The following is a 60948-nucleotide window of genomic DNA, read 5'->3' as shown; positions in this document are numbered from 1 at the left end:
CCCCTGCCCTGGAACATCATCCAGCCTTGAAAAGGCAGGACATCCTGACACCTACTACCCCACGATGGACCTGGAGGACGCTGGGCCGAGTGAAACCAGCCAGTCACGAAAGGCCAAATACTGTGTGATTCCACTTCTAGGAGGTCCCTAGGGTCGTGACGTTCACAGCAAGTAGGATGACAGGTGCCAGCGGGAGGTTGGTGTGGGACTGGGGGATGAATGTTTAATGGAGACAGGGCTTCTGTTTTGCAAGATAAAAAGTTCTGGAGATGGACGGTGGTGGTGGCACAACAGTGTGGATGTACTTAACGCCACAGAATTGTGCGCTTAAAAATAATTAAAATGGCAAATTTTTAAAGAGATTTTATTTATTTATTTGAGAGAGAGCACTCGGTCACGAGTGTGGGGGGAGAGGCAGAGGGTGGGGGGGAGGCAGAGGGAGAGAGAGAAGCAGACTCCCCACTCAGCAGGGAGCCCAACATGGGGTTTGGTCTCAGGACCCTGGGATCATGATCTGAGCCGATGGCAGAAGTTTCACCCACTGAGGCACCCAGGTGCCCCTGGCAAATTTTATATTAGGTGCATTTCACCACAATGTTTTGAATATCCTGGAATTGAAAACTTCTTAAAAAGAAAAAAAAAATGGGGGATCCCTAGGTGGCTCAGCGGTTCGGCACCTGCCTTTGGCCCAGGGCGGGATCCTGGAGTCCCGGGATCGAGTCCCGCATCAGGCTCCCGGCATGGAGCCCGCTTCTCCCTCCTCCTGTGTCCCTCTGTCTCTGCCTCTCTCTCTCTCTCTCTCTCTCTCTGTCTATCATAAATAAATAAATCTTTAAAAAAAATGACTTAAGGGGCTCCTGGGTGATGCCCAGGGTTAGGGGTCCCACTCTGGGTTTTGGCGCAGGTCATGATCTCAGGGTCGGGAGAGCGAGCCCCTCATTGGGCTCCATGCTCAGCCTGGAGTGCACTTGGGTTTCTCTCTCCCTCTCCCTCTGCCCCTCCTCCTGCTCTCTCTCTCTCCTGCTCTCTCTCTCTCTCTAAAATAAATAAATAAATCCTTTAAAAAAAAAAGAAAGAATGACTCAAACCTCCCCCCTCCCGCCCCCCCCTCCCCCGCCCCTATCAGTGTGATCTGTTCAGCTGGCAGATGGAACCTGGCTTCAGGGGAAATTCCAAATCAAACAGATGTACCAGGAGCAAAACAATCTTGAGTTTTCTCTGGAAAATAGCTACTTGTGCCAGAAAATTTAGGAACCATGGCCTCCCATGCACAGAAGACAGCAGATCACCCAGACCTGAGAACAAGTCTGCGATTCTGCACTAGTCCCCGGGAAACTGTAGCCAGTCTGATGTGGACACCGGGACGTGCTGTCACTGTGTTTGTACACACGCACCCACGGCACGCCCAGAGGAACACAGACCCTGACCTCGGTACTTAGGGTGACGTCATCTCTAGCCCCCCTGCCTCCCATTCCTCTGAGTCAGGGGTCAGTTTACCCAGACCAGGGTCTGACGGCCACTTTGCTAGTCTCAGCCTCTCTCTTCACCCTCCAGCCACTGGTCCTGGGCTCCTGCCTGTGTTTGCAGGTGTCGATTGTCACAATAACCCAATGACAGAGGCTGAGGCCAATGGTGAGTGACAACTAGATCCCTCAAACAAGGTGGGGTCTTCTCATGACCCCTTTCCTCCCGGCTCACTTCCTCACAGTATCTCCTGGAACCATCACCCAAGTCAACTACTTGCACTGCCCCAAAATGTTAAGTATGGTTAAAGTGGAGGGGAGGTCCCAGGGGAGGCTGGGCCACCGGCAGGGAACCTGGGCCAGAGTTGCCAGAAGCCTGTGCCAAGTCCAGGCCATGAGGAGGGAGAGAAGTGGACACAGGTGGGAAATTTCTGGGCACTGGAGAAATGAGGATTTGGAAATTGGGCAGACAGTACCCAACTAGAAAGATGGGAAGCTGGCCAAAATGCTCTGCCTGGAAGCATCCTGACCTCAGGCTCCAAGAGGCAGCTCTTCACCTGGACTTGCAGGGGGCTGGAGGTGCCACCCACCTCCCCAGCCTCATCACACACACCTTCCCACTCCTGCCCTCCAGCCACCCTTTCTGTTCTGCTAACACACCAAATCCTTACCACCTCAGGGCCTTTGCATCTGCTGTTCTCATCCTGGAACCTACATACCACCTGTATTCCTTTCCAATGGCTGCTGCAACAAAGGGCCCCAGACTCTGGGGCTTTAAACAACAAACCTTTATTCTCTTGTTCTAGAGATCAGAAAGTCTTAACACCAAGGAGGGGACAGGGCCAGTCCCTTCTGGAGCACCTCAGGGAGACCCCATTTCCTTATTTTTACAACCTCTAGGAGCCACCAGCATACCTTAGCTCAAGATCCCTCCTTGTCTCCCCACCGACCCCAGTCATCAGACCTCCGGCCTCTCCCCACCCTGCCCAGTGATCACACCTCCTGCCTCGTCCTCCCTGACCCCGGTGATTACACATCACTCTGAGCCTCCTGCCTCCCACTTATAAGGACCTTGTAAATACGCAGGTTCATGCGGATGATCTAGGATTTCCTCCCATCTCAAGATCCTTAGATTTATCATATCTGCAAATTCTCTTTTGCTTTGTAAGGTCACATATTGTCAGACCCAGGTATTAGGGTGTAACATTTTAGGCTTGCATCACACCTTTCCACCCTCTCACCACATCATTCTCTATCACCACCCTTGTTCATTCTCCTCACTGCCTGGATCCCAGTTGGAATTCTTATGTTCATTTGTTTCCTTTATCAAGGAAAAAAGGCCTTTATCAAGGAAACAAATCCCCTCCTCTTGTTCTGGTTTATCCACTATTCCTTCCTAGCACCACTGTTGTTGTTCAATAAATATGTGCTAAATGTAGATAAGACTGGCTGGCTGGATGACGATAGGTGGATGGGTGATGAATGATGGATGGATGATGGGTGGTGTGTGGATGATGGATGGGTAGGTGGATGGATGGATGGGTGGATGGATGGATGAATATGGACAGATGGATGGATGGATGGATGAGTGAATAGACAGATGGGTAGGTAGATGGATGGGTGGATGGATAGATGGGTGGGTGGATGGATGAGTAGATGGATGAATGAATGAACAAACAAAAGAATAATCTCCCACATGTAGGACAGAGGAAGATGTAGGCTTCCACATAGATTCCTGAGATGCACTTCCATCACTGATGGTCCAGCCTGGCTGGAGAAGGGGGAGAATGGAAGGAGAGCGGGCCCCACTCACCTCTGCCCATCAGGAAAGCCAACGAGACCTGGAGACCTTTTTTTTAATCTCCAGAGCTGAAACCAAAAGGGTGATGGGGCTAGACTGGGAGACCCAGACCAAGCCTACACCTGCCTTGTCTCCTGGAGGATCTTAGCCAATTGGAAGAAAACAGGTCCTAGACCACATGGGCCCCAGGAACCAGCCTCTCACCATAAAAAGGGACACTGGCATATGCCACACATGGATGAACCTTGAAGACTTTATACCGAGTGGAATACACAAGATACAAAAGGCCACTCGGTGTGTGATTCCACTTCACTGAAATGTCCAGAACAGGCAAATCCATGGAGACAGTAGATTCGCAGTCGCCAGGGGCTGAGGGCAGGGAAGGATGTGGAGTGACTATTCACAGGTACCGGGTTTCTTTGAGGGGGGGGGGTGGCAACAGAATGTTCCCTGATGGGATCATGGTGATGGCCCCACAGCCCTGAGAAAACGCTAAAACCACGGTACACTGTAAAGAAGGGAATTGTCAGGTACGGGAAATATGTCTCAGCAGCCCTGCTGAGGAAAAAGAACCAGCCCTACCAGAGCTGAGTGAAGGGTGAGCATGGGGCAGGGAGCAGAGGTCCCCCCGCCACCCCTCAATGCTACAACTGGGGAAACCGAGGCTTGGTTTCCCTCGGTTCATCAGAGACAACTCCAGGATGAGACCCCAGGGCTCTGGACCTCTCCTCACACCCCGATGCCTCCATGTCCAGTGCTGGGGATGCAGAGGTGACTCGGACCCTGCCCCCAGCTCAGGTCCTGCGGTGAGGGCGCGGGTGTCCTAGGGAAACACGGAGTGGCTCCTTGGGCCTCTGATGCCAGGACCTGGGCCCATTGCAGACAGGGATCACTATCTGTCTCATTCGTCAGTGGGTTCCCAGAGCCGAGATCAGTGCCTGGTCAGTGCCCTACGGATGTGTGGGATGAATCCATAGAACAAGGGATGTTGTGAGGACTGAACGATGGAACTGAGGCAGGCCCTGGCTCACAGGACATGAGGGGGGTGGGCAGCTGTAGTTGTCACTGTCAGCCCTGTACCTGTCTTCTGAGCACACAGCACAAATGGCCGAAGAAACATGAAGACAGCACAAGGAGGGCGAGGTCCTGAGCCCACAGGGGCCATTTGGAGCTGCCTGGTGGCTGGGATCTCATCCACCCCAACTCATCTCCCTACCCCAGGGCCTTTGCTCGTGCCATTTCCTCTGCTGGGCTTGCCTCCCTTCCCCTTCCCCTTCCCACCAGAGTCACTCCTGCCCAGCCTTCCCATGGGCTCCTGGTCTACCTGATCTCCTGTCCTATGCGTGTTTGGGTCATCTGATCTGGATCTGCACCTGCTTGACTACTGCTCCCTGAGGGGAGAGACTGTCCTGTTCATCAGCCTGGGGCTGGTGCCCAGCACTTAGCATATGGTCAGGGAACACCTGCAGGGCAATACACCTGAGGAGCTGGAGGGGCCACAGGAGGGGCCACAGGAGGTCTGTTCCACACCTGGCCCCCCATCCAGGAGCAGGAGGCCAAGGGTGCAGCACAGAAGGGCCGGGTCAGGAGCTAGTCCTGTCACAATCTGCCTCCTGCCCCTGGGGACCCAAGCAGAGGAGGGTCCCCGCCTGCCCCCCGGGGAGGGCGCGTGGGGTGGGGTGTGGTGTGGCATGGTGAGGCTGGAGGCCAGGATGATCACAAAGGAATTGTAATTCCTCTCCCCTGGGAGGGTGGCAGGGAGGTGGCGGCTCCAGCAGGAGGACAGGATGTGAGGGAGTGGGGATTGTGGCCATGTCACCTCAGCACCGAGGCCCAAAGCTCGCAGAGGAAAGACAGGCACGAATGAGTGAATGACGTGGGGCCCACACACGGAGCCCAAGGTGGTGGCTTCGCGGGCCAGCCCAGCCGGGGCCCTCTGTCCCTGCAGGAGCCGGGCCTGCAGACCTGTCCCCCACGGCCCCGACATACTGTTCCACGCGGGGACACCGGCTGGGGACGCTGCGTGGCAATGGGACCAGCCAACCAGGCAGAGGATGGCACTCCCATGTACAAGCACCTCTCATTAGTTTTGAAAGAAACACATTTCCAGACCAAATAAGGCGCGGACTTGGGAGCCGTTGCCCACTTCACACGATTCCTTTTAAGTGTCCAAATGCAATTACGCTTGGAACTTGCCTGGATTCGGCCTCCCCCGGCCTCCCCCCGGCACTGCCCTGGCCTCCCCACGTAAACAAGCAATCCAGCTGGGCCCCAGCTGGCCTGCCCCAGAGGAGGGGAGAGGCGGGAGGGTCACCACGCGGCCTGCTCCAGGCCCAGCCCCTCTCTCAGCCCTGGGCGGGGCCAAGAGCTTCAGCATCCTGGAGCCCTCCCCTCATGCTCTCCTTAAAAACAAAGGCCCCAGAAGGCCAGCTGGACCATGCAAGAACAGTCCCAGACTGCCCCCTCGACTCTGAGGTTTGCACTTGGACAGGGACACCAGGTTCCTCCAGGGGCAGGAGGCTGTATTTCCCCGGGCAGGTGCAAAGGAAGCTCTGTTTCTGGGTTCTCTTCCAGATGCCCACCCCACCCCCAGTCTGGGCACTATTTGCTCCCACAGGGATAGCGCAGAGGGGAATTCCCTTGCGCTCCCCGGGGCCATGAGAAAGTTGGTGCCGGGCTGGGAGGGGGGGGCCTTCCCAGGTAGCATCCTGGGAAGCCAGTCTTCACCACCTCCGTCCTCACCAGTCCTCACCACCTCCGTCCTCCACCTGGAGGCTCCTGAATCCCCTTTCAGACTTTGGCTTGCTGCTCCCAGGACCCTGAGAAGGCTCGCAGGGTAGGGGGGAGGCCTGACTCATCCTCCCGCGGAGCAGGCACACACAGCCCGCCAACCGCACCCCCCCCTCCCCAAGGAAAGTGCTGTGATTTTCCACTTGCGCCATCTGATTGCTATTAGGGCTAGGGAAAGGGGGTTCCTGGTTCCATGAGCCGACAGGGGGCCCTAGGCAGATTCCAGGTGGGAAGGGGAATGGGCTGACCCCTGGGTGGCACTGCTGTCCTGCTGCCAGTCTACGTCTCAAAAGTGCCTACACCTCCCTCTCCATGGAGCCCTCACCTTGCTACCTCCTGGCTTCTCTGTAACAGCTCCTGAAGACGTTTAAACAAGCGGGTGGGGGTCTGTCCCTCGTGGCCTGCACGCCCCCGAAAGACCCAGTGGGAGCAAAAGGAAGGAACCAAGCAAGTGCACAGCCCCGAGCTTTCTGGGGGGCAGCCCTGCGGAGCTGAGCTGCAGGATGCAACTGAAATTAACAGCTGGACTCTGGCAGCAGTGCTCGGGCCAACATGACGTCACCAGGCGGGGAGTTGAGTTCCCAGTGAGGCTGGGGGAAGAGGGGTTGCTCCGGAGCCCAGCATTCCTTCCCAAAGCTTCATCCCAGCCCTGGCTCAGCCCCTCCTCCTGTCCTCCTCTCCTTCCCCCTCCCTCCTGGCCTGGAATTGGGTTTGGGGCGGGTTCTGCTCCCCAAGCCATCTCCTCCGCAGGCGGGCAGGCAGGCGGACAGGCAGGCAAAGGCTGTCCTCCGCCCCGAGCTCCCATTTTCTGAGGCTCCGGGGCTGCCCTGCCGCCCCGCGGCTCCCCGGCCAGAGGCGGGTGCGCGCTCCGTGAAGGGGAGACCTGGGACGCTCAGGACAGCGCAGGTAGCTGCACGGCCGGGCCCAGGGAAGGCTGCAGGGAGGGAGAAGGAGGTGGGTGCTGTCGGGGCGCTCAGCCCCCAGGAATCACGTGGCTCCGAGCAGGAAGCCTGAGGCCCCAGAGAAGACTCCAGCACGCTCTGAGGCTCTGACAGCCCCAGCCTCCGTGACCGGTGACCGGCCCTGGCGTCCTGGCATTGCCTGTCCCCCACCCTGGCCTCCACCTCCCACTCCTGCTCTGTCCTCCCGGTGGGAGGGGTGGGGGCTCGCCCTCTGTCCCTACCCCCACCCTCGCCCGCCATCCAAGTCCTCTTTCTGGAAGGGCGGGAAGGGAACACCCAGCCGGCAGCATCCCAAGTGCAGAGAGACTGCTCCCACTGTGCGCAGGCAGCTCGCTGGCCGGCGGCGTCTACAGGAGGCGGAGCGGCTGCAATCCCACCTTGTCCCAGGCGCCTGGTGCGCTGTTGGCTCTTGAGTCCCCAGATTAGTCTCTTCCATCGGAGCTGTGAGCTGAGCTGGGGACCCTCGCCCTGGAATGGGAACCGCAGCATCCCTGGGGTGGAGGGCAGCCGTGACAACTGGGAGTGAGGGGCCGGGAAGCCGGGTTGGGGGATTGCAGCCTGAGTGTGCCCACCTAGGCCTCCTGCAGGACAGCCTCACCGCCGTCACCGTCAGGTTCACTGTCACCATCAGGGTCCCCGGCAGATCTGGCACTGGGCTGTGGTACGGTGGGGTGAAAGGAGAGAAGGTGGATAGGTGGCCGGACCCTTTGAGGCCTTGTGCTTTGCAGGGGGGGTCAGGAGTGCGCAGAGCTGACTGCTTTTTCTGTTTGCTTTAGTAGGAGCTACTTCTGTCATAGGCCAGATCCCAACCCAGGGAGTACACACACTCCCCCGTGCTCACACACGCTGCTCACACACGTCACACGCATCACACACGGGTCTTTTTGTGGCCCATCTAGGGTCCGCTTGGCTTCTAGATCCCTGTATGAGGGCAATCGCCTTCCAGACTACCCGTGGCAAGGTGGCAGGAGAGTTCGGGGACACACTAGGGGCATCCACACATGGAAGCAATCGGCGGGGTGAGGTAGGAGCCCTTACTTCATGCCTGGGCTCAGCTGGTCATCACAGGCCGACCCTAAGCTGGCTGCCCCGGGAGGCGTCTCTGTACCGGGGGGTGGGGGGGTGGGCGGGAGGGTGTCTAGCTTGGCTGAGGTGAGAGGGCAAGACCGGCAGTCAGGACATCCCTGAGGGCCCAGGCCTAGGGGTGGTGGGCAACCAGAAGGGCCACCAAGTACAGTGGGAATCCATCGGAGACCAGGAGGGATGGTGGAGGCCAGTAGCTTGCAGCCCAGTGTGCAGGTGAGCATAAGGCCTGTCCCAGGCAGTGGGGACCGTGGCCTGGCTGGAATCAAGATTATGTTTGGAGGAGGCGTGGGGCTCTAGACACACATTTGGTAGCCTATGCTATCTGTCTGCACACACTACACACGCACCAGACTCACCCACTTCCTCTGGGGCACCAGGGCTCCCACCCCGTGGACAGCCACCTAGGCCACTGGTGCTGCCCACACTGTCACCGCAGGCGGTGCTGTGACCCGCACACTGGGCATACATGTGCGCTCACCACACCCACAAGCCACACACCCACAAGGCTCATGGCCACACTGTACAAGAGTAGGGGCAAAGAGCACTCTGGGGGGCCAAGGCCAGGAGGGGAGCCAGGCTGCAGGGGGTGGGGAGCCTGGGTCCAGGTGCAGGTCCAGGTGCAAGTGCAGGTCTCTGCACACCCCCTGCCTCGGCTCCAGAAGGTCAAGCATTAAAGAGGGTGCCAGCTGCGTGCAATTGGCCACCCTTCCCTGCTGATGACAGGCATGCCTGCCTGGGTCTCACCTGAGCCGGGGTGTGGAGGGAAGCGCAGGGCCGCTGTGGTCTGGGAAGGAACTCCAGGGGAGGCTGGCTGAGCAGCCCAGCATTCCCTCTGGGTGGAGGGCAGTCCCAGCACACTGTGGTTCAGCCTCAGTTTCCCCACCTGCACAGTGGGAGGACTAGGGGCTTGCCTGCTGGGACAGGGCTCAGACTGAGGGACCAGACTCAATTCAAAGGGGACCTGGAGCACGTGGGCCAGTGACCTCTGCCTGGCCAGGGTGGAGCAGTCTCCATCAGGCAGGGATGCCCCTCCTGGGGGCTGTCACCACTCCCAGGCCTTCTGACTTGCAGTCCTAGCTGCGTACAGCTGCCCTTCCTCCCGCCTGGAGCCGGGGCCATTGCAGTGCCCTCCCGGCCTTGCTCCCTCCAGCTGCTCCTCCTCCACAGCCTCTCTGGGCTCAATGATACACAAATCTCCCAAACTACGGTGGGTACAACTGTTACCACGTGAGCTCTGGGCAGGTGACTGCACCTTCCTGGGCCTTGGAACCCCCCCGCCCCCATCATGGCTGGTAATGAAGACCAAGTGGGATGATGGCCATGGGCTGGCTGGCATGGCATTCCACTCCTGGCGGGGAGTCACTATCTGAGGGGTCAATGGTGGTGACAGTGATACTGAGGATGACCAGGCTGTCCTGCCTTGCAGTCACCTGTTGTGGAAGGACCAGACACCTTCAGGAGTTACAAACACAGGGCCCGACCAGGTTGCTGGGCCTGGCTGCCAGGAACCCCATCGCACCAAGGGCTGGCACAAAGGAGGCACACGGCAAATCTGTGTGTATATAAATGCATGTCCCCAGAAGCCATGTGGCTTCAGAAGTCTCACAGATCAAGCAAGAAGGGGTGAGGAGTGGGGTTTCTGCCCAAGGAAGCATCAGTGAGCATCTAGGGTGTGATGAAGGGGTGCATAAGGAGTCCAGGCAGGAAAGGGTGGTGCAGGCAGATGTTACCGCCCTGGACTCCACAGGACAGTCCCCGTGCCTTCCACACAGCCTCGGAGGCTCTGAGTGAGCTGGGTGCTGGTTTGCCTGCTTTTCCTCCAAAGTGAGAGCCCTTGGGGGGCCGGAGGGCACAGGGGTCTGGAAGGTGGAGGGGGCTTTGGGGCAGGTGGGGAACCCTGTTGCCCTGACAAGACCCTTTCTGCCTTTGCCAGGGCAGGTGTGCGGGCGGCGCACGGTGAGCAGAGCCGTGAGGAGTCTGGACGGGCCAGGCCTGGAGATGGTGGGGAACTGTTCCTGGGAGGCCCATCCTGGAGCCAGGGGCAAGGCAAGTGCTCCAGGCAGCGGAGGGGGCTCGGAGCCCCGCGGGGCCGGGTGTGGCGGGAGGGGCAGGCTCAGCCCAGCATCTGCTCGCCCTGCACTCTGCCACCGGGGCCCATCCCCTGTCTCAGGACTAAGAGGTGGGCAGCAACCCTCAGGGCTATGTGGTCCCCCAACCGGATCCCTTCCCGAGCCCACCCTGTGAGCTGTTACAACCTCGAGGGCCCGTGTTCTGTCTCCCCCCTGCAGAGGTGGGGTGGTCAGCTACGTCCCGTGGCCAGGCCTTGCCAGGAGGCCTGAGAAGCTGGCACCAAAGTGGCCCTGATGTCATGTGCCCCCCGGAGCACCACCCGCCCAAGGCCAGGGTCTGGATCAGGGCATATATCCGGGCACCAGCTGTGGCCAAGACCCTGACATCACATCAGGCCACGCTGCCCCTTCTGGACTTCCCAGCCCCCTCCTTCCCTGAGGTCCTTGAAAATTCTGGGATTCCCTTCGAAATCCTGGGCAGAACACTCTCCCAGTTGGAAGGACCCTTGGAGTCTGTCTAGTGCAGCCTTATTCACATCTGAGGAAACTGAGGCCCATGCCAGCATAGGAACCTGACTGGGATGAGCCCAGAGGTGGGGACAGAGCCTGGACTCCTGCCTGGGGCCTGTGGCCCTTGGCCTCCTTCCCCAGAGACCACTGTGGAACAGCAGCCACAAGAGGCAGAGATGGGACTGGCTGGGGAGAAGTCTCCAGAAATCCCCGGAGGAAAGACAGAGCCCCGGGAGGGGGGCCAGGCTCCAGAGCCCGCATTTTACAAGGCAGTATGTGGCCGGGGATGGCAGCTACACGCCCAGTGACTCACCCGGCCCTCCCGCTCCGACTCCCAGGAGGGGATTGCAGACTTTTTCCAGCCTGCGAGAAGCTCTGAGCGATCCCTCGGCGTGGGCTTGTCTGGTGCCCCAGCCCAGAGCCGCTGCTCCATGGCTGTGGCTGGAGTCGTCAAAGCCACCAACAGGAAAGCCTGAGTAAAAAGCAGCCTCAGCCAGTGGGGGGTTGACAGACAGATAGACAGACAGAGATGCCGAGCCAATAAGTGTGCCTAGAGGGAGATGGGGGGCTAACAGGACCCCCTTAGCGTGCTTGCCCTGACCTCACAGAAGTTTGGCCAACACCCCCACTCTCTGCTCACAGACTCCCCTGATAGAAGCACACACACACACACACACACACACACACACACACCCGTGTTATGGGGTATCTGGCAAAGCTGGGGGACTTCTGGAAGGTGACAGGCTGTCCCAGCCTCAAGAACCTTTCCATTTGTTTTCTTTTGGGGAGAGTCATGAGCGATGGGAATGATACCTAGCCTTAGACTGGGGCGGGGGGGTATCGGAGGGGGTGGGGGCGTCAGGTTCAGGCTCTGTGGGAAGGAGGGCTGGGGGGACCAGTGACGCCCGCCGGGCTGAGGGGAGGGAGTGACAGTGCTTGGGCAGCCCTGTCGCTTGGAACAGGAGGTCAAAATGATAGCCCGAGAATGAATCCAGCTTGTAGATGGGTTATGTTTGGCCCACACGATGTTTTTCTAAATGTGAACCTTTAAAGATCAGGGTAGTTCATAGTACCATCTAGAGTTCTGGCTTCTCTGGGGAGGGAAGGAAGGATGACGGGCTGCTCAGCCTGTGGTCCGTTCCAAGCTGCCCCCCTGCCCCCCAGCACCCACCGGCTGGAGCAGAGCAGTTGCTCACTGTGCTCAGGACGGGTGTTCTCCACTTTGCAACACCCCCTGCCCCCCCATGGTCCTTTGCACAGGGCCCATCTTCACGCATTTGTCCCCAGCCCACACCCTGCAGGCAGGATACTCAGCTCAAGTATCAAAGTGCTTCCCCAGAGCCTGGGGTCTCCACCTCCCCAGGGAGGCCCCAAGGTGCATCCAGATCCCTCTTGATCCAGAAACCCAGAGTCACCCTGGCCCTGCAGGGACCACCTCTTCATCCCCAGGTCTCTCTGATCTCGCTATGGGACACCTAGGTTCCTGCTCCAGTCAGGGCCAACGTCCATTTTTTTAGTCAATTATTTTACTTAATTGTTTTACTTTCTTTAAAAGATTTTATTTATTTATTCATGAGAGACAGAGAGAGAGAGAGAGAGAGAGGCAGAGACACAGGCAGAGGGAGAAGCAGGCTCCCTGCAGGGAGCCCAGTGCAGGACTCAATCCCGGGACTCCAGGGATCATGACCTGAGTGGAAGGCAGATGCTCAACCACTGAGCCACCCAGGTGCACCTATTTAATTTTTTTTTGAATAAATATTTTCATATGTTAGTGTGGAACATGGCAAATGTACAGAAAATGTGCCAGGACAGCCCCGGGCTGACCCATATGCCCCTCACCAAGCGTTAGCCTTTGCCACCTGTGCTTCCCCTCTACGCACCTCATGGTAGACTCTTCCAGAACTGCTGGAAAATTAGTTGCAGCCACCAAGCCCCTTGGGGCCCAAGTAGCCCTGTGAGAACAAGGACCCTCCAGTGCAGAGCCACAGGGCATGTTCCTGCTCAGAACATCTAACGTTGGGGCAGAACCAGGATACACACATACAGACCCTACCCACATTTCCCCGTCACCCCGCTAACATACTTTACGACAACCACCAGGGCCCTTCTAAAATCTAGGACACAGCATCACATTTCTTGGTCATGGCTCTCCATTCTCCTTCAATCTAGAAAGGTCCCTCAGCTGTTCTGTAACTTTCCTGACACGGACACTTTTTGACCAGAGTCTATTCTGACTGGGGGTCAGTCCTGTGCCTCTACTGGGGACTGACGGTTCTCACTGTCACTCTTCTAGGCCGCTAGCAGCAGCCTCTGGGGCACAGGGTGGTGGCACTACGTGGGAGCAGGGTTGTCTTTGGCTCTGGTTACAGAGACCAGGGACCCTACAAGCCCAGACTCAGGACCAGCGCACCTGGACGCAGGTGCAGGCTGGGGAGTGGGGCCCGGCCGGCATCACAGGTGTCTCCCCTCTGCACCTGCACAGATGTGTCCCGGCGGGAGTGAGGCCCCGGAGCTCTACAGCCGCGGCTTCCTGACCATCGAGCAGATCGCCTTGCTGCCACCGCCGGCCGTCATGAACTACATCTTCCTGCTCCTTTGTCTCTGCGGCCTGGTGGGCAACGGGCTGGTCCTCTGGTTTTTCGGCTTCTCCATCAAGAGGACCCCCTTCTCCGTCTACTTCCTGCACCTGGCCGGCGCCGACGTCGGCTACCTCTTCAGCAAGGCCGTGTTCTCCATCCTGAACACGGGGGGCTTCCTGGGCACGTTCGCCGACTACGTCCGCGCCGTGTCCCGGGTCCTGGGGCTCTGCACCTTTGTCGCCGGTGTGAGCCTCCTGCCGGCCATCAGCTCGGAGCGCTGCCTGTCCGTCCTCTTCCCGGTCTGGTACTGGCGCCGGCGGCCCAAGCGCCTGTCGGCCGTGGTGTGCACCCTGCTCTGGACCCTGTCGCTCCTGGTCACCAGCATCCACAACTACTTGTGCGTGTTCCTGGGCCGGCAGGGCTCGGGCGTGGCCTGCAGGCACGTGGACATCTTTCTGGGAATCCTGCTTTTCCTGGTCTTCTGCCCACTGATGGTGCTGCCCTGCCTGCTGCTCATCCTGCGCGTCGAGTGCCGGGCCCGGCGGCGCCAGCGCTCCGCGAAGCTCAACCACGTCATCCTGGCCATGGTCTCGGTTTTCCTCGTGTCCTCCATCTACTTGGGGATCGACTGGTTCCTCTTTTGGGTCTTCCAGATCCCGGCCCCCTTCCCCGAGTATGTCACCGACCTATGCATCTGCATCAACAGCAGTGCCAAGCCGGTCATCTACTTCCTGGCCGGGAGGGACAAGTCTCAGCGGCTGTGGGAGCCGCTCAGGGTGGTCTTCCAGCGGGCCCTGCGGGACGGCGCCGAGCTGGGGGAGGCGGGGGGTGGCACCCCCAACACGGTCACCATGGAGATGCAGTGCCCCTCCGGGAACGCCTCCTGAGAGCCAGGACCCGGAGGGGGCAGGGGCCGTGGCCCCCAGAGACCCTTTGCCACAGGACAGGAGCTTGGCAAGTGCCCCGGTGCCCAGGCACAAGGAGGAGAGTCTGCTTCCCGCCCCTCATGCCTCCTTCTCCGTGGGCCGGAGGCTCTGGGGGTGGCTGGTGGACTGAGCAGCCCCCTGCCAACAGGCCCTGGGACCCGGACAGGCTCCCGCAGCAATTCTCTATGGTCAGAGGCCCATGGTTGGGAAGTTGCCCCCGGAGGGTGGGGCTCCTCCTCCCCCCAGGCTGGTCAGGAAAGGAGACGCGGGGGTCACCCGGCCCCATCCACCTCCTGCCCCTTTAAATCAGCCCTCCTTGAAGATGACACAGCCGCCCCCACCGCCCCTTAGGGCGGCAGCTTCGCCCCATCAGGGCACCGGTCTCTCCGTTGTGCCCTCCGAGCAGTGCTGGCGAGCCGACCGGAACGAAATGGTGCTATGTGGGAGAGGGCTCTGGCTCACCCGCCCTGCAGCTCCGTCCTTCTGCACACGATGTCTCGATGAATCCTTTGCTGACTTCAGTGGAGGAGTCTCGGGTCACGGCCAGCAGCTGGGCAGGAAGGAGCTCTGGCCAGCTCGGGCAGGCCACTGCTCTCTGACTCCCCGCGGGCCAGCCCCTGGGCAGCCTCCCGGAGGGCACGGTGTGTCGGTCCTCGAGACTCGGCCGACTGTCCGGGGCCTCTAGGCTCCAGCCCCACCCCGCCCCCCGAAAGTGGGCACTGGTCCACCTGGCCACCCAGCCCACCTCCAAGCACAGTGGCCCTGCGTAGCCAACGCAAGTCTTACGAAAAACAATAAATGCATATTAATAAACGTTTTATATCATGCACTGAGCAAGGCTTCCTGCTGTCTCCTGTTTATGCTCTTGCCCCACAGTGAGGGCCCTTGGGCGCCTTTCTGTGCTCTGCCCCCCCCCCACTCTGGACCCCAGCTCCGGTGCTCTGCCTCCGGGCTGACCTGTCGACACCTCTGGAGTGTTCTCTCTCCTGGCAGGGTATCCAGCCCTCTGATGGAGCCTTGGTCAGCCACACTGTCCTGTCGGCTGAAGCCTATGTCCTTTCTCACCCGTTCAGCAGCCCCTGCTCCCCTTGCAAAGTTTTCATCACGGGTCTACTCAGTGCCAGGCCTTGTGCTGGCTAATACAGTCCCTGCCTATAAGGAGCAGAGCGTGTCCACACAGAGGCTCCCTGGGTTGGGCTGCTGCCGCTTCTCCTACTGCTACTTGTCCAGAATGCTGCTCCGCATCCCATACTCTCTGAGGCAGGGGCTGGGCCAGGCCAGAGGCTCCCCGACTGCCCCCTTGCCTCCAGCCAGCCCCCAAAGAGGCCCATCTTGGGCTCCAGGTGTCCAGCCTAGGATCCCAGCCCCATTGCAGGGAAGCTCTGAGAGGAACCTGCTCATGGGCCCAAGGAAAGACCAGGGCAGAGGCACCAGTGGCCCAGGTTGGGAGCAGGCCCCTGTCTGCTGAGGGTAGGGCGAGGGCAGGGAGAGGGCAGGTGGCTAACGGAACCAACTGCCTGCCCACCTGGGGAGCAGCAGTGCCACCAGGCTCCTGCAGGCCTGTCTGGGGGCTGGCATTCCGCTGAAGACCTTGGATGTGTTCTGCATTACCCTAGTCATCCCAGAGCATTTCTTGGTGACCAGCCCCCCAGGTGGCTGCCCTCATCCCTGCCAACCTCTCCAGACCACTGCTCTCCTTCCCAACAATCCCAGCTGCTCCTCCAGTCGAGGTCACTGTTCTGCAGAGAGAGGATCCTGTGTGTCTGGAGGCAAGTGGAAGTCAGTGTGCCTGCCTCTCCCGCCCCCCAGCCTGGTGTGCATGCTCCCCAGCCTCCCACACTCCCCGTGCCTCCCCACAAGCCAGTCCAGGAATCCCGGAAAAGCAGACTTGGAGGCCTCATATCTGACACTTCTGGGGACTCAAAGAAGCCAAGTGGGGTCCCGAGGACACATTCAAGGGGCAGGACCCGTTCACAGGGAAAGCTTCTACCAGCAGGCCTCCCTCCATGGGGTGGAAATGCTTTCCAGTCCTGAAAGGGGCCAAGGGGGGAGCTACCCCCATCCTTCCCCAAAGAGCTTGAAGGGAGCACCCTCCCTGGGTCCAGCTGCAGCCGCTCAGAGCCCAGGCCCAAGGGTCAGGCTGGCAGCCCTCACTCGCCACAGGGCTTGGAGGTCAGGGAAGGGCTGGCCCCCCAGGGAACACCTATTTGCCCATGCTTAGTGGGTGCTGGCCTGGGAGGGTAGGGGGTGAACCCCAGGGATCGGCCCCTCCCAGCCTCTGAACCTTTCTCAGGTGCGGACCCTACAGTTTCTCCAGGGAGCAAGACCTCTCCTGCCAACCCCCCGGAGGATTGCCTGCACATCCCGCCCACACCCTGGGCTACCTCTCATCTGTGTTAATGGAAGGGAGGCCACTTTGGTGCTGAATCAACAAAGGGGCCAGGGAGCTGGCTGCAGGGATGGGGCAGATGTGCCTCCGCTGACCCCACCAACAGCAGCTCAGCCAGGCCCAACCCCAGCATCCTTCTCTCTGGGTATCTGGTAAAGGCAGGAAGCAGAGGGCCCCGGGCATCACAGATATCCACCCGGAACTGTCTGCAGCAAGGGCTCTGGCCATCTGCCCTCTGACACCTCCGGGTCAGCGGAATTCAGGGAGCAGGTGTCGCCACCCACCCGCCAAGGGGCCTAGAGGTGGCGCACAGGGAAGGAGCACTTGTCTCCCTAGCCCGCTGCTCCAGCTGTTACTTAGTGGGACTTGCTGCCACCCCCGGATACGTGGACCAGAGGGTGAAGGGGCCCTCCTTCCAGCCACAGCTGTCCACACAGCACCAAGTGAGTGCACCAGCACACTCCCGGATGATGAAAGGGATAAACAGGTGCCAAATGTGGAAAGTCCAAGGAGACGGGGCTGCCACCCACGAGCCGCGGGCCTGGCTTTTCTCACATTCCAGGCACAGTCCGGGGGAGCTGTCCTAAATGCCTGGTCAGGCGGGGGGCGGGAGCTAGCTGGCCTGGAGGGAGCAGGGTGGCCAAGAAGGAGGGACATTAGGGGAAAGAGCTAATCCCGAGCCCCGATGACTCAGGCACGGACTGCCGTTTGCGGAGGACCTACTGTGTGCAGTGGGCCCCCATTTCAGAGCTCCAGCTGCAGAGCTCATCTAATCTGCACAGATGGGCTTCGACCTACAGCCTGCAAGCACCCAGCGTGGAGCCCCAGGCACCGTCCAAATGCCCTGGTGGCTGTCTGCTTGCCCTGGAATCCAGGCCTCTGGCTTTGGTGTTCCCACCAGCAAAGCATCGGCAGCTGGGTCCCCAGCAACACCGCGTGGAGTAGACAGGACAGGCCCATCACAGCCCAAGGAGAACCCAGATTGGCCCTATCAGAGGCCACCATCCATCACTGGAGACCAAAGGAGGGGACAGCTCAGGCTCAGGCTGCTGGTGGCCGGAGCAGGCAAGGGACTGGCAAGGGACATGTGTTCAGCAGACAGCACGGCACATGGCCTGAAAGCTGAGGCCTCTTCCCGTCTTCCTGTCCTGCCTTTGTAAGATGAAATGGAATGCCTCTCTGGCATCCACCTCACTGTTTCCCGTCCCCTGCCAGCTGTGGTTTTGAGATAATTGAGTTTTGTATGTGGGGCCAGAACGTTGAAGCCCGAGATCTTTATGCGCATGCACATCTTGGTCCAGAATCCTCCGCCGAGATACTCTGTCTTTCCCAGGAGTCAGCCACGGGGTCCTTCTAGAAGGTGGGACCAAGGAATGGGTCCACATACGGTCCAGCCTCTCCACAGACAGAAAGAAGCCCAGCCCAAGGAAATGCACCCTGAAACATGTTGGCCACAAGACCAGGAAGCTACAAAAACACATTGTAGAGATCTTCCCTAATCGGAGCAACTCAGAATGCTAGCACAGTGAGCTCACGTCGGAAGCCAGTGGGGGCTCGAGAGAACAACAACACGCCACAGTTCACAGAACGAAGACTCATGGAAAAGTCTGCTCCCATGAGTCAGAATGCCAGCGCAAAGTTTCCTGGCAATTCGGGAGAAGGCTCCCCTACTTAGGCAGATTTTGTATAAAAAAAAAAAAAAAAATCTTTGTGATTGATTTAATAGTGGTCTAATTTACGTACAATAAAATGAACCCATTTAATATATAGCTCGATGTCCTTTGACATGTACATAGGCCCGTGTCCTCACCAAACCAGTCTGTGGAATGTTCCCATCCTTGCCCAAAGAACAAAAATGTCCCAGTGCCCCAGAGCACCCAGCCCCCCACCCCGACCCTGCCTGCAGCCTGGGGTGACCACCTGCCTCTGCTTTGCACCATATATAGGTTAGAGATGATGGATCTGCTTCCTGGGCAGATTTTAACAGCTTGTTGGCCAGGACTCTTAGGGATAAGTAACAGAAACTGAGTTTGATCTAGCTTGGGGTTGGGGTGGGGAGCATGTGGGTGTTTTAGGAAGTTTACTGATTCACCTACCAGGGAAACTCCATGAGTGATTTCTGCCACACTCACTTCTTTCCCACAGAGGATTCTAAATGCTCCTACCCCAGATGCATAGTTGTATTATGCACTCTCCTTCCCCCCAGGAAGAGAGAGGATCCAAAGTCAATTCCGGGGACTGCCTCCCCAGCACTGAGCCCAGGACCTGTGGGCTCTTAGCATCTCTGTCCATGGGATCCAGAGAGACGTTCTCCAGGACCAATACAGGAAAGGATTGCCACTGTCAAGACGCACAATTCACAGTGGAATAACCGTGATTCTTTAAAAATTGCATTTAGGAAAGGAAAGAACAGAAACCATGCATGCTTAGCCCATTGCATATTCCATACTGGGCAGGAACCAGTGCAAGGTGCAGCATGGTGGCCAGAATCCAAGATGGTGCCCCGTCACCCACCTCCCGGCCCTCACAGCCTCACATGTGATCTCATATCGTGAGGTTGGGCCAGACCAGGACACTTGCTTCTAACCAATAGAATGGGACAAAAATAATTAGGCTACGTGAGATTGTGACTTCCACCTTGCTAGCAGACTGTCCCCCTCGCTGGCTTTAATGAAATCAGCTGGCATGTTGTGAGATGCCAAACCAGAGATGCTCCAGGGTGAGGAGCTGAGGGCAGCTTCTGGCCAAGAGCCAGCAAGGAACTGTGAGGAGCTTAATCCTGTCAACACCCACGTGAGCCTGGGGAACGGAAGCAGAGCTGATCTGCCTCCTGACACACGCGGCCTAAGGTGGCAGGTGGGGCCTGACAGTCCTGTCACCCACCAGGACCCAGTCAAGTGCACATATGAGGGCAGGGTTTGCTACATGCCTCTTCCAGGTATGAGTTTCCCCACTGGTTAGGATTCTTGGCTGCAAGTGACAAAATCTCCACTGAGGTGCATGCACGCGGATGAACTCAGGCTCACAGTACCATGATTGGCTTGTGCCACTGGAAAGTCCAGGTGTGGAAGGGGTCCAAGAACAGCTGGATCTGGACACGCGGATCCAGGAACTCTGTTGGTCAGTCTGTGACTAGTCAAGAAGTATGAGCATCTGCATCTGCCATGCACTGTTCTAGGCACGGAAGGTATAAGAACATGAGAATTCCTGCCTTCTGGAAGCTCGTGCCTTCTTGGGTGGCTAGTCTGTCTCTGGGCCTGAGGCCTCGTGTTTCCAGCCCATTCTCAGGCTATGTGTTACCTCCTGGAGGTAAGACGTCCACCATGGCCCTGGCTCAGCAAGCGCAGAATAAGAGCCTGGGATAGTCTGAGCCATTCCTCTAAAATCGGGATGGCTATGTCCCTGGGAACATCCGTGAGCACAATGGAGCCTCTCTGTCCTGAGTCACCTGTTATTGACATAGGGCATTGGTGATAGTTTCAGCAGCTGAGCTCCCCATCTCTCCTCTCTTCACTCATATTTCTTTCCAAAGCTGAGGCCCAGGGTCTCCCACACCTACCTCTCCTTTGCCTCCAGGGTCAGGCAGGGAGTATTAGCATGACAGCTCCAGGCCTCAACCACCAGTCACCCAACGTGTGCAGGACCCCAGGCAGCTGTCAGGTCCCCGGGGGTTGCCTGGCATGCCAAGCTACATAGCTGAGAGGTCAGCCTCTATCCTGCCCCAAGAGAGGGCTCAGCTTTATGGGGATTCTTCACTTATCAGGCAGGAAAGTGGGTTCAGCCAATGTGGGGAAAAGATCCCCATTCAGGGCTGAAATGATCTCCTCCCTCTTGTCTTCTGTGGTGTATACAAGGAGTTAAGAGAGGCCCGAAGAGATTCCGTGAATTTCAGTGAGGACTTGGACACTCAGAGGGGTCATTTAAACCACACAGTTCCCCAGCTAATAAGCAACAAAACTCAGACTTGAAATGTGGTCCTGGACCCCAGGCCTATGTTCCTTCCTGCTTGGGCAGGTCCATTAGCCAAGAGTGGCTCTCCATGCAGATGAGTGGGTAGACATAATGGCCTCTCTCTCAGCCCACAAGAGCCCCTCTTCCCTGCATGGCCCAGCATTAACTCTGAGATGATGGGGCCTGCTAATGCTCTGAGGTCTCCTTGGCTGTTCCCAGGTGGCCTTCAGGAAGGGAGGCATTGCCAGGATGGCACAGGAGAGGGGTGGACCCCACCCCCATGGCTCCTCATGGCCCCCCAGCCTTGTGCTCATTTCCCTGAAGGCATGTCCCACCCTGGACTGGGAGTCAGGGAGTCCACGCCTGCCCAGACCCATTAGCCCCCAGCCAGCTGGTCTGGAGGCCTACCAGTGGGTGGGGCGGGCGCCTTCCTGCACTTATGTCTGAAGCTCCCCTTCCAGCATCTCAAAGAAAGCAGAGTGAGGGTTCTTGGGGCATCCTGGAACAGGACTCCTACTCGGCTGGGGTTGGGGAGCAGCCAAGGATAACTCTGAGCGGCCCCACAGATCCAGAAGCAGGGCTGGGGCAGGAACAGGTCAAGAGCCTGGGCCAAGTGCAGGTGCTTCCAGGAGCCAGAACCAAGCACCAGAAGCTGGCCACCCTTTCCTGAAGGACTGAGCACCACATCGGGAGCAGGTGAGAGCCTCAACTTTTTACTCTGTGGGTGGAGGAGAACATGGTGGCAATGGGCAATGCCTTGCAAATAACCAGGGACAAGAGTCCTGGTTCTGTCAGGGGCACCTGGATGGCTGGAACAAGTGCATCGACCTCTCCAAACTGGCGTCTTCCAAATACAACGGACTAATGAAGCCTAGCTCACCATTTAAAGTGGTGACAAGTTCATATCACTCCCAGGGAACCAGCCCCACGGAGAGCCCCCATCAGTGGTGAGAGCCAGGGCCAGGACAGAGGGGGGCAGGCAAGTGTCAAGTGAGCACAATTTAAGAAGACACATAGGTCATTTTGGGAAAAGCAGCTCATGAGGACCACGAGGTAATAGACTTTCATTAATATAAAAATATTATATGGAAATGTTCAGGAAAGGAACCCTCAAGGGTGTAATCACACACAGTGAGACGCAGGGTGAAGGCAAAGCCTAGTTCCTCTTCACTGTGCAGGTCTTTTAAAATAAGACCGTTTTGGGATCCTTGGGTGGCTCAGCGGATTAGCGCCTGCCTTTGGCCCAGGGCACGATCCTGGAGGCCCGGGATCAAGTACCGCGTCGGGCTCCCGGCATGGAGCCTGCTTCTCCCTCTGCCTGTGTCTCTGCCTCTCTCTCCTTCTCTGTGTCTATCATGAATAAATAAATCTTAAAAAAAAAAATAAGACCGTTTTACCACCTCGTCCAGATAACTTTGTTCATGTTTAAAGTACAAGGAGAGGGACGCCTGGGTGGCTCAGCGGTTGAGCATCTGCCTTTGGCTCAGGGAGTGATCCCAGGTCTGGGGATCAAGTCCCACATCAGGCTCCCTGCAAAAAGCCTGCTTCTCTCTCTACCTATGTCTCTCTCTCTCTCTCTCTCTCTCTCTCTCTCTCTCTCATGAATGAATAAGTAAATACGTAAATCTTAAAAAAAGAAAATAAAATAAAAAGTACAAGGAGAAACACTATTAGCGGGAAATGATCCCTTCCTCTAAGTCTTCAGTGGGGTAGATAAAAATTCAAAAAAGCTTCAGAGGACAGGAATACTAAAGCTAACTCAACAGATACTATATCTTAAACTATCACCAACGGCAGGTCGTCACTGAGGCTTTGCTACGTGCAGAGATCGGGTCAGCAGCCGGGAGGACACAGAGAGGCATAAGCCAGATGCAGGGCTGTCCCCGGTGCTCACAGGCCCAGTGACATACCCAAGAGCTTGGGGACAAGCCCATCAGAGGGAAGGCAGCAGTGCGGAGGAAGAGTTGACCTGGAGCTCCAGTGTCTGGTCTCTGGAGGACACTAATCTTATTGGATCAAGCCCCACCCTCTGGATTTCATTTAGCCTTAATTATCTCTGACATCGGGGCTTGCGGCTTCAACGGATGGTTTGAGGGAGACACAATTTAGTCAATAGAAGCCAGCATGAGGTCCTCTCTCACTTTGACCCCCCAAATCCCTCCTCTCTTTCCTCAATCCCAATATCTGACCCTTTCTTTCTTTGCAGGAAAGGAGGAGCCTTCCTGCCTGGGGTCACACCCAGCGGGTTCCCTAATTCTCCCCTGGGCGATGCCCAGCTCCCAGCCACCTGCCCATCCTACCGCCGCTGTCCCCAGGACCCCCCTGCAGCCATGGCCTCGCCTGCGCCCTCAGTTCTCCCTCTGCTTAGTGGCTCCAGACCACATGCCAGGGGCAGTGAGAGCTTTCCCAACACTACTGCTCAAACCTCAGCCTCCTGGTCCCACTTCTCTGCCTTCCCCACCCACCTGCCCATTACAACAAACCCCTTCAAAAGGTCACCCACACTCCCCAAGTCCACAGCCGCCTCCTCAACGTGTCTGGGGTCCCTGCAACTGGAGCCGCCCCACCAACACCACCATCCCCTCCCACACTGCACACCGACCTCTGTGAGTTAGCCACACCTGAAGCTTCATACTCTTGCTTGTCGATGGTCTCCCCTCAGAGCAGCATCCCTTGGGGGGAGTGGCAAGCCATGCCTGGCAGCCCAGGCCCCAGAACTGCACTGGCCTGGTCGGCCCTCCGTCCCTGTGGGTGGGCTATCTAGAGACCACTGGGAAGAAGCCCAGGTGCTCTGAGGGCCCCTGTCCAGGTCCCTGGATCCCTGACCAGAGCAGGGGGTGGGAGGGGAGCTCTGCATGCACCCAGAGGTAGGGTCGGGCATGGGACAGGGGTGGCAATGTGCAGCAGGTACAGGCCCACGTCTTCCCTCCCTGAGAGTGCGGCCCGGACACTCCTTACTTAGCATGGGGTTGTGTGGCCTCTCCCTCGCTGAGCCCAGCAGTGGGCAGGGACGGATCGCTTGCATTCTGCTGCTGGGGAGGGGCCAGGGGTCCCCCTGCAGGGACCTCAGTGGGTCCCTCACAGCAACCCCTCCACCTGGCCTCTACCAGGGCCTCTTCAAGCCCCACCTGCCCTTTGGGTCCCCACATTGCTATATACCCCTCTGGGGGGTAAAGGATAATTGTATGTATTGTTATATTTCCTCCCCTGGACTGTGAGTTCTGTGAGAATCAGCTTTGTCTGTCGTGGCCATTGCCGTACATGTATTGTGTGCATGTACACATATATACATGTATGTGCATATTGTGTATGTATGCACCTGGGCCATGTGTGTATGTGCATATGTGCTGTGTTTATGTATGTATCTGTACTATCTATACATGTATCTGTGCTGTGTGTATACATATTATGTACATGTGTGTGCATATAGATGTACATGTGCTATTGTATATCCATATGTGTTACATACGTATAGCACTATACATGTATACATTTGATAGATATTACTTAAATTTCTGTAGAACCTGAGGGAGGGACCCCTGACTATAATGACAAGGCACCTGTGGAGGTTGGTAACTGTGTGTCATGGTACCACCCACGCTCCCATTGTGGATACAAAGAAATGCAGGAGAAAACATAACCCTCTGCCTGAGACTGTGGGAAGTGTGTGAGCAGAGTCAGCATTGACTTGAGTAGCGAAAGCCCCAAATTTGCAGCACTCACAGGTATAGAGTCTGAATTTACAAGTACTCTCATGATGCCAAATCTCCAAGCCATGAGCCCCATCACAAACCTTTTCCTGGACCAGTGAAATCCTGTGAATCCCCGACAGAAGCCAGTGCCAAATGTCTGATAGTGAATCTAAGTATTAAAAAAGAAGAGGGCCATAACATAAAAGATACATTTGACCGGGATAATAGGATCATCTTGGGTTTGTACCTACTTAACAAAGTTTCAAAAAGGATGAAGAGAAAAATGACAAAACTTATTTGTAGCAGATAAAAATATTTGTAGTGTTATGAATATGTAGTGTTATGAATGTATGAATTTGTAGTGTTATGTAGTGTTATGAAAATTTAAATTTTAAAAATTTAAGTGGCTTTCAATTTTTAAATATTTAGGGGTGAACAACAATGAAGATACTACATACCAAAGCTCATGAAACATCTAAAGAAATAATTAGGAGTACACCTATAGTCCTAAATACCCGTTAGAGAAAGAACATTTGAAAATTACCTAAGCATTCAACACAAGAAGCTGAAAACACAATCACAAAGTAAATCCAAAAAAGTGGAAGAAGTAAAAGCATCAATTAAGAAAATCAGAAGCAAAGAGGTAATAGAGACAATTAAAAAAAAAAAAAAAGCAGTTCTTGAAAAAGCAAACCTTTGGCAAATTGATTTTTTTAAAAATGACTGCACAAATTTTAAATGACAGATGAAATTGGGGTTAAAAATAATAAGAAAATACTGTGTATTTAGAGTATTATATCAATAAATGTAAAACCAGAAAGCATGAATAATTTTCCAGAAAAAAATAATATTCCCTACTCTAACTCAAGAAGAGATTCAAAATCTAAATAAACCTAAACCAGTAAATAAATCACAGTTGTAATTGCTTTTTACAAAGCTATGCATGTCCACTAATGCTCACATAAAAATTACCAGACCAGATGGCTTTACCTTCTGCCAAATCTTCAAAGAAAGATAATCCTTACATGATACAAATTGTTCTAGAGGGTAGAGAAAAAAAGGCAAGCTCTCCAAGTCATTTTATGAAACAAGTATATAACCTTACAGCTTTGAAATAAAAAACAGACAAGGAGAGTAACAGAGAGGAAAATTATGGGCCAATTTCACTTATGAACATGGGTGAAAATTTTCTGAACAAAATCAGGACACCCAAGGGTGTCCAGAGCAAACTAGAAACAGTCTAACCTAAAAATGTAAGGACGAATAAACACCAGAAAACTTACCACTATATATCCACCACATAAATAGACAAAGGGAGGAAAAAAAGAAAGTGATTAGGTGGGTGCAGAAAAAAAATTGTGACAAATTCTATCATTTATGATAAACACTCTCAGACAATGAGGAAGGGAACTTTTCTCACCTTGATACCAGAAAATACCACAAACTCTGAGTAACGAACACATCTGATAGAGAAACTTCAAGATTAGGGAGGAGATAAGTATGCCTGATTCTGACTATTGCTCAGCAGAGTACTAGATGTTCTGGGCTATGCTATAAGACATGAAAAAGAAATTAGAGGCATGAGCATAGCCGCACAGGAAATCAAGAGAATCAACAGAAAAACTGATAGGTATGGTACAACAAATCAGGACACTCGCCTGATTAATAAAAGTGACAAAAATCAACAGTGTTCCTCCACACCAGCAATGATGAAGAGGAAAATGTAATAGAGGCTTTTCTGTCTCTAGCCACAAGGAAGGAACTGGTGCTGGACCAGCCCTCCCGTTGTAAATAACCAGAACACTGGAGAAAATATAAGACACAACTGTGTTCAGATATCGGACAAGAGGCCCCCGGGACTGTGAACTCTGAGGAGAAATGTAAGAGGTGAGCCCTGTGATCACCCCGGCTTTCTGCCTGGAGGTGCTCTCTGAACAGTGGCACCAAAATGGGGAAAGCCAGGCGGAACTCGGTGGTCTCCCTAAAGGATGAAACTTCATGAAAAGGGCAAGGGACAGGTACTGAGTGGCTGTCAGCCACACAATGCCCAGAGCTCACACAAAACCATAATATATATTTTTTGTTTTTAAGAGTTTATTTATTTATTCATGACAGAGAGAGAGAGAGAGAGAGGCAGAGATACAGGCAGAGGAGAAGTAGGCTCCATGCAGGGAGCCCGAAGCGGGACTCGATCCAGGGTCTCCAGGATCACACCCCGGGCTGAAGGCGGCGCTAAACTGCTGGGCCACCAGGGCTGCCCCCATATATATATTTTAAACACACACGCATAAAAAGTGTGTAGGAATGGAGAAACCCAGATCAGAAAGTCATAAAAGAGTCCTGTGTGTGTAAACAGGAACTTGATAAGTCAACAGGGAAAAGACAGGCTGTCTGGGAGACAGTTTTGGGAAAACTAGCTCATAATATGGAGGAAAAATTAAGCTGTCTTTATCCCACACAAAAATAGTTCCAGCTGGATTCAAGACCAAATTCTGGAAGGAAAAAAGTATAAAAGTAACAGAGGAAAATACAAGGGGATTTCCTTTTCACCCAGGAACATGAAATGACTTATGACCCAAAAGCTGCAACACTTTGGGGTGAACACGTATGGGAGTTGATTATATCAAAATCAAGCACGTCAGCACACTCAAGCTCACAACAGAGTAAGCTACCATACTGAAGAGAGCTCTCAGAGAATGACACCTGCAGGGTCTAAACCCAGCAAGGATTCAGAAGCCTGCAAATCAAGAGGGAAAGGAAAGGTATCCCAACTGAAAAACGGGCAACCGCTGTTGAGCTCGTGGTTCAGGTTACATGGCAGGTAAATGAAGTGATTCTCAAGCTCGCTGTCATCAGTGAAATGCAAGTTCACACATCAGCAAAATCCACTCTGTGGCCATCAGGTTAGCAAAAATTAGGATAGCACGTGGCAGCAATTATTGGTGAGGGAAAGAGGAAACAGGACCCTTCCTGTCCCACGGTGGAAGTGAGCCCTGATGCAGCCATCCAGGGAGGGAAGCAGACAATAGTGAAGCTAAGCATGCACGTGTCCTCTGGCCCAGCAATCCACTCCCGGAACATCCCAGAAAAATCCTGAGCTGAATCCAATGCGGACAGGCATGAGGATGTTGGACACAGCATTTCTACCATCCTGGGACTGAAGAAGCGGATAGGTAAGATGAAACACAACTTGTCCATACAGCCACCTATAAATATCCTTAAAACAACAACAACAACATAGTGTTGAGTGAAGAAAAGTAGCATAAATTCTAAATCACAATGATATTTCTGTAATTAAAAAACTTATGGGCACCCACCTTTTTTGGAAAGATGGCTGGAGGTCCAAGGACATATGTTAGACAGGTTAGGACAAGAGGGCCGCAGGGTTGGGATGGGGATGAAGATGGAAACACACACACAACAGTTTAATGTGGTTTTAAATGACCTGATGTTCATTGTGTGCTGCAAAGTGAGGAGTGTAATCAAACATAATTGCCCCCACGGTGCCAATTTCATAGGATTTGAGCTGTATAGGGGAAGTTGATGAAATGAATAGATGTACAGAAAGCCTTTGCTAAAAGTCAACACTTCTTCATGATTAAAACAAATAAACTCAAAACACAAGAGAACCCCTTAACTTGACAGAGCACATCTAAAACAATTTCGGGTATGTCGTGGTGGGGGTGGTAGAGTCAGCAGGGAACCAGTGGGAGCCAGTGGGAGTCAGGGGAGTGGGCAACAGGTCAAGCCTCCTGGTTGTGGTTTCTTGCAAACAGAACCCTGGTGAGAGCCCTGAAGCAGGAAAGTTGGGGTGCACGGCTTCCAGAAGTCCCCTGAGGCCCAAGCAACACAGAATCTCACACTGGTCCATCTACCTTCCACAGGATGAGCCAGACTCTGAACGGCAGCCAGATCCTGAAGCCCACCCCATATAGCCCCATGCTGGATGCCCCATACAGCCCCACGAGGGAAGTCCTACATGGCATTGTGGTGGGCAGAGAATACCACCCCACTTTGGACTCCTCAGACAGCCCCAAGGCTCAAGTGGTGCTGAGCATCCTGGCCATGTTCACCTGCGTGTGCGGCATTATGGGTAACAGCCTGGTGATCTGGCTGCTGACCTGCCGGATGCAGAGGACCCCCTTCTGCACGTACATCCTCCACCTGGCCGTGGCTGACCTCCTCTTCCTCCTCTGCACGGCCATCACCATCTGTCTAGAAGACAGCCTGCTGGCCTATGAGGTGATGCAGAGAATGAAGTACTTTGCCTACACAGTGAGCCTGGGCCTGCTGACGGCCATCAGCACGCAGCGCTGTCTGTCTGTCCTCTTCCCCATCTGGTACAAGTGTCACCAGCCCCAGCACCTGTCAGCCGTGGTGTGTGCCGTGCTCTGGGCCGTGTTCCTGCTGATGAACATGCTGGCCTCGTTCTTCTGCAGCAAGTTCTGGCATTTCAAGAATGAGCAGTGCTTCATAGTGGACTCCACCTTCAGCACCCTCATTATGGGGGTCTTCACCCCAGTGATGACCGCATCCAGCGTGACCCTCTTCGTGCTGGTGCGGAGGAGCTCACGGCAGTGGCAGCGGCAGCGCCAGCCCACGCGACTGTACGTGGTCACCCTGGCCTCCGTCCTGGTGTTCCTCATCTGCGCCCTGCCCCTCGGCATCAGCTGGTTCCTCTTCTACTGGCTGCTCCTGCCCCTGGAGCTGAAGTCTCTGTTCCACCACATGGCGACCTTCTCCTCAGCCGTGAGCAGCAGTGCCAACCCCATCATCTACTTCGTGGTGGGCAGCCGGGGCCGCCGGGGCCTGCAGGAGCCCCTGGGGACCGTGCTGCAAAGGGCGCTGAGGGAGGAGCCGGAGCTGGAGGGGAGGGAGACGCTCTCCACGGGCACTGGCACCGGCACCGGCACCGGCACCGAGGAGGGGGCCTGAGAGCCGCTGGGCCCGTGCATCTGCATGCCCCGCTCAGGGCCTGTCTGGCCTGCTGTTGACAGCCCCAAAGACTTGCTTCTTGCCCTGCCTGCCGGGGCCCCCTTCCTCTATGCCAAAGCCCCCACGGCACGGTGTGTCCTGGTTCTCAGAATGGGACTCAGCTGGGAAGATGACATTCAGTTTGTCCGTTCGCACGTACGGACAGAGGGCACACCTTCGCTTTGAGGCCTGGCCTGCTGAAAGCTGATTCTCTTCAGAGTCCCTGCAGGTGGGTAGCAGCACCCACCTGACCGAGACAGCACCTTCTCCCAGCCTCTCTCTCTCCCTACAACAACATCTTTGTACAGGAGGCGGGGTATGGTTCCTGTGACCTCATGGCCTGATGCTGGTCCTTGGGCATGTGCTGGTGGCATCAGCCTTCCCCCAGGTGTCCTGCCAATCCCCTCGTGACTGCAGTCTTTGGCTAGCCAACTGTGTCCATCACCGGCCATGAGCCCAGAGACTGCCTCGTCCTCCACGTGGCCCAGGCCATCACTCCACCCTGGTCTTTGCCTTCGGGTCGCCTTGCACCACCACGCCTGGCGACCAGAGTCGGTCTGCTTGCTTTCCTCCGGGAGGCCGCGCTGAGACAGGAGAAGCCTCTGCCTGGCCTCACTGGAGATGCACAACCGGCCTTGATGGAGCTGCGCCCTCGAGGCGGGGGCAGCCTGGAGGCAGCTCTGTCCCAGAGGCCTGTGTGGCTGCACAGGTCGAGGTCTTCCTAGACCTGGTGGAAACACTTCTCCCCCCTAGGGCCAATGCCTTACAAGGGAAGATTTGGGACACTTGTCAGCACACCTTGCTCCCCGCACCTCTTTTCTTGCCACAGTCTCCTGGGCCCAGAACAAGGAGTGGACGCTTCTTTTCCTTTTCCTGCCATGCAGTATCCAGCCCTGTGGTTATCCTGTGGCAGCAAATCTCCTGCATCTGTGCTGCGGGAGGCAACAGAGTCCCCGGAGTGAGGTACTTGTGTGTCTAGGCCTAGGACCCTCTGGCCTGGCTCCCCCTTGGCATTCACCGACCTGAGACAGAAGGAGCAGGTGAGCGTGGAGCACTCTTTGTTTCCTGCATCACCTGCCTTCCCACCTAGAGCCAGCACCCCAGATTGATGTGCCCCAAGGAGGCCTGTGGGGTGGGGGTCCTTCATCAGTCACTCCAGGCATCTAATGAGCACCCACTACCTGCACTGGTCTTGCATGCCATAAGCACTTAATAAGTGCTCATTTGGGGGTGCCTGGGTGGCTCAGTCAGCTAAGTGTCTTCAGCTAGGGTCATGGTTCCACATTGGGCTGCCTGCTCAGCAGAGAGCCTGCTTCTCCCTCTCTCTCTGTCTGCTGCTCCTCCTGTGTACTTGCTCTCTCTGTCAAATAAATAAATAAATAAATAAATAAATAAATAAATAAATAAATACAATCTTTAAAAACCAGTAAGTGCTCATTTGGCTAATAAGAATAACCAACATTGGGGATCCCTGGGTGGCTCAGTGGCTTAGCGCCTGCCTCAGCCCAGGGTGTGGTCCTGGAGTCCCGGATCGAGTCCCACGTTGGGCTCCCTGCATGGAGCCTGCTTCTCCCTCTGCCTATGTCTCTGCCTCTCTCTCTCTCTCTCTCTCCCTCTTTCTGTGTGTGTTTGTGTCTCTCTTGAATAAATAAATAAAATTTAATTTAAAAAAGGAATAACCAACATCTTTACAGTGCTTTACAGCAGTGGAGCTCAGAGAAGCCAAGCTCTGCCCAGCGTCACACAGCTAGAGCACAGGACCCCATGCTCCATGGCCCTTCTCTGCCCTGGGCAGTGACAGAGTGGCTGGCGTGAAGCAGATGGTCGATGATGAGGGTAACCTCGCCTCTCAGGGTAAGTGCCCCTCATAAGACCCTCCCTCACATGGCAGGGGAAAGAACCTGAGAAATTGCTCAGACAGTCATGTTTTGATACAACTGCTAATATTGTACATCCATGAGGGCCACATTCTCACCTTCTACCCCAACTTTTCCTCCATCCCTCTGCCTCAGGCCAGGCGACACTGGTAAGGCCACAGGTATTGGGGGGTCCAGCTAAGGAAAAGTTGAGTTAGTGACACCTGCAGCTTAGGTCTCTTGGGGCACATTTATGTGGTTCGTAGTGCATCATTAGGCCATCATTAGCTATCCCAGTGTAGGAATGGCTTCCAGGAGCATTCCCACTGCCTGCTGTGCCAACCCAGCTGGCATAATGGGGAAAATGCAGGGCCAGGCATGTGCGGAGGTACGAGCATCACCAGCCATTTGCGGGTAGCAGCTAGCAGAGAATAAACAAGATTGGGAATGTGCAGAACCAGAAGCTCATTTGCAAGAAAGCCCTCCGATCATCAGACGCAGAAAACTGAATAGTTCTCACCCCTTAAGAATATGCTTAGTCATGCAGCGTGTGTAATCGTAAAACATGCCACACCTTCTTTTTGATGGGTAATGTGCAAAATTCAAATTACGGGATCTCAGAGCTGCAGCATAAGCTACAAAAATGTCAACGTGCCAAGTTGCATGTTTCATGCATCCTGGCTATGGGTGCTTTTAAATAAATCTGATCAGTGAGGAAAGACCAAGTTATCTATTTTCTCTATAGAGATTACAGAATGTGCAAGAACAAGAACTCTAGGCCCCAGGCTGGGGTAAGGGAGGTGAATCTTGCCTCCATCGCACGCTAGCTGTACCATCTGGTCAATTCACTAAATCTCTCTAAGTCTTCATTTTTGCACCTTGGAAGGGACAATATTCATGCCCATCTCAAGGAGTCAAGGAGATGATCGTGTTGTGTTTGGCTCTGTCTGGCCCAAGCAAGGACCCAGTAGTGGTTACGATGTTTGTGCATGGACCTTTTGGAGGATTGGGGAGGCCTCCAACCGCCTTTCCAGGGAGCCCACAAACTTGCTCTTGGAGGCTCGCCTGCTCCTCATTGCAGGAAAATGTTTTTTGTTTTGTTTTGTTTTTATTATGCAGGAAAATGTTAATCAAGGAGTCCTCACTTCCAGAGACCAAAGGGGTTCTCGGAGTCTTTCTCCCAGGTCCTCACCACCCCAGAACATATGAGGGGCTGGCCCAGAACCCAATGGACCAGGCGTTCTCTCTGTCCCAGGACTCTGAATCTTGAGGAGTGCAACAAGACTGGAGAAGTATTTGGAAGCCACCCATTCCCACCGGGGCAACCTGACATTTCCTGGAGATCTTGTTCTGACGCCTGTTCTGTTTTGATGCCAGGTTCCCCGATCAGTGTGTTGATTGTGGAGGCTCTCCACTGTCTTTCCAGCTACTGCTCTGTTTTCACTTAGCTTGGCCACAGCGAGGCCTGCAGTCATGGATGTTACCTTACACAAAAACCCTCAGAAGGAGCATTGCTGGTGGCGGAGCCTCAGGTTAGTAAACACATGGGACTGAGAACAGAAACTCAGCCGAGAGTGTGAGGCTCATAAAACTTAAGTCCCAAAACTCCCTGCCGCCCAGCTCTTCTTTTGTCCCTCAAGGAAGGAGGTCTCCCAATGTGTTCACGTGGTTGTCTGGAGCTAGGATGGTGCCCCCGTGGCACCCAGGACACGAAGGAGATGGGTGTGGAGGAGAAATGTACTGGCCAGAAGCCAGTCTGTGGGAGATCCTTCCAAACAGATACGGATTCACTGTTAAGTGGAGGAACTCCTTCTCAGGGGTGTGCACACGCAGCAACCAACTAGATAGATGTCATCAGAGCAGAAGCTACCTGCAAGGTCGCCAGTGACTTCAAGGTTCTCAGTGGATATGGGTTCCCTCTTTGAGCTTATCCTGTAAGTGGAATATTTTAAGGCACACACCAGCTCGGCTTCTCCTTTTAAAGATCTGAGCAGGGGGGCACTTGGGTGGCTCAGTGGTTGAGCATCTGCTTTGGGTTCAGGGCATGATCCTGGGATCCTGGGATCGAGTCCCCCATCAGGCTCCTCGCAGGAAGCCTGCTTCTCCCTCTGCCTATGTCTCTGCCTCTTTCTGTGAGTCTCTCATAAATAAATAAAATCTTTAAAAAATAAAAATAAAGAGCTGAGCAGAAGGCAGCAGGCTGTCCTCACAAAGCCTTTCAAGTCCTGCACTTTGGGAGTGGTGACATTCCCAATACTCCAAAATACATTTTGGAATTGGAAGAAAAACATGGATTGCAAATGAAAAAGGAAAGGTTTTTCAAATTTGGAGACGTATTTTGGAAGATTTCCTCCCAAATAGTGAGAAATTATAAACTTCTGACTTAAATGAAGGGGATCTCGTTTGCTTATCTTTAATTTTGTTTATTTGTGAACAAGTAAGAGAAAGTTCAGATTGAAATCGGTGGACTATGAGACAGAAGGGATAAAGATAAATATTGAAGTCAACAGCCATTGGTTCGAAAATGAGAACTGAATTTAACCGAAAGTAATTCAAGAAGAAGAGATCATTGTGGGGACGACTGGGTGGCTCAGTCGGTGAAGCACCTGCCTTCAGCTCAGATCAGGATCCTGGGGTCCTGGGATGGAGCCACATTGGGCTCCCTGCTCAGCTGGGGAGCCCGCTTCTCCCTCTCCATCTGCCCTTCCCCCTTCTGGTGCTCCCCCTCTCTCTCTCTAATAAATAAAATCTTTAAGAAAAAAAAAGAGGAAGAGATCATTGTGGAATAGAAATTCATCAAGAGGAAGAGGTCTTTGTGGAAGAGAAGAAACCAAGAGCCTGTGGGTTTCTGATAATCCAGTTAATGAGGGATGCATCCCATAACACTGGGAAATATTTACATCTTGTGCTGATTTGACATCAGTGAAGGCAGCTTAGATCATAAGTCACCACTGCAGCAAGGACAGTGACAAAATCGTTAACGAACGTCATCCATTTGAAGACTATTTCAGATAAATCGATATACAAGAAAACTGGACCTGCCCTGAAACCTTACTATCCAGGCATGAAAAACAGGATCAAGATCTTCCCAGAGTTGATAACCATCCTAAAAATGTCTAGGACGTTACCAAGAATGTGTTGTGAAGCTAAGAAATATCTTTATTAACAATACAAGACAATTTTTGACCAACCATGCTTTTAAAAAGATTGAATTATTTCTTGGTTCTCTTTATGGAAAATATTCAAAACTGTTGACATATGAAAAAGCTATCAAAGAGTGTGCAGCAAAAATGGTAGAAAATGGAAGAAAAATATTGCAGGTATTTTCCTGTATTTTGCATTGCTTGCGTTGTCACTTTAAAAAAAAATCTACAATTTGCTGCAATTTCTGGTCCCGTTCTAGATAAATATTCATCATGGTATCTAACTTTGTATGATTTTGTATTCTTTTTCTTAAGAAGCATCCCCCTCTTGTTAATAAGCTTTGGTCTCCACAGAATTTGTCCTTGGATGGAAGACAGAAGAATTTCCAAACTCCAGGATGGTCAGCAGGACTCATGACTCATGTGAGTGACCACAGAGCTACTGCCACAGACATCCACGAGGACCAGAGGGCAGGGGGCTGCTATGGACAGCCCAGGATACCTCCCATGAACAGAATGACAATTCAAATCCCTAATCTCTTGTCCTGAGATAAGGACTGAAATTCAAGGACTCTATGGCAGTGTGGGAAGAAACCTTTTTTTTTTTTTTTTTTTTTTTGGTAGCCTGGAGGCTGAGAGTGATTTCGGGGGGCGGGGTGGGGGAGAACCTCACAGTACATTCTGCAATTTGCTGAATTAGAACATCTGTTGAGGGGTGCCTGGGTGGCTCAGTCGGTTATGCATCTGCCTTCAGCTCAGGTCATGATCTCAGGGTGCTGGGACTGAGTCCCATGTGGGGCTCCCTGCTGAGCGGGGAGCCTGCTTCTCCCTCTCCCTCTTCCTGCCGCTCCCCCTGCTAGGGCTCGCTCGCACTCTCTGTCTCTCTCTTTCTGTCAAATAAGTAAATAAAATCCTTAAAAAGAAATTGAACATCTGTTGAATTCACAACTTCACAGGTCTGTTGCTCGTTCAACAAGCACCAACAGGCGCTTACTGTGAGCCACGCATTGCTCACAAGAGGCTGCTCATTTGACCGTAGGAAACGAGGTATCAAGAGGGTTCCAAAAGCCAAAGAGCTGGTCCTGACCCTGAAAAGCCAAACTTTGTGAAACCAGTGCCCACGGGCTTCTCCTGCCAACGCTGTGGCGAGCTGCCCCTGCTCCGAGGAAGCTCTGTTACAGGAAACTGTAATCCCCCTGCTCCACCTACACAGTCACCTCTGCCTGGGATCAATCAGCTCCCCACCTGAGCCAGGGTGGGTGGAGAGAAAAGCAGGAATTCAGTTCTATTTGTCAACATCGGGATGATTTGTATGGGGATGGGTTTTGGGGAGCGCTTAACAAAGGAGGGTGCAAAGTTACTTAACACCCAGTGGAATGTGTCCCTAGGCCTGTGTCTATAGGAAGTGGACGCCACCCCCCCACATCTGCACCCGAGGCTGCCTGTGGTCCTGAGGCTGGGGCGCCTCCTAACACCACCCTGACACTCACCCAGGCCAGGGGCCCAGATGACAGACGGCCCTCAGCTTGATGTAGGTGGAAGGGCCCAGAAGACCCCATAAAAAAGGAATCTAGAGCCCCACCCTCCATCTGCTCTCCCAGCCTGCTCTCCAGGCGCCAGTAACTCAGCGGTTCCCTGACAGGCTTTTAAACTGTGTCTTTCTGTTTCTTTCTTTCTCCATAAGTCAGATGGGGTTGATTAGGACTATCTCAACCCCAGAACCTCAACAGGCTCTTCCACTTGTCTTCCAAGAAACTGTGTAAGTAAAGATACTTAAGGCTGCGTGAACAAAACCGAAGCTGAACTAGATAAAGGGAAAAGGAATTTAGTGGCTTTTGGAAAAACTTGAAAAAAAACATGGCTTCAGGCACGGGTGGATCCAGGTGTCCTCGGGACCTTGACAGCGACTGTGAACCTGACTCTCCTCCCGCTCTCCCCCTTGCTGGCCTAACAGGTCTCACTTCTCAGACTTCCATTCTGCCTGTTTCATACCAGGAGGAGAGGCCCTCCCCCCAATGGAAAGTGTTTCCATCAAACTACCAGGGCTGCCTCTCATTGGATAAATTAGATTCTGGCCTTCCTGAAATAGAGTCATGCGCCTCCTCCCAAACCAATCCCGTAGCCGAAGAGATGGGATATGCTGACTGTCTCAGTCCGGAGAGAGCTACACCAGCTGCGCGGCCGGAATGGAATTCCCCACTAAGAAACACCTGCAGCTCTCGTCTTGGTGACAGCACACCGCTCCTGGCCACCCAGGCCTGGGATGTGATGTGCTGCCAACTCCCTTAAAAGTGGGGTTGCCTCGTGGAGGATGCACATTCCATCAACTCCTTGGATTCAAAGCAAAGCCAAGTCTCGGCCCTGGGACTGACACTGCAGAGTGAAGCCCCTCCTCTCCCCTCCCCGGCTCCCCAGCTCCTCGGCTCCCCAGCTCCCCGGCCTGCATCAGGCTCCCCATTCGCTATTTTGGGTTGGGGCGCAGTGTTGGGGGGAGCCCAGGTCACAGCTGAGGACATGCATGGCCCTTACAGCTGAGATAACGTCCAGCTCCTCAGGCAGGAATTGTGCACTGGGGGGGCCTCCCCAGATCGGATGGTAGGACCCCTGCCCCTGCGGGGACTTGAAGCAGGGGTTCACTGCCCCCTGCAGGCTCAGGTCACCTGACTCTCAGCCCCTTTGAACTGCTGACCCCAAAGAGGCAAAAGGACCTCTCTCTCCACACAGCTTTATTATTCCTACTACTTTTAGAGAGTTCAGCTTCCGGGATTCAGGTTTGAGTCTTAGAGGACATTACTGGGAATGCCCAGAAGCCTCTGAAATTCTGACCTTTCCTACCCATTTTTCCAAGGCTCTGATATGGGCTGCATTGTGTCCCCCAAATTCCTATGTTGAAGTCCTAACCCCAGTACTTCGTAAAGGGGCTGTATTTTGAGCTAGGGCCTTCAAAGAGGTGATCAAGATAACACGAGGTCACCAGGGAGGCCCTGATCCCATGTGACTGGGGTCCTTGTAAGGAGAGGGGATCAGAACACAGACACACATAGAGGGACGACCCTGTGAAGCCCTAGGGAGAGCACGGCTGTCCACATACACGCAGAGAGGCCCCAGGAGGACCTGCCTGCCCACGCCTGGACCTCAGTCTTCCAGCCTCCAGGACGGGGGGACCGTGAGTCCTGTTATGTGAGCCCCACCTATAGCATTAGTTATGGCGGCTTGAGCAAACTCAGTTAAACATCATGTGAGCATAATATTCAGAGTTTACACAGAACAGAGTTTGCACAATGACAGGCCACCTCGCAGCAAGGATTGCAATGTCTGGCCAGGCAGTGGGGTGACGCAGAGCCTGCTCAGCCCGTACGCTGGGTTTGCCACATGTAGCACCCACCGCATATATTCAGGGGGCAGGTGTGGCTGGGACTCTGTCATTTGCAAGTGACAGAAACCGTGTCCATGAGATGAGGCACACCGCTTTCCAGAGGTTAAGTAGCACCCAATGAAGACGTGCAGGGCAAGGTCTCACTTCCGGCATAGCGGGATCTTGCGGTGGTCTGGAATCTGTTCTCATCTCTCATCTTTGATTCCTTTGTCAACTCCTTTTCAGGCCGGCTTCATGCCTGCGAGGATAAAATGCCACCAGTACCTCCAGCCTCCTAGTCTGCAGAAAACCAAACCCTGTCCCCGTGCCCCAGACGGAAGATTGGACTGGACTGATTTGCACCACATGCCCATTTCTGAAACAGTGACTTGGTTAGGAGGTGGACTACACTATGGCTTGGCTGGGGCAAATGCGAAATCACGAACCCACCTGAAACACAGAGATAAGGGGAAAGCCAGGTGGTCTTCTCAGAGGAAGAGGGAATTGGTTCTGAGCAGGAAAAAGAAACAGATTTCCCTACAGTGACTGGGGTTACCTGGAGCACTACCTAAAGTTCCAGCTCTTCCTTCTCCAACTGTGTCCCCCTCGATGCTGGCCACCCCGCCTTTACCGCCTCCTGGTGTCGGCATGCTTCCCACCCTCCCTGCTCCCGCCCCTTCTCCAGCTGCAGACCAGATCAGGAGAATTCATACCCACAGCCTTCAAGGTTCTCGATCATTGACAGGGCCAGTGATATCAGGATTTTGAACACTATTAGTTTCCTGTGGCTACTGTAACACAGGACCACACATTCAGTGGCTTAAAACTATGCAAATCTATTATTTTACGGTTCTTAGAAGTGAGAAATGGGTCTTCAGGGCTGACACCAAAGGCTGTGTTCCTTGGGAGGCTCTAGCGGAGAATCCACTGCCTTGTCTTTTCCAGCTTCTAGAGGTGCCTGCATCCCCTGGCTGGTGGCCCTGCGTCGCTCCAACCTCTGCTCTGTCCCCACATCTCCCGGACTCTGACCCTCCTGCTTCCCTCTCCTAAGGATCCCTGTGATTACAGTCAGGGTCCACCCGGACCATCGCCCCTCCCATGGGTCTTCATTTATTCACCCCTGCAAAGTCCCTTCTGTCATGTAAGGGATGTTCATGGGTCCTGAGACATAGGACACCACGTCAGCTTCCTAGGGCTGCATAACAAAGTACAATAAACTGTGGCTTAAAAAGCTGAAACGTACTGCCTCACGGTTCTGGAGGCCAGAAGTCTGAAGTGCGGGTGTCGGCAGGACCACGCTCCCCACGCGGCACCAAGAAGGGAGCCGTCCCAGACCCCCCCCTCCCCCCCAGCTTCCAGGGTCTGCGTACAAGCTCCCATGTTCCTCGGCTTGTAGACGCAGCCCGTCGTCTTCCTTTGCTGCGAGTGTAAGTCCAAATCTCTCGTTTGTATAAGGACACCGGCCACACTTATCAGGGACCCCCGTCATGATCTCATCTTCACTTGGTCACATCTGCAAAGACTTTATTTCCAAATAGGGTCACATTCGGAGGTTCTGAGCGTTAGGACCCCATCATATATTATTTGTGGGGGACAGGATTCAGCCCCTAACAGGCCTGGACATTGTTGGGGGCCATGATCGTGCCTACGCCACCCCACCCCAAGGACTGTCCACCGACAGGAGCTGATGGGGCTGCTGCTCGGGGCAGACCCGCCTCCCTGGGCCTCCCGACTACACGCACATTTGTACCTTGCACCCCTCTTCCTGCTTCTGGGAGGACAAGGACCCTGATCCCAGGGAGAGGACTTCCAGGAGCATCAGGAGACCACTCCCCAGGCCAGCCCTGCATAGGGAGCAGCAATGGGCAGCAGCTGAGGCCCCAGCTTCCAGGTCGTGGGTGGCTGGGCACTGTCGCCCCAGGGCAGGACACTGCGGCCAGCACAGGGAGAGGACACGGAGCAGGAGGCAGGGGCACACAAGGGTTCAGAACACACCGCAGGCCTAGCTTCAACTCAGCACTCAGCCACTCGCTCATCCCCGGGTGCCCCCCCTAGTGTCCCCTTCCCTTCTGCCCACGGGGACAACACTCACAGCACCCCTGTGGACCCACCAGCCTACACCGCCTGCGTGCAGGAGGGACCCAAGCAGATTGTGGACCACTGTCATGCGTGGCCCGTCCTCAGGCTAATATTTCTATCTCAAGGACACAGCTTGAGATAAGCTTCTCTTTGTTCAAAGGAAGAAGGCAAATGGAGAGTGAATCTTTTTCTTCATCTACTTCAGTGGGAAAAAAAAGTAGGTGGGAAAAACTGATTAATGAAAAAAAAAAAAAAGCTGATTTCAGGCCATTTTTGTTCTTGTCGCCTCTGCTGCTTCACTAGTGCAAACAACAGACAAGGAGATCAAGCTCCTTCCAGCCCACAGGCTCTCCCAAGGCGGCTGTTTACATTGGAAAGCGGGTGGGGAGGCATGAAGCCAGCTTCCCGGCCCAGCATGGGTGGGAGGCCCAGAACATTCCTTCACAGCCAGCCTCAGGGCCAGGAGTGGGGGGGTCTCCCAGCAGGTGACCTACAATCTGTGTCCCTCTTAACTCCGCCACTGAACCCCCTCCGTGAGCCCATGTGTGAGGCTCTGCACCACTGACGGTGCTCTCGGGGGGCCACGGCTGCCACATGAGGCATTTCCCGCTTAAATACGGGACCATCCCTGTGACAAGTGCAGGGTGAGGGCTGTGCTCCTGGCCCGGCTGGTCCAGGAGCCGTCGGCTGGGGCAGCGGGATCCGGCCTCAGTGTAGCTCACTGGCGCATCTCACGGATCAGAGGGTAAAGCAGCCCCTCCTTTATCAGGGGTGATGCTCAGTGCGGTGGGATACCTGGATCGGATGGTGCCCCCAAAAGGCCTGTCCAAGTCCTAAGCCCTGGTCCCTGCGAACACAGAACAAGGATCTTTGCCAATGGAGTCAAGTGAAGGATCTCAGATGAGACTGTCCTGAGTCCAGACAGGTGTCCTTATGAGAGACATAAGGAGAGAGACGCAGGGAGGAGGGGCAGAGGCTGCGGAGATGCGGCCACAAACCAAGGCACGCCTGGAGCCCCCAGAAGTGGGAAGAGGAGAAAGGGATGTCCCCCAGAGGTCTACATCTGGGCCACGGAGACACATGCCACCCCTGGCTCACTGCCAAAGCCTCAGGCCGCCTTTTCCTCACCCTATGGGTCCCCTGGCTTGAGTCACACTAAGGCCTCCTCTGGGATCACATTCCAAAGCTCTTCCAACGGTTCTCCCCAGCCCCTCACCAGCTTAGCACTAAAGCCTGCCCCTCCCTGTCCACCCCCATTGGCCCCAAAGGTGCAGGAATGCACCAGCAGGAGCCACTTCTTCCAAGGAAATTCCTTCCCTAACTTCCTCCCCCAGTCCTCCCCCATCCCCTAGTGACTCATCTCCCTGAGGATCAGAGGGCATGGAGCCTTGAGGGGCCGCAGCCTGAAACTCAGTGACATCGCAGCAGCAGCCGAGATGCAGGGGGGCCCCCCAGGGCCCTGGACGCCGGCTGGGGGAGGGGATCACAGGCATGCGACCAGGCTGGTGGATCCGGGCCTGCACTCAGCCAGGCCTGGGCATGGGGTCTCATGCCTGCAGCTGCCTTCTTGAAACAATATCGTCTCTGAATTTGTGTTTGTAAGTGAAGTCCAATTGGACAGCGTGACAGGCGCCGGGGACTCGGGGCGGCAGCTCCAGGGGTCCTGTCTCCCCCTGCCCTCCCACCACCTGCCACGGGGCCTTTGGCTCTGTTCTCCACGTAATCCTCTTTACGTAGTCTGCCCCACAGATCCAGTGACAGTAACACCTGATACCGTGTGCCGGGCACCACACTCGAGCCTGGCTAACAAGCCCAATCCTTCTGTCAGCCCCCAATTCGGGACTCTTACTGCCCTGAGTCACAGATGAGGGAACTGAGGTGGGAGGGGTTGTATGACTTCCTGCAGGGACACGAGGTTAAGGAGCAGGGCCAGGGTCCAAACCCAGGAGGCCTGGCCCTGTGGTGCCTTTGTCCCCACCACCCTGCGCTCCCACCCTCTGGAAGCAACGATGTTTAGTGCCAGGTGACACAGTGGTTCGTGAGGGCACCAGGAAGCCCACCCTCATTGTGCTCACCGGCCTTCCAGGTTCACTGGCCCACGGGGCCTGTCATTCTGGGGCTCTGCAGGGCCCATTCTCATCTGTGACCACCAGGGCCAGGGCCCTCCAAGGGCTTGTCACTGTCACAGGGCACCCCCAGGCCCAGGAAGATGACAGTCAGGCCACCGTGCCAGCTGATGGCCGGAAATGTCCCCCTGAGCTCCCCTGGGCACCCTGGCCTGGAGCCCTGTCCCTGAGGGAGAGGCCCAAAACACAAAAACAGCACTCACTTCTTCGATGAGTTTTGAAGTCGGCTCTCCAGCAAAGGTGATTTTTTAAAGACCAAGGCTTTTGATTCGCAGGATGGGGCTATTTTGTATATATATAAAAAAAAAAAGTTCCCCTAATTCAGCACATAAAGTTTATGCCACACATGAGAGCGACAGGAATGTCTGAGGGGGTCCCATTGACCAATTCAAGTGCCAAATGAAACACATGAGCCGGGGAAATTTGTAAATCCGAGATGAAAGCCCGACCACGGGGTCCCCCACCGATCCCCCTGAAAACTGAAAGGAGAGAACAGGCATTTCTACCGGCTTCCCTGCACAGACCCACAAGGCGATGGGGACACCTTGCCCACCCCGGCCGCCCTCTGGAACTCCACCGCTCTGTCCCTCTCTCTGTCACATTTTTATGACAGACGTTAAAAACCACACACACCAGCAGAGAGAGGAGTGTGCCGAGCCTTCTTATCCTGTCTGGTGCCACAGCTGTCACCACTCTGCTGTTCTCATCTCATCTCTCCCACATGCTCCTTTTCCTTTCTTCTAGAATGTTCTAAAGCAAATCCCAGGATCATTTCACTCCTAATTTGAAGACTTCTTTTTGTAGGCACTACCCCATCATCCCCCCAACCCAACAGAATGAACACTCATTCCCTCTAAGCACCCAGCACCCTGCTCCCCGGCCTGCTCCCACCGCCTGGGGGATAGCCAGCAGGGCCAGGCTCCCCGCCACCCTGGCTGCCCAAGGGCCGTTCTCCATGCCTCACTGCAAGATGCCAGCAGCCTCTGAGCATGGATACATGACTGCCTGGATGCCTGACTTTATCAGTGAGCCTCAGCCGATGGATGGCGTCCTGACTCAGTGGCCGAGCAGCTGGTAGCTCTGCTGCACCGGCTGCATGACTCCACGCCCATGTCCTGAGCATGGGGCTCCATCGAGACAGAAGGCAGAGGGGAGTCTGTTACTGAGTGGGGGCTTCTTTTTGGGTGTGGGCTCCCTCACAAGGAGGACACCCTACCTCCCAGCCTAGGATCAGGAGGGCAGTGGTCAGAAATCCAGCAACATTCCAGAAGGATCTTCAGTGTAGGAGCCGCTAAGAGCACAGAATGCTGTTTGTCATTGCCTGAGGCGAGAAGGTGCAAACTCCCAGGAGGGATGCCCTGCTTTGGCAGGTCGTAAACCAGCCCACACACGTTTGTTCCTCGGACCCCCCTCGGAACCATCTGGGCTGCCTGGCAGTGAAGCATGTCAGATACCAGCATGTGTCACAAACCTGAGCCTACTGGTGGCCATCCGCAATCAGCCCAGCCTCTCGGTCCTTGTCCCAACCTGGTACCAAGCATGGGCACCCGTTCCCACACCTGTTGGCCCCGATGTGGGCCAGGCTCTGGCTGCAGTCCCCCCCACTCACCATGCTGGCCCTGTACTTCTGCTGGCTCAGAAGCCCCCACCTGTGGCAGGGCTCCACGGTGGACACCATCTTCCACATCTTCACACTGGGCAGCTTCATGACTTTCGTGGTCCTGTCCTGGGTGGTCTTCTTCATCCAGCCTCAAAGAAGCTCCTGACAGTGGCAGCCCATGCAACTATACATGGTCATCCTGGCCATCCTGGTGTTCGTCTGCATCCTGCCCCTCAGCATCTACTGGTTCCTCCATCAGCCCGGGGAGACAAAGGCTCTGTTCACCAATTGGCGTGCCTCTCCTTGGCTGTGAGCAGCGGTGCCAAGCCCATCATCTGCCTCATGATGGGCAGTCAGGGCAGCCCAAGCCTGCATGTGCCCCTGGGGGCTGTGCTCCACCAGGTGCTGCGGGAGGAGCCTATGCTGGAGGGGAGGAAGACATCCTCCCTCTGCGGGAACCAGGTCCGAGTCTGAGAGCAGGGCCTCCTGACGCCTCTGCCCCGGGGCCGCCCATTGTCACCAACCCTTCCCAGCTCTTCCCCACAGCTCCCTGCTCGGCTACTGCCCTTTCCGGACTCTGAGCATCCAGTGGCCACTTAACTGGCAAAGAGCTAGTGTGAGCCAAGTCCCGAGAGTGAGGGCGGGACGCAGAAGAGGGGGGACAAGCTACCCAGGCACGGTCATATAAAAACTCTTGGCACCAGTCAGGTGTGGGTGTTCAGCCATTAGACAGACATTCTACAGCCTTGGGCAGGTGTTGGAACTTCGGCTGTCAGGTGCCAACCCTTCAGATGCTGAATCATTGAAAGACAGGTCCTGCAGGTCCTGGGCAAGAAGACGAGCAACCAGGGAAATGGTGGGGGGTGAACTAGTGGGGGCAAGGCGGGAGCAAGTTATCAACTGGTAAGGAGATGTTCAGTACTCAGGGACTCGGTGCCTTACCCACGTGCAGCTGCTGAATGCCAGCATGGTGATGAGCTGGAGTGGGCAGCCTGTGCCCAGCCATGTGAACAGCACAGACGGTGCCGGCAGAGGTCTGTGTGGGGCTGTGGGCAGCGGGCAAGAGAGGGGGTGGGGGCAGAGTCACCAGCTAAGTGGTGCAGGGCGGGCAGGTGGCAGAAGGCAGCCAGGGAGACAGACCTGATCAGAGCAGCATTTCTAGGACACCTGGCCAGGGTTCCAGGGTACTGGCGGGGAGGGAGCTTTCAGGGCCACATGACCCCTCAGGACCATGAGTCTCTGCACCAACCCTGTTCACACAGAGGCCCACATACCAGACCAGGGAGCTGGAGTGGGCATAGCCCCCCAAGTGACTGCCACCCTGCTGGGTCAGTGCCCCCCCAGGAGATGCAATCCAACCCTCCACAGACCACACATGTAGCAGGCATATAACACGTGCCTGCCCAGTGAGAGTAACACTGCCTGCTTGCAGGATGCACATGCATCCTGACTCCCTTCACACTCTCCTGAGGGCCCTTTCCCACCTCCTTCTGCACAGATTCCTGGCAGTCATGCCAGAAGTCTGCAGGGTGTCCCTGCCCCACCTTCACCCACTTACTCCAGGCCACTGAGTATCCACCTCAGGGCCTTTGCAGTTGCTGTGCCCTCTGCCCGGAATGCCCTTCCCTAGCTGTGCACAGAGCTCTCTCCCTTACTTTGCACAGGTCACTGTTCAAATATCACCTCTTCACAGAGGCCTCTCCTGATCACCTGACATAAAACAATGCAATACACACACACATACACCTCTCAACCCTCCTGCCCTGCTTCATTTCCCTGGTGTGTTCCCCTGACTGATAGATTGCATGTTCACACATTCACCAAGAAGGCAGGGGCCATGTCCATTTTGATTACTGCTGTGCTCCAGGCCTAGGACGGTGCCTGGCAGAGAGGGGCCCAGGACATGTTTGTGGAATTCCCACTCACAGGCATTCCTTGGGGGTCCAGACAAGAGAAGGGGAGAGAGCCACAGCAGTGAGGCAGAGTGGTAACCCAGGTGGCTCAAGTCCACAGTCACCTCCAAGAGGGCCCCCCTCAAATGAAATACCTCATAAGAGTCCTCTCCCACATCTGACTGGGAGCATTGTTCATGTGGGCACACGTGTGACTGTGTCAATAAGAGAGAGTAATGAGTGTGTCTACCTGTTTGTGTGCATCTGTGAGTGTGAGTATGTCTTCAGTACACAACCCACACCCTGCACAACTGGTACCAGCCACTAGTCTCCAGCTATTTCATGTCTCTGTGATATTTTTCTTCCCTCTATAGGACAAACTCCCCAAGAGGAGGGTCTGACACTTTTCAGCCTCACTGAAGGCTGATGGCAAAGACTAAAATCTGTCCAAAAAATTTTGTTTTGACTTCCAGAATGATGGGGCACCTGGGTGGCTCAGCGGTTGAGTGTCTGCCTTCAGCTCAGGTCATGATCCTGAGATCCAGGATCGAGTCCCATGCCGGGCTCCCTGGGAGGAGCCTGCTTCTCCTTCTGCCTGTGTTTCTGCCTCTCTCTCTCTCTCTCTCTGTGTTTCTCCATGAATGGATAAATAAAATCTTTAAAAAAACATTTTGGGTCCAAGTCCCTGCTCCACTGTGTCGGGTATACTTGGACCCAAGCTCGAACTTGTAAATAAACCCTCGTGTGTTTGCATCGGAAAAAAAAAACATTTTGTTTTGACTTCCAGAATAAAAAAAATAAGTCCATGCATGAGCTGCTACTTTGCTTTATCTATTTTGAGACTATGTTATTAGGAGCATACAAATTTAGGAGTGTTATATCATCCTGAGGAGCTGGATGATATTTCAGTATTCTTATCTGTTGGATCTATCACTTGTAAACAATTGAGAATTGGGTTGAGTTGCACCTTTGAAAATGAAACCCACCACTACAGTGAGTAGGCCTGTGTCCTGAATCCCCCATCCCACTCAGGAGTCAGTCCTAAAGAGTTGTACAGGTGGGCAGGTGGGAAGGCTCAGCCCTCACTAAGTTGTTACAGTGATGGAGGGAAGGGACTGGCTCTGGCTTCAACCCTGGCTCCATTACCACTGTCCTGGGTGCTATTGGGCCCATCTTGCACCCTCTCTGAGCTGTCTTCTTATCTGTATAAGGGGGACAATCACCTCCCTCCTCTACCAGTCTTCTATGTGGAAAGGACACACAGGTTCTGCATCCATCCGTCATCACCAGGCACTGAGAAGCACTATCCCAAAGGTGGAAACCTGAGTCCTTCCAGCAAGAGGCCCATGGTGGGTTAAACATACAGCCCAGCCCTGTCTAAGCAAGCTATCCCAGTCCCTCTCCCTCCGGTCCCACAGCCACCTATGGTTAGTTAAAAGATGTCAGCCCAGAGCGACTTGCAGGCTCCCAGAGGCTGAGCTCTTCTCTCAAACAAGGCCATGACTTATTTGGCTCTTGCATCACCTATGTTTCATTTTCTGTGTCAGGGCTGTACTCCATCTTTCACTGAGGAATTCCGCTTCAAACTTGGAGAGCCCAGGCCCTTCTCACTCAGGGAGAGTAAATAGGGAGCAGTCAGGATGGCCAGGGGCACCAGGATGACCAGGAAAGGTCAATACAACCAATGGAGGCCAAGATGACAGGAACAACTATGATGATAGCACACAACCTCCCCTCTAGGCCGCTCTGCTGCCAAGGTCCCCTCCCCGCAGAGGTTCCTCTCACCTCTTTTGTGCCAAAGGGAACATTTGCCTTTTCCAGACCTGGCTCACTACAGTGTGACTGGGGCAGAGCCAGGAGCATGAGGAAGACAGAAACACAGAGAGAAAAAGAGAAATGGCCTGTCATCTCATCAAGCCTTCTTCCCACCTCAAACTCCTCTCCCTTCTCAAGCAAGTGATGAAGGAGTGGGAAGAAGGAAAGAAAGGGCCTCTTACAAGAGCCCCAAGACCCTGCAGTGGGTATGGATAAGCATCTCTGATCCCACGGAAGAGGCACACAGAGTGTCCTGGCACAGTGACCACCCTGCAGAGTGTTCAGTTCTCTGAGTGACTCAAGGCTGCCTCTCCTCCAGGCTGTTTGTCCAGCACAAACAAAACTTGGTCACTGGGAGAGAAACACAAATCAGGACTCTGAGCAAGCCTGACCCTGTCAGTAGGGCACAGCCCTGACGCACCCCCCCCCCAAGCCCCGCCCCAAACCCAGCACCCACCCCAGCAGGCCCCTCCATTTCAGCCATGCCCCAGGCTCCATCTGCCCCCACTAACATACAAGCTCCAGCCCCGCCTACTCTGGGCCCCCTCCCAGCCCAGCTTTTGCCAAGCAAGCTTCCCAAGTAACTTCCCAAGAATGCCCCACCCAAGCTTCAGCTGTGCCCTGCCCCATCATCCACCTCCTAAAAAGGATTCCACCAGCAAGGGCTGGAGCATCTTGTCTGGGTGAAGAAGAACAGGCCTGCATGGAGTAGAAAGGGAAAGTAGCAGGGGCCCCTTGAAGCTCGCTCAAAAGCCTTCTGTTAAGCCCCGCTCATGCAAACTGTCTCCAGTAGTCACATCCCCACCCTGGAATCCCTGGCCCTTGGGCCTTGGATCCCTGGTGATCTGAGACCAGCCTGCCCTTATCTGACCTGTGTGCTAATTAAAGGCCCCCACAACCCTGCATTAAGAGCACAACCACCCCCTCCCCCTTCCCAGCTACAACACTAACCTAGGACTTCCCATTCCAGAGAACTCCTCCTAGGGAAAGAATTCACTAAATCAACCAATAGAGTTACCATGAAGATTAAATGAGATAAAGCCGGTGAAAGACAGCATAATGCCAGGCGTATAACAACATGTGATAATATGTAATATGTGATCATAATAATGTGATTAAAAACCAGTCAAGACTTATAGGCAGGCCGCCCTCACTAGGGGCCAGGTGTTGGGGTGTTTCAATCATCTCCCTCCTCTTACAGCTGAGGCAACTGAGGTGGGAAAGGACTGACTGGCTTGTCACAAAACCCAGAGGCAACAAAAGAGGACTTTGAACCCAAGTATTCGGCTCCAGAGTCTCTGAGCTCAAACCGAATCCTATTCCGCCTCTAGAGGGTGGGCACCAAAGTGGAAAAGTGAGCCTCCATATTTCACACTCCTTAGCAAACTCAGAGCCCAGCACAAATTCACCACACTGGTAAACACCAGACAAATGACAAATGCTTAGTATTCCCCAACGTAAAACAAACCAACTTGGGTTAAGGAATGAGGTGCCATGTGGAAAAGGAGAAAAAGTGAAAGCATACACTGGTCAGAGCAGAGAGACCCCCCAGCTCCCTGGGCAGAAGGTAGGAAGGTTCTTTACTGAGTGGGTTGGATTCCTGTGGCTGCAATAACAAATGACTGCAAACTTAGTGGCTTCAAACAACGCAAATTCATTCTCTTACAGTTTGGGAGGTCTGAAGTCTAAAATGGATCAGCAGGGCTGAGTTCTTTCTGGGAGCTGTAGAACAGAATCTGTTTCCTTGCCTTTTTCAGGCTCCAGAGGCCATCTGCACATCCTGGCTGTGGCTCCTCCTCCATCTTCAAAGACAGCCAGCTACTACCTTCAAATCACTCTCGCTGCTCCATCACATCACCCTCTCTCTCTCTCTCAATCCCTCTTTTAAGGATTTATTAAGCCCACCCAGACAATCCAGAATAATCTCAAGATCCTTAATTAATTATATCTGCAAAGTCCCTTTCACCATTGAGGTCACATATACACGGGCCTTGGAGATGGGGCCACAATTTGGGGTACCATTATTTTATCTACCATACCATGGAAAATGGCCTGCCCAAGAGATAGGATCTACAGATAGTGTATAGGGTTTTCCCAGAGAAACCAATGGTCCCTTCTCTATAAACTGATAGTGAAACCAGTAATCAACTCACCCTACCCACCACCCACAGAGTTTTCCATCAGCAGTTAGTACTGCACTCTTAAATAAAAATAGAGTCAAAGACCTCCAGGGAAAGTTTAAACGTGAAAGACAAGGTGCTAAAGCAAAATGGAGAAAGGAACTCAGAGGAAACAAACCATGCAGGGTGCTGAAGGAAGAACCAAAGCAGCAGAAGATAGTGCCTTCCAACATCAGGGTGAAAACGATCTTCAACCTAGGATCCACACCATCCATAGCAGTCTGAGACTAAATAAAGTTCTCAAACAAAAAATTTAAAAACTACCTTCCCTTTGCTCTTTCTCAGAAAGCCACTAATATCAATAACCAAGAAAGAGGGGTTTTTAGTTTTGTGAGAGAGTTTGAGGATGAATTCATGAAAGTACATAGAAAATTAAGCAAATGAGAAAAACAGGGCAATTAATAACTAGTAAAAACAAAGAGTTGTCTGAGAAAGGAAATGTAATCAATTTATCATATTTATTTCCCTATCCTGATTTGTCCTCCTGCATGAGTCCATCCAGTCCCATGGCCTTAAATGCATGATAGAGCCAGTGACACGCCCCCCCACCTGGTATCCCACCCACTTCCCTACTGAGCTTCAGACCTTCATATCAACCTGGTTTCTTAAAAATCTCTCCTTGGGTGTCTAATAAGCTCCACAAACTTAGCACATCATCAGCAGGTCCTGGCAGTCCTGTGCAGATCCTGGCTCATTTCAAAACTCCATTCCTCTCCCAATCTTCTCTATCTCAGGAATTATAACCCCATCCCTCCAGCTGCCCAAGCCAAAAATCAAGGAGGTATCTTAACTCTCTCTTCACCCCTTCATCTCCCACATATTTTCAGCAATCCAGTTAAGTTCCAGCCCCCAAAATATCATGCATCCACCCAATTCTCTCCATCAACCCTGAGCTCTCTCCACCCCTGCAGTCTGTTTTCTACAAGCCTGGGGGGCCTGCCAAGAACCCTCATACAGGGTGGCTCTAAGTAAAATCTATGCTCCCTCCCATGGTTCCTGAGATCCCACCCCACTTAGACCCTCCAATCATTCTCTGGCCCACTCATAGCAACCTCTTACCCACTTCTCAAGTATCCGTCTTGTTCCTGTCTCAGAGCATTGGTTGGCACCTCTTCTTTTTTCCCCACTGTTTGACTGAGAAATAATTGACATACATCACTACATAAGCTGAAGGCATACAGCATGATGGTTTGATTTACACATATCATGGAATGATTTCCCCAATCGGGTCAGCTAACCTTGCACTCTTCTGACCCAGAACCTCCTTCTCCATAGTCTTTGCATGGGCACCCCTTCTTATCATTCAGATCTTGGTTCTAATGTCACCTCCTGGGTGTCACCTCCTTGGAGAGGCCTTCTTAGACCCTGTGACCTTCCCCTGGCCGCTCTCTGAGACGATCAGATTTCACTGTCCCTGTCCCCACCCCATCCAACATCATTTCCAGAACATATCAGTAACCATGAGCTCAGGAACCCTACATGCTTTGTTCACTCTATGCCCCAATGTACCCCAGAGTTAGAGTTTGTTATGCACCTGCTGTGTAACAAAATCTTTTGAAGAAATAAAGAACGAAAAAAATAGTAAATAATCTTAATCAGGAAGGAGCAAACAAACTTCATTCTGTCAAGGAGTGACAAAAAACATTTTAGCCTTTGAGGACAACACTGTGTCCACACAGCTACTTGACTGCTGTTTCAGCCAAAAGCAGCCAGATAACAGTAAACAAATGGACGTGGTTGTGTTGCAATCAAACTTCACTGACTCTGAAATTTGCATTTTATACCATTATCGTCTATCTTCTTTTGATTTTTTTTTTCCCAACCATTTAAAAAAGTAAAGTCCAGGGCAGCCCACGTGGCTCAGCGGTTTAGCGCCGCCTTCAGCCCAGGACATGATCCTGGAGATCCAGGGATCGAGTCCCACATCGGGCTCCCTGCAGGGAGCCTGCTTCTCCTCTGCCTGTGTCTCTGCCTCTCTCTCTCTCTCTCTCTCTCTCTGTCTCATGAATAAAGAAATAAAATCTTTAAAATAAATAAATAAATAAATAATAATAAATAAATAAATAAAAAGTAAAAAGTAAAGTCCATTCTGAGCTTGTACACCTTACAAAAAACGTGGTGGGCCAGATTTGGCCTGCAGGTTCTATTAGCCGATTTCTGGTCTAAATAACAAACATTAGGGCAATGGTTTACTCAATTATGGAGAGCCCCACGGTGCAACACTGTGAGGCTATTTAAAATGACAGTTGTGACAAATACAAAAAATATGGGAAATGTTTGTGACTCATTCCATGAGAAATAGCAGAACACACAAGGGTCTGAACAGTTTGATGCAAGTATGCAAAATTATGCAAGCATATGGAGGGTAATCTGTAAAATATTAAAATAGCTGTGCTGAGTTAGCATACCATGAGGAGTTTTTATCATTATTTCTTCACATTTTTTTCAAGAAGAACCAATATAATAAATCTTGGCTTCTGCCACAAAATGAAATTTTAGAAGCTGGGGGAAGCAGCATAAGCAGTGATCAAAATCCTAACTTTTGGCTATAAACGGATTTGAACCCAGCTCTTGTACTTGTACATCCTGGGGCCTTGACTTGGCTAAGCTTCAGCTGCCTGTTCTGAACTTGCCTTGAGCAGGACGTGGGCACATGCACCCAGCATCTGGTAGGTTCCCATCGTGTTGGCACTACTGGTATTGCCCATACAGAGAGGCCTCCCCCATGGGGAGCCCTCCTCTGTGCCTTAATTGGAGCCTGTGGCATCCTCCTCAGTCACGGTTCCTCATGGGCGCCCCGTTCCCCCATGACTGTTTCCGGTGTCTTAGTGGTTGGCAAGTGTTCCATAAGCACCTCCTCAGCCTCCCAGCAAGCCAGGCCCACGGGCACTAGCCAAGCTCCTTGCTCACAGGGAGGCAGCCTTAGAGCCACAGGGCAGAGGTGGAGAGGCCAGACCAGCCAGTAGAGGTCAGCAAGTCTTCTCATTGCCCTGTGTCTCTGTTTCCTTGCCTGAAAAATGAGACCAACAGGCACACCTCCCTCACAGAGAGTAACGGACAAAGGACATGAGAGTTATAAAGAGCCTGGCTGGGGCACCTGGGTGGCTCAGTGGTAGAGTGTCTGCCTTTGGCTCAGGTTGTGATCCCGAGGCCCTGGGATGGAGTCCCACATCAGGCTCCTCCACGGGAGCCTGCTTGTCCCTCTGCCTGTGTCTCTGCCTCTATGTGTGTATCTCTCATGAATAAATAAATCTTTTTTAAAGATTTTATTTACTTATTCATGAGAGACACAGAAAGAGAGAGAGAGAGAGAGAGAGAGAGAGAGAGAGAGAGAGGCAGAGACACAGGCAGAGGGAGAAGCAGGCACCACACAGGGAGCCTGACATGGGACTTGATCTTGGGTCTCCAGGATCACACCCGGGCTGAAGGCTGCGCTAAACCGCTGAGCCAACCGGGCTGCCCAATAAATAAAATCTTTTAAAAATATACTAAAACAGGGGATCCCTGGGCTCCCCGGGAGTGATCCTGGAGTCCCGGGATCAAGTCCCACGTTGGGCTCCCGGCATGGAGCCTGCTTCTCCCTCCTCCTGTGTCTCTGCCTCTCTGTCTCTCTCTCTCTCTGTGTCTATCATAAATAAATAAATAAATAAATAAATAAATAAATAAATAAATAAATAAATAAATAAATCTTTTTTAAAAAAATACTAAAACAAAGAGCCTGGCTGACAGGGCAGGTGGGAAGTCTTGTGTGCTTTTCAAGAAGTCCAGAGGAGGAGGATCTGGGTGGCACAATTGGTTAGGCATCTGACTTTTGGTGTCGGGTCAAGTCCTGATCTCAGGGCCGTGAGTTCGAGCCCCTAGGCAGCTCTGTGCTCAGTGCAGTGTCTGCTTAAGACTCTGACTCCCTCTCCCTCTGCCCCTCCCTCCTCTCTAAAATCAATCAATCAATATTTAAAAAAAAAAAAAAAGAGAAGTCTGGAGGACACAGACAGACCATGTGACCCAGCACTTCCACTCCTAGGTAGAGACCCAAGAGAAGTGAAAACATGTCCACATAAAATCTTGTACACAGACATCCAGGGCAGCACTACTCACAATGGCCAAAATGTGGAAAAAATCCAAAGTCTACCAAATGAATGGATAATTATGAATGGATAAATAAAATGTGGTCTATCCCTACAACGGAACAGTATTCAGCCACAAAGAGGAATGAAATCCAAACACGAGGGTTGGAACCTTGGAAACATTCTGCTAAATGACAGCAGCCAGACCCAAAAGGCCAGAGTGAATGAGTCTATATACATGGAAGGTCCAGAACAGGCAAATCCATACAGAGAACGGATCCGTAAGGTCAGAGAGGGTGGGGAGAGGCGTGACTATGAATGGATACGGGGCTTCCTTGTAGCGTGGTGAGAATGTCCTGGAACTAGAGAAAACAGTTCTACAACATTATGAAGGACACTAAAGTGCTCTCCTTACAACGGTGAGTTTTCTGTTACGTGAATTTTACCTCTAGCAAGAGCAGTGACTGGGAGCTGGCCCGGGGATGGGAAGGCAGCTGCACAGAGCTGTCAAGAACAGGGTGAGCTGTCATAACCAGCACCTCACACAAACACAGACATCGATTCTTCCATCCAATAAACCCGCCCCGACACCCACCATGAGCAGACCCTGGGTGGGCAGGAGGAAGAGCTGGGTGCCGTCCAGCTGGTTTGGGGAGGGCTGGACCCAGGGCAGCTTCCACTCCTCCCAAAAGAGGACAAAGAGCTCTCAAGAAGCTCCACTCCCACCTGGGGGTTGCAGCCTTCTCTGCCTCTGTCCCCAGCCCTGTGCTGTTCACGGCGAGGCCCAGAGAGTTCTAGTGGAACATACTGATGGCAGGTGGAATCGGCCGACATGACTGGAAAATCCAGAATCCCTCAGATGCACACGTTCCTGGGTGTGCAGAACTTCGGGCAGCATGTGTGAATTAAAAGTGAAAGAAAAGGGCACCTGGGTGCTCAGTGGTTGAGCATCTGCATTGGGCTCAGGTCATGATCCCAGGGTCCTAGGATCGAGTCCCGCACTGGGCTCCCCACAGGGAGCCTGCTTCTCCCTCTGCCTGTGTCTCTGCCTCTCTCTCTGTGCCTCTCACGAATAAATACATAAAATATTTTTTTTAAAAAGTAAAGTAAAATACATTATCATTAAGAACACTGAGGGGGGTCCCCTTCCTAGGCCACTGGCCCATCGCCTGGGCCTGAAACGTGAAGTTCTCTCCCTCTCCTTCACACCCCTGGGGGGTCAGCCAGCAAGTTCTGATGACTGAACCCGTGAATATTCTGTAGTCGGCCCTGCCGCCCAGCTGGGCGACTCTGCAGACTCTTGCTGCCCTCCCGCAGGCCTTCCTATACGATTCCCGCCTACCTCTGGCACCCACCCCCAAACCTGTAGCACCTGCTCCCCATGGCCTTCCCAGAGCGATCTGATACAACACAATTGGGGCCTGTCTCCTCCTGCCCACCACCTGCCTTCACCTCCTCCCACCCGTGTGAGACCCAGAGCCACAGTGGCCGGGCCACACTCGGCCCCAGATGGAAAAGGTGGTCACGTGAGGACCCCAGACCCAGTGGGAATCACGCCCGCCCTTGCTTGTGACACGTTCCACTGACTGGCCGCAAAACCAGCCAACAGGAGTCATTCTGTTCCGATGACAAAACCAGTACTCACCATTGGCAAAAACTTTAAGGAAGCAAAGAAGTACAAACAAGACAGTGAGAATCACCCCAAACTCCAAAGGCCAGAGACGTTTACAATTCGGCCTCTAGCCTCTTCCATATGTGTGTTTTGAGAAAGTTGGAGAGACTGAATATATAGTTTTATATCCTACTTTTGCCATTAAACGATAACATTCATGACTGTACATTGTGATTATAAAATGATTCTCTCTCTCTCTCTCACTGTGTGCCTATCATAAAATTAAAAAAAAAAAAAAAAAAAAAAAAGGATCCCTGGGTGGCGCAGCAGTTTAGCGCCTGCCTTTGGCCCAGGGTGTGATCCTGGAGACCCAGGATCAAATCCCACGTCAGGCTCCCGGTGCATGGAGCCTGCTTCTCCCTCTGCCTGTGTCTCTGCCTCTCTCTCTCTCTCTGTGTGCCTATCATAAAATTAAAAAAAAATAAAAATAAAAAAAAATAAAATGATTCTACTGGTTGACTTTACAAAGTATCTGAAAAAAGAATAATTTGTCACAGAGGAGCTTCTGGGTACAGATGGAGGATGGAACTCCCACATCCACGGAGGTTTGTGAAACAGACACACACCACACACTCCCCGAAGGCTCAGGAGCAGGGCCCCTGGGGCCCGTGAGGTGGGGTACAGCGGTGTCAAGAGAAGGAGGGTGGATGGATAGAGCAGCAGTTAGTCACGGAGGCAGAAAGCAGAATAGGGGCCGCCAGGGGCCAGGGGTCAGAGGGACCAGCATCAGTGTTTCCTGCCCACAGAGTTTCCATCTGGAAGACGGAGCAGCTCTGCACGTGGACGGCAGTGATAGCTGCACAACGGTGCAAATGTACTTAACGCCACTGAGCTCCATGCCTGCTAAAATGGTCAAAATGGCAAATTTTATTAAAAACTTTAAAAATTAAATTAAAATCATTTTTAAAAAAGAAGCAGCAGCAATCAGATCCTCCAGCCCCTCTGCGTCTTGGGGAAGCCTACAAACACACGGGGCTCCCCGTGCAACAGGTAAAACAGGCTCCTGTGCTCCAGGGCCCAGGGCGCACTGGGGCGCTGGGGATCCCACACAAACACAGGGGCATTCAGTGAAAGCATGAACCGGCTGTGCGGACCCTGCCGCACCCGGACTCAGGCCCCAGAGCACCTGAGATCTGACAAGTTCCAGGAGAAAGACACGCTAGGCTCCGACCTGCCCCAGGTCCACGGCTGGATGGCTGGCTCCGTGGCAGACCTGTGGTCACCAGCCCGTGCGCACACCCAAAGTCCAGTCCCTCAAGCCACTCGAGCACACAACCACCAGGCACCTGAGGACAGCCCTCCTGCCAAAGGCAGACAGAAGGAATCTGGAATAAAAATGAGGCAGGAAGAAGCAGACCTCACACAACACACCAACGTCTCCCTCCGCGAGGACCGAGCAGCCAGTGACCAAAGAGAGGGCACTGCACAACAGGAACACAAAAAGATAGTTCTTCAACTGTAAAAATGGGGGCAAAAATGTATGTTTAAAATCTAATTAAAATGGCTGGAAGAGAAGATGGAAGGGTATTTTGTAAAAAGAATATTTCATGCAAAAAGACCAAGAGGTAGAAATGGAAGAGGAGAGGGAAAAAAACTTAGAAACGCAGTCCAGCTCTGCCTCGCACAGGAGAGGGGCTCCGGGAAGGGGACTCGGAGAGAAGTGGGAGAGAGGAGAGGGATCCACATACCTGTTCCAGAAAACATCCCTGGACAGAAGCACCAAGAGGCACCCCACTAGCAGCAGAGGGATGGAGCAGGGCCGCACACTCGCCAACTGATTCCTGGGAAACTCCACAAGGCGGATGCCCCAGCCCCCTGAACACCGTGAGCAAACCCCTGCACGGAAGGCTCAGTCCACAGGGCTCCCGAGGCCTGCATCCGCTCGCTCTGGCCGCTCCCGTACAGTCCACTCATTGCACTTCTGGTTAGAACCCTGGTCGCAGCCGCACGCAGACGTCACGGCTCACCACGGGGAAGTAACGTGCAGGTACAAGACAAAGCACAAGGCAAGCAGCGTGGGCAGACAAGGGCGGTTGTGATGAAGCTCTGTGTTCCATTTGGCGAAGCTTCGAAATGTCACCCCAAACTCCAAGACCCTGCTCGTCTCACTGTGATGGGCAGCCGAGCACTACGACGCCCCTGCCTGCCTGGCTGAGAACGGAGGCAGGAGGCTGGAAGGCCAGTGTATCAGCCGCGTCTGCTCAGGAACAAGGGAAGCCACAGGGCTTCAGACGGCAGCTCTGATCTAGGACACTGATTTCACAGAGAAAATAACCACCTTTAGCCCTCGGAGGACAGACGGGCACAGGGAGGGCATCCAGGACTCGGGCACTCACAGAATGGGCCCCACAGCACTCGGGGGACCGGGTGGCCTCCGAGGTGGGGCGAGAGGCTAGTTTGGGAAGTACCATAAGAAGCCTGGACAGGAGGCAGCTGCCACTGCTGGGGGGACACCAGGATGGACAGGGAAGGAGGACCCCCGTCCCTCGCCCAACTCCCAGTCCCCCTCCAGAGCATCAGCCCAGAGTCAGAGAGCAGAGGAGGGAAGGTGGATCTGGAGCAGAAGTGTGCGGGGGCAACAGCCCTTGGGGTGAGGGTCAGCGCTGGGATGGGAGGCTCACGAGACGTTCTGAGGGCCAAGCAAAGAGGAGCTGCTGGCAGATCGGTGTGGGATGCAGGGGAGACAGGTGTACGGGATGACGACATGAATCTGGGAGCCTGGGAAATGAAGCTGCAGACCTGGAAGGTGCGTATCGAGTATCCCAGGGCGGCCGTGACAAATGATCCAGGTGGCTGAAACAACAGAAACATATTCGCTCGTGGGTTCCTAAAAGTCCAAAATCAAGGTGTGGGCACGCTCCTTCTGAAGGCTCTGGTGGCAGGGGGTGGAAGGGATGGGGGGGGTCTTCCTGCCTTTTCCACCTTCTGGGACCCCAGGTGCTCTGTGGCCTCTCCCCTTGACCTCACACAGTCATCTCCTCCTCTTGGGTGTCTGTCCCATGTGTCTCTTAGAAAGACAACTGTCATTGGATTTAGGGTCCCCCGGCCACCAGGACGATCTCATCTCAAGATCCTTAATTACCTCTGCAGACCCTTTATTCAAGTAAGTTCACATCCACAGGTATTCTGGGTATTAGGACGTGGACGTGTCTTTTGGGGGTCACCATTCAGCCTGCTACCGAGGGGCAGATCGGGCCGCTCAGATTTGGACACGGTGAGTTTGAGATGCCCCTTAAATATCCATGTGGAGACGTGGTTGGGGGAAGATAGCAAAGCAGATCATCAGTGGGGATCCCTTGGTGGACACCGAGCATTTTTAGCTCCAAGGCTCCATGGTGCATGGTACAAGCCTGAGGTGGGACTCGAGTGCACGGGGATAATTGGGAGACGCTGCTGGGGAGAAGAAGGAGGGAAGTGGGGTGGGCTCAGGGCAAGTCAGGTGAAGACACGATCTTGGAAACAGGGGTCGTCAGCCTGACCCCACGGCAGCTCTGCTTGTCCCCCTGAGGCGAAGGGCTGGCCTCTTAATTAAACCTGCCCTGTCTGAACTGCTGAGCCCCAGAACCCATGAGCATGGTGGGTTGCTCACACCACAGTTCTGGGTACATTTCTCAGGCAGCCATAGTCAGGGGAACACTCTTTCCTTCTCTGATGAATCCAGAAGTCCTGCCCCAGCTCCAAGTTCCAGAGTGTGAACCTGGCTCCGATCCCACCAGAGAATCGGCCCCTTCCATCCCGGCCACCCCGAGGAAGGCACCTCCTGCCTCTCGCCAGGCCAGGCAGGCACCTCCCAGGCCCACAGCATCCACACCCCCGATGGCCCTGTTTGGTTTCTGGAAAACAGGGATGTTTATCTTCTTTTGAGGGTGGCTCCATGTTTTTAAAACTTTTTCCACTCTGTGTATCACTGCTGAGTGTCAGGAGGGGGCGGTGCCTCTCAGCAAAATGTTGCCATGTCACCTTGACCTCCTGCAAAATGGGCTGCCCTCCATGACGGAGGCTGGGTTCGCCCCCACCCCACACCCCACACCCCCCACCCCTGCCATGGGGCCTGGGCCTCCTGCGGCCTCAGCGTTTTTGTTCTTGAGCAGGCTGTGGGGGAAGCCTGCCTTCCCTTCCCTGCGTGTCCACGTCCACACACTGGACGCCAGAGGTGGTAGAAGCCAGAGGTGAGGTCAGTCCCGGCTCCCAAGGCCCTCCCTGCTCAACACCCGCAGGTGTTTTCTCGTACATTCAGAGCAAGCAAGCCTGCGTGTGGGATGGGGTTTGCTGGGGCTCGGCTGCATCGGTCTCAGTGTGCAAAGCACGGAGAACAACAGGGAGGAGCAAGCCACGAGCTCTGTCCTCTCCACTCGAGGAACAAGTGTAAAAGACAGCAGGACGCCCCGTCGTGCGCCAAGGAGGACGGACCAGAAATTCCCCGCATAGGGTGGGCTGTGTGATCTCGCCCTGGCACCCCCACCTCCCCACCCGAACCCCGCCCACAGCCAGGGCCGCTAGCAGCCCCCACGGCATCGCTGGCATGCCTTGCTCTGAGTGGCCACAGCCTGAGTGCATGACCCGACGGGCAGGCACAAAAGCCGCAGCCCCACCTCGCCCCCAAAGCCCACCCTGCACGGCCTCACACGCGAGTCTGCTGCGGTCCGGCCACAAGAGGCGAGCGGGCCAGCCGGGTCGGGACCCCCCGAATGCTGAAGCGCGGGATGAGGCCTAACACAAGTGGCACAAGCACCGAGGATGGTCTGGGCACTGCGTCCAGCGGGGAAGGAGGGGCGTGAGAAACCCTTTGGCGGGTCTGTTTCTCCAAGTCCCAACACCCCCGTGTCTCATTTCATGAAAAGAACCCAAGCATGGCTGCGCCCACGGGAGAGTCACTTCTGATTTGGAGCAGACCCCAAAACCGTGGTTTCCAAATATTGCCGACCATGTACCCCTATCAACAATATATACATACGTACATTAAACGCCATGACCAAGTGGGATTTATCCAGGAGTTCCAGGTTGGTTTAACATTCAAAAGTCAATTAATGCATAGGCATTAATTATTAATTATTAACAGGATAAAGGACACACCCCACATGGCTGTCTCAACTGGTGCATGAAGTCCAAAGTCTATTCATGATTTTTTTTAAAAGGCGTAATAAAAAAACCATATAAGCAAGTAAATAAATAAATGCATAGAGAAACCCTCAGCAAACTAAGGATGGAAGGGAATGTGCCGGCCTGACGACCTCAGACGGGAGCCGGGTAGGTGGCGGCGGGCGGACCCTGCTGAGCTGCACACCCGCGGTGGGTGGACTTTACGGTATGGCAATTGCACCTCAGCAACGCTGCACAACAGGAGGGCGCACCGGCAGTCGAGGGGGGGGCAGAGGGAGCCCAGGGCCCAGGCAGCTACAGACAGAGGGACGAGAGCAAAACAATCCTGGGACTGAACACCCCATCCCAGCACAATTAAGAATCTGCCCGCCCAGATGAGAAGTCTGCTTCCTTGTTCCACTTTTCCTCCACGCAAAGAAGTTTCCAGACCAAATAAGGCTGCGGTTTTTGCAATGCTCCTGGCACACAACACAGTTCCTTTTAAGTGCCAGGTTATAACTGGGGCCTCAAACGTCCCAAAGCAGCACGGTGCCCATCGCCCACTGGTCCCTCTGGGTAACGCTCCAAACAACCCAGGTAAACACAGAGCGGGGCTGGCCTGGCGGCAGGGGTGAGAGTGAGCCCCGTCATTCCAAAGGAAGCCCGGCATGCCCACGTGGAGTACCAGGGCTCAATGTACCAGCAACTCCTGCTGGCAGCTGACCGGCCCCTGGGGCCCTGGGCGCCCTCCCCTTGTATGTCCAACCTGCACAGGGCGCCCCCCTGATACCTACAGCTTTGCGGACACTCCCTGGCATGGAAGGGTCAGGCATGGTGTCAGTCGCCCTGTGACCTGAATGCATTTCACCTCCGCAGCAACCCTGGGAGACATGTC

The 60948-nt window shown here is 54.0% G+C and overlaps 2 protein-coding genes and 1 long non-coding RNA gene across 9 annotated transcripts; 2 read left to right on the top strand and 1 right to left on the bottom strand.

Annotated features, from left to right (window-relative positions):
• Positions 1–6694: 6694 nt before the first annotated feature.
• Positions 6695–15019, top strand: MRGPRF (MAS related GPR family member F). 7 transcript variants are annotated; one of them, XM_077862735.1, is made up of 3 exons: positions 6697–6960; positions 10041–10148; positions 13164–15019. In XM_077862735.1, exons 2-3 carry the CDS (start codon positions 10101–10103, stop codon positions 14145–14147), a joined length of 1032 nt encoding a protein of 343 aa, XP_077718861.1. In that variant the 5' UTR covers positions 6697–6960; positions 10041–10100; the 3' UTR covers positions 14148–15019. The 7 variants fall into 7 exon arrangements, with proteins under 7 accessions (XP_077718866.1, XP_077718861.1, XP_077718860.1 ...); XM_077862734.1 differs by having other exon boundaries at positions 6698–6960; positions 10036–10148; XM_077862736.1 differs by lacking the exon at positions 6697–6960 and adding an exon at positions 7091–7459 and having other exon boundaries at positions 10036–10148.
• A 13084-nt stretch (positions 15020–28103) lies between these two features.
• MRGPRD (MAS related GPR family member D) lies at positions 28104–29153 on the top strand. Its single transcript, XM_077864273.1, has one exon. It carries the CDS (start codon positions 28104–28106, stop codon positions 29151–29153), a length of 1050 nt encoding a protein of 349 aa, XP_077720399.1.
• A 9071-nt stretch (positions 29154–38224) lies between these two features.
• Positions 38225–47376, bottom strand: LOC144292444 (uncharacterized). The gene is made up of 3 exons (XR_013359839.1): positions 43361–47376; positions 41955–42033; positions 38225–40472 (listed from the first exon to the last, which is right to left on the bottom strand). It is a non-coding gene; the product is annotated as an uncharacterized LOC144292444 (long non-coding RNA).
• Between the last annotated feature and the right edge of the window lie 13572 nt (positions 47377–60948).

The sequence above is a fragment of the Canis aureus genome, chromosome 21 (assembly GCF_053574225.1).
Source record: "Canis aureus isolate CA01 chromosome 21, VMU_Caureus_v.1.0, whole genome shotgun sequence".
In the NCBI taxonomy this organism is placed as follows: Eukaryota; Metazoa; Chordata; class Mammalia; order Carnivora; family Canidae; genus Canis; species Canis aureus.
This window is presented reverse-complemented; position numbering and strand designations above follow the sequence as displayed.

Coding starts and splice junctions, on each gene's coding strand:
- MRGPRF (XM_077862735.1), top strand. CDS start 10,101: ATGGTGGGGAACTGTTCCTGGGAGGCCCATCCTGGAGCCAGGGGCAAG. Junction 10,149..13,163: donor ATCCTGGAGCCAGGGGCAAG/GCAAGTGCTCCA, acceptor GCACCTGCACAG/ATGTGTCCCGGCGGGAGTGA.
- MRGPRD (XM_077864273.1), top strand. CDS start 28,104: ATGAGCCAGACTCTGAACGGCAGCCAGATCCTGAAGCCCACCCCATAT.